This window comes from Hibiscus syriacus, unplaced genomic scaffold, assembly GCF_006381635.1.
Source record: "Hibiscus syriacus cultivar Baekdansim isolate YM2019G1 unplaced genomic scaffold, ASM638163v2 tig00116937_pilon, whole genome shotgun sequence".
NCBI lineage: Eukaryota > Viridiplantae > Streptophyta > Magnoliopsida > Malvales > Malvaceae > Hibiscus > Hibiscus syriacus.
Window position 1 is genome coordinate 1817033 of NW_024063475.1, and position 72089 is coordinate 1889121.

A 72089-nucleotide genomic window follows, 5' to 3' on the forward strand; every position below is an offset into this window, starting at 1 on the left:
TGAACTAGAAATTTGATCAATACAACAATAAAGGCCATATCAAGATGCTAGATTATCAATGCCAACTTCAACAATATAAACAAGATCATGCTTCCACTTAATCTCAAATTAATCACCTCAGAGAACAACAAACTAATAACCAGTAGCCAAGTTAACCATGGTCCAGGTACCAAATACTATGTAAGCTAATTGAAATCTTTCCACAGCAATGAATTGCCCAAACATATATAACTGGATTATTAATAGCCTGAACCACCTTACAATAAGTAGGAACAAATTAACCATTATTCAAACTACAGACATAATCACAAACTATGCAGATAAAATTGCACCAAATCCTTCTCCTCTTATGAAAACAGGACAACATGGTGAAGCAAACCAAAAAATTAACTTTTCCCTTGAGGGCTCAATCATTCTAAAAACCAATTGCAAAAAGTGCGCATGCTTCGGACAGAAGAAAAGACAACATTCAATTTAACCTTTTTTTCAGTATTATCAAGATCATACGCATACAAACTGATACAATCTTCATTCTAAGATCATAACACAACATGCACACAAGGATAAACATTGAGACAACATTTTCATCATTATTAGTTCAAAGAAATAGTTTGGATGGGCAAACAAGACAGCAGTGACATTCGGTACAAGTTTCAACTTTAAAACAAGAAACAGTCCACCAAGACGAACTTGCACAGTCGTAATAATAGCTGAAAGAAGGAAGATTTCATAAAGGTCTAACAATTCGAAACCAAGAAAAACACAATTTCTCCTGCTTTAGGAATAAATAAATCAGATTCCAAAACCAAATACTGCTCGTATCTTATTGAAAATAAGGTCCCCATCCTCTCTCGTGTTCTCCACAGTTGCATTCCCATATCTGCATCACAAATAAACACAAAAACAAGATCAATATAAGCGATTCTAACAGTAACAAATTAGCCATATCAGACTAAAAACAAATAAAAACCAACCTATCCTCCTCAGGAACATCTGAATGCGTGAGTTTGATTATAGTAACCCCAGACTCAGGTCATCGAAAAACAAGTCCTGCAACAAGAACAACAAACCATTAAAGAAAAGGCATCGTTAAACCCCCAATGTATTCCCAAACTTAATAAACAGTCAAAAATGAAACCATTGAGCATACCGTAGAATCAACACCGTCCGGCCAACTCCCAAATTCCATCCTGAGCAATCAACTTTCCCTCTTGCTCCAAGTTAACACCAGTAACCGATCCATCAAAAATACTAAACTGGCCGCCGACTTCTTTGCTTATCCTAGCATTACTCTGAGTAAACCCTTTCATCTATTTCATCCATCAAAATCTCAAACATATCTTTAGCTCTACAATTAAACTTCTCCGACATCGTAATCGTTGAACCCTTTCTTCCTTCTTCACTTCCTTCTCCACTTCCTTCTCCGCTCCAACTTTCTCCTTAGACACCAGCTGAACCACTGTTACTACTACTATTACTTTGGGAGCCAATTTCTTAGCTTCCAATTCATCTTTAACGGGTCCACCTTTCGCCAGCTTTAACAAAATCCTCACTTTCTCCAAAACCAAAGGCTTCATCTATCTCATCCATCAAAATCTCAAACATATCTTTAGCTCTACAATTAAACTTCTCCGACATCGTAATCGTCTTGAACCTTTCTTCCTTCCTTCTTCACTTCCTTCTCCACTTCCTTCTCCGCTCCAACTTTCTCCTTAGACACACAGCTGAACCACTGTTACTATACTATTACTTTTGGGAGCCAATTTCTTAGCTTCAATCATCTTTAACGGGTCCACCTTTCGCCATAGCTTTAACAAAATCCCTCACTTTCTCCAAAACCAAAGGCTTCCCTTTAGCCAACATCGCTTCCTTCAACGTTTTACCAATGGGTCCTTCGTCTTTAACCGTCACCTTAACTTCGGGTCCTCGTCGGCATTCTCATCCGCAATATACGGATCTCAACATTACCTTCAGCTTTCAACAAAGTCCTTCCTTCCCCATCTTTGGCTTCGCCTTCCCAAGATAAATTCAAACTGATCTCGTATCCGGGAATAATCTTACCCTTACGAATATTAACATAAGCCTCACCGTCGACCTTATCAACCTTCTTGATCTTGATGTACAGATGCCTTCGCCGGTAAGGATGGGGAGATCCGAAAGGGGGAGATCCGAAAGAGATTTGGTGAAGAAAGTTTTGGACCAGGGGAGGCAATCGGTTTCTGCCCAGTGCCAGTTATGGACGTTAGCACCATCGGCTCTTTCCTCCACGATCCACCGCTTGTCGCCTTCGCCGTACTTCGCCATTGATGGAAACAACAACCAAAAAGTAAATTAAGGAGAGGGTCTAGTAGGGATTGAAAGATAATATGAGAAATGAAGAAGGAAGTGGGGATTAAAAGAGAGGCTCTCCCTGGAAGGTGCGGGGAGGTGGAAAAGTCTAGAATGTGGGATTCATATTGTAAGGTATTTTGGTTGTGGAAGGATCTAGAAGAAGAGGCTTCACTGCGACGATGAACTCCTCTATTTTAGGGTTTCCTTCTTTTGAATAAAACCAAAGTTAGTGGTCGCAATATTTTTTGGTAAATTATGTAAATAATTATTTATGTTTGAGTAATTTTTCATTCATGTTTTGAAATTAATAATTTAATTATTAATATTATCAATTTATAATTAATTGATAATTTGTCGTTATTAAAAATAGTGTTTTTCTCGAAAAATCACCGGTAATCGGTATATTTATCGATCTAACAGGTCAGATTATATTTCTCGATCTAACACCCGTAGCAATAAAGCGCGCCCTGTCCCGCGCTATATGCTAATTTGGTGTCACGGGGGTATAGCGCCCCTGTATCGCTATACGCTGACATGGGTTACACGTGTGTATGCGTTCCCTGATCCGCGCTATACGTCACGTAGGGCTATAGCGCAGTCGCGCTATACCGGAATTATATTTAACGCGGTCTATGGTCCGCGCTATGTCTTTTATGAATAATTACATATAGCACGGTGCAGTTAAGTTTCTCACATCTCCTCGCATCTCTCCTCTCAACTTATAAATTAATACACCAATTCCGTCAACGAGTAATAATTCAGGCAATCTTCTCATATTTGATTTAGAAGTTCGTGCGATTTTTCTTTATAAGGTAATTTTGTTATAATTTTTAATTATATTATTGTTATTATCATTATTTGAAAAAATATTATACTAATTATTTTCAATTAATTTTTATGTTTGTAAAATTGAAAAGCATGAGCATACGTCGAAATAGTTTTGCGGTGCAGGTAATAATATAATATTATATTATTAAATTATTTACGTTGATGTGTAAAAAATTTATTGTGTTATTTTCGTTCATATATAATTTATTTAATCAGGTTTGTTTCAGTTATTTTTTTTGCAGATATAATATTGCCGCACTTTTAAACTCAAAGAATGGCGCGACTTCAGCTATTGTTTATTATGATGGTGAAATTCGAGAAGATGAAACCGGCGTTGTTTTCGTATCAAATGAGCGTGTTAAAATATCATTCAAGAGAAACATAATTCTTGAGGAGCTGATAACGAAGATTTCGAGGAAGATTCATGTTGGAAGTAGTAGAAGAATGTCGTCGTTGCAGTACAGATTTCTAACATCATTGTTGCCATTAACTTATACAGCATTCGAACTTTCGAACAATGATGATGTTCAAATGATGGTTGAAGCTCAAAGTAATTATTCAGACGCCGCTATTGAGATGTATGCACATTTTGTTCAAGTGCTTGCTGTTCGGAGTCAAGCATTAAGCTCTCACTATGGGCTGGCTGAACAAGTTGATCAAGTTGACAGCCCGACTACAGTAATGTGTAATGATTTTAATGCCATAATGGGGAGACATTCATCCGCAACTCCTTACGATATGTACCGAGGTGGGTCTACAAACAATCCGTATGGCAATACCGCGTCCAGTTCAAGGGGAAGACATTCATCTGCAAATTTCTTTGACCTTAATATGGGGATGTCATCGACGCAACAATCTGTGCAGTTTCCATTTGACACGATGGCTTCAAGCTCCAGGGGGAGGCATTCAACTGCGAGCTTTTTCGATCTCAATGTCGATATGCCTTCTAGTTCAAGGGAAGACATGCAAGTAGGTTCTTTGACCTAAATGTGGAGCGCATGGAGGAATATCATCTCCACCAGAAGAACCGCTTTGTGAGCCTGGTGCGGACGGTGCTGAGACTGGACTATTCATTCATCCAGAATCACCGTAATTCAACTCCGATGATGATGATGTAGATGAAGTTCAAGGAAATGTGACTAAACTGACCCTCCTGCACACATGTATGAAGCTGATTATGGTGCAATGTACGGGCCAGAATTTGTGGATGCCTCATCTCGGTAACTATAGATATTACTCATCAATAAATAATGGTGAGTTATCTTTAGGCATTGAGTTTTCAAGCAAAGAAGAAGCGATGATGGCTATCAAAAATTACAATATCCGTAATTCTGTTCAGTCCAGAGTCAACCGATCGACGATCGAAAAATATGTATGCTATTGTGCCGACGTGAAAACGAATGCAATTGGATGGTTCGTATATCGAAAATGAATAAAAAACAACATATGGGAACTAACAGTATACAACGGTCCTCACACATGTTGGAGGGGTCAACCAAGATCATCCCAACTTGGACTCTGAAATGATATGCCAAGCCATCATGCCCATGGTAAAAGCAAGCTCTCATATAGCTGTTGCAGAGTTGATTTCAGCTATACAATCGCAGTATGGGTACACTGTCTCCTATAAAAAAGCTTGGTTGGCAAAACAAAATGCCATTGTCAAACTTCATGGCGAATGGGATGCATTTTATAACGAACTTCCAGGTTGGTTTAGGCTGGTGCGGACGTTGAATCCTGAGATAATTGTGGACTTCGAAACCTCCTATGCATACTATAATGATCGAGTTCTTCGCGATCGAAGCCAATTCTACTGGGTTTTTTGGAGTTACCCACAGTGCGTTAATACTGCCAAATACTGCAAGCCTGTGGTCCAGGTCGACAGGACTTTCTTGTATGGAAAATACAAGCAAGTTTTATTATTAGCAGTTGTCCAAGATGGCATTCGCAACATTCTTCCAGTTGCTTTTGCTCTTGTCGAAGGAGAAGATACAGATTCTTGGGTTTTTTTCCTCCGAAATTTACGTGCACATGTTATCACGAGGGAAAACATCTGTGTCATTTCAGATCGCAGAGCTAGGATCAAAGCAGCAATGGAGTCTTTGGGTCCAATGTGGCAACCACCCTTTTTCCAACATAGGTATTGTCTCCGACACATTGCTGCGAACTATCATGGAATGTACAAGAAGAATGATGAGCGTCAATTAATTGTGCGCATGGGTAAGTGAAAGCAAGTTAGTAAGTTATACATTTTTTGATCATTTTAATTTTGCAAAGAAAGCAAGTTAGTAAGTTATACTTTTTTGATCAGGTTACGAACTACTTCCTCGAACGTTTGAATCAATGCTTCAAGATTTGGGTGAAGAACGAGGAAGGATACGATTACAGCCTCATCGATAAAGAAATGTGGACGAACATATGATGGTGGATATCGATATGGACACATGACGACCAACTTGGCTGAGGCAATCAATTCAACCTTAAAGGGTGCACGTCACTTACCTGTAGGTTTTGGTAAAAACTACATATTTTCGTTTGAGGGCGCTTTTGCAAAGCTCGGGGGACAAGCTAAACCTGGATGCAAGGGTCATGTCTATCACCCTAGATTAGTTGCAGATCTACAGAAAAAAATTACTGCATCAAATGGAATGTCTGTAACAAGCTTTTCTAGAAGGCATGAAATGTTTCGTGTCACAGAGTTGCCGCGACCTCTTCAAGGGATTGAAGTTGTGTCGTTAAGAGTAAATCTAAGGGACAGAACGTGCGACTGTGGGGTTTTTCAAGCTCTGAAGTATCCATGCTCTCATGTGATAACAGCTTGCGCACACACCTCAATACTATAACCATTTTGTGGATCTCGTATACTTACTATCTGAAGTTTTAAGGTATATGAATTTGAGTTCCCCCCATAGGTAATGACAAAGACCCTGATGAGGTTCAAGATTGGCTTCCGATTTACCAAATGAGTTTATTGAAGGAGCGTGGTCGTCCAAAATCCAATCGAATTCATTGCGATATGGATATTCGAGAAAGATCTAGACAAGACAAAAGATGTGGGCATTGTAGAAACCCAGGACACGCATGAAAAACATGTCCACTTCTGTTGTCATCAAGTAACAATTGATGAGGAAATGATGTATTTGTTTATCAAATAATAATTCTTGTACTTTAATTTGCATTTACTTCAAGTTAAAGATATCCAAATTGGTATTTGAATATAATTTTAAATACAACAAACTTACAATAAGTATTAAATGATAACCAAATTACAATAACTGATATTTAATGGTAATAAACAAAATTAACTGAAATACATTTAAAAAAGTCCAACAAATTTAACAAATAAAGTAAGTATTAAATGAGAAATAATAAAAATTACAATTTAACAAAATAAAGTAAATACAAATATAATAAAAAAAATCTATCGATGCATGCGACGCGAATGTGTTCCGCAGGGCGGTGGCTTTCGGTCTCGAGGAGGATTTCTTCGTATCACTGGTTCTGACTCCTCGCTGTCATCATCATCACCATCGTCGTCGTCGTCATCGTCGTCGTCGTCGTCCTGAGCAGATATATTAGGTTGATGAGGAGCTGATGACAATGAAGCACCTCCATAGAATAAGGACCCTGGAAGTGTATGACTGACTATCCCACCGACCTACGAAAACTGGGAAAACCCAGACATCACTGAGTGTGAAAACTGCACAGGAGGTGTCTGTGCTGCGGCCATGGGTGATGAGGTTGAACCCGCCAAATATCCAGCATATGAATCCCAAGTCGGATCTACAAACATAGACCCATAATAGCCTCCAGGAGGGGTCATCTATGACGGTGGCGGCGGCGGGGTCATAAAACCAGGTGAAGGCGGTGGGGCGGTCTGGTAATGGAAAGGAGATGGCGATCATATATCATATAGGCTGCGGTGCTGTGAAGGCCCTGCTGGTGCAGCTGAGGATGAACCGGAAGCACTTGCTCTCCGTCCACGAGTCGGGGGATGATGGTGCTGTGTCGGATCACGTCTCTGTTGATGTTGTGGAAAGATATACCCTCGTGCATCATCAGAAACGGTTTCCCGTTACTGTTGAACCACTCATAATAACCATCAGCATACATCAAGAGGTCATCAAAAATGGGCTCTCTACGGGGAAGGCGCCGATGTCGATCCTTCCACAACACGACCCACTCATGATGCCTCACCAGTCAATCTGTATCTGTCTTGCCGCGTCTATCTAAGCTATGCAACTCGTCCATATTGCGAGGTGCTTCCGGAATTGGTTGAAAACAACCAAAACTGTCGGAGCACGCGATCAGTAGAGTGCCACTCGACGGCGCTTAACAGATCAGAGGGACTATCGCCATCCAAACATCTGATGGGCCCCTCAACTCAGGTGGGATCACCGCCCTCACATCATCAGTACAATATGGCACCCATTCAAACTAAAACAAATATTATATAATTTTTTATCAAAATAATAATCTAATTATATAACTATAATCTAAAATCGATTTTTAATCATTAAAATTCATACCTGTGTGCCAGCCTGCTGATAGATGAACACCCTAATTTTTTCTAAATCATCAGGTAGCTCCTGATGATTTTTCCTATCAGTAGACCACCTATTCAAGGAAAAAATTATTATACGTTGTATAAAATTATTAATATACAAAATCAGTTTTATAATTACTCAGAAGTAGTGGAAATACGAATGGATTCTTCATAACGGGACATAAAAAGGGCAATCGATACCATGCCTAAGACTGTAGCAGCAGGAGACATCCGCTGATAGCATTACGCCTGTAGTTAGTGGCTCCACACATCTCCCTGTACAGTAAAGCCAAAACTGCCGAGCCCCAACTGAATGATCCGACGAGACGAAAGTCGCTAAGATGTCGCAACCACATACAGTGAACTAGGTTGCGCGATTTGTCTGGCATCAACAACCCTCCTATCAACTGCAATATGCATGCCCGTGCATACATCTTAACCTCATCCTTAGAGGCGTCTGCGCTCAACTCCCGAAATTGTCATCTAACCAATTAACGGTATCCTACATCTGATAAAACTTTCCGGGACACGTCCTAGATTTTCCTGGCACAAAGTAGTCCAAGAACTGGAAGCTATCCCTGATATCACATCCATCCACCGGAAGCCAGGTGCATAGAAACATCCTCAAGTGTGATCGTGCACTCTCCGCACGGAAGATGGAATGTGTGGGTATTCGACCTCCAACGCTCTACTAAGGCAGAAATAAAGTCTGGTTCTATCTTACAGTGACCCTGATACCTATGTAACCAAATCCAACCTCTACTAAATACGGCAAGACACAGCTAGGTATCACTAACTTAAGATTCCTAATAAAAGGATCTAATACACGGTCCTTCTCCTAAAAATAAATAATTACAAAATTAATTCGTAATCTACTAATCATGCATTAAATAAATCAACTAATTATTAATAATAATTTAAATTAAATTAAAACGTTAAAATGTTACCGTATCAACAAAGTGTCGAGATATATGATTTCATCCAAGCGAAGTAGTCTGTCTTCCATTATATATCTGTAAAAAATTATATTAGTATAATATTAAATAAAGTAAAATACTTAAATAAATTAATATATAATATTAAAAATATTATAAAATATACCTTAAACAAGAGAGTATTTGAGAGAAATTGAAAAAAATTGAGAGAATTTGGTGTGATGAAAGTGATTGAGGATGGGGTATTTATAGGGAGGATTGAGATGTGAACGGGGTGGGTAATTAAAGGTATAACGCGCCCTGTACGCTATACCCACGTGTCAGATAACCATGTATAGCGCGGCCCCTGATCGCGCTATACCCTACGTGGCGTATAGCGGGATTAGGGGGCGCGCTATACACACGTGTAACCCATGTCAGTATAGCGCGGTACAGGGGGCATGTTATACCCCACGTGGCACCAAATCAACATATAGCGCGGGGCAGGATGTGAGCTTTAGCTACGGGTGTTAGATTGGGAAATATAATCTGACCGGTGTTAGATCGGTAAATATACCGATCACCGGTGATTTTTCAAAAAAACACCTTAAAAATGATGAAATGTTGATGTGATACGTTAATTTCCCGATACAAGAGCAACTGTTTAATTCTTGAGTTCTTCTTTCTTTTCAACCTCCACCATTGTTTTATCTTCATTCTTTTGGGTTATAGTTATGAGTGAAACTTTTATCAAATCGAGTTGATGAATCTTATTTATAATTCGTATTTAATTTGAAATATTTTAAATTGAATTGACTCGAAATTTTAAGTTTGTAAATTAATTGTAAATTTATAATATTATAATATTTTATTTGATTTTAATTTAAATAATTTTTTTGTAACCATATACGATACATATATATTTTTCATGTTTTTTCATATGTGATATACATACATCATACAAAGTAAAGAGACTCGATTCGAACTTAAAGATTAATCTACTAATTACTAAAATTTTGAGATATTTGAGTTACTATTCAAGTTATTCGCATTTTATTTTATAACTAGATTTAAACTTAAATTTTTTTTCAAATATAGTTTGAAATTACAACTCAAAATCAATTTGAGTAAATATTTAAAGTCGAGCTTTGGTCCCTAATCACAGCCCATAACCATTATATTTTTGGTATATTACACTAATGATCACTAATGTTTAAGTTTTTGTTTTTCGTACTAAAATTTCAAAAATAACAAATTAATCATTAACATTGTCGATTTGTAACAAATTAGTCACTTCGACATTAACGATTTGTAACAAATCCAACTACTCGATTAACAGTCATTAACATGTTTAAATTTTTTTTTCTTATTCAAATTTGAATGATGGGAAATTGAGAAAGGAAATTTTATCAAACGATGAAGATTGTAAATCGAACTGAATAAAGCCAAATTTTTAGTTTGAGTAGTACTAATTTCAAAGAGATTTCTATGAAATCCAAACTGAAAAATAAAAGAAGGAAAATTAGAGGAATTGGAACTTTTGTAGGATTGTCGATCAAAGAAAAGAAGGCTAAAATAACTAGTTAATTTCATAAATAAAAAGGTCCAAAATTCAGCACTTGCTGCTTTAACGTCACTGTTAAAAAAAATTGCTCTTGAGTGACTTAACCGATATATGGATTAAAATCTACCTACATTATGTAAAACTTTAGTTTATACAAATTTAAAACTATTGAATAAATAAAATAGACCGCTAGATTAACTTTTTATTCTTTCTAGTGAATACTCTTATTTCTTAGGTTAATATTAATCTCATCATCTATTTTTTCGTCTATTTTCACTCATCCAACGGTCTTAAATATGTTTAAACTAATTTACATTGTATAATAGAATCATAACCCTATATATATACACCATGTCTAAGAACTTGAGCATTAAATGAATAATCCAAAACTTCATTGAAACATTTTAGATAAAGAGAAACATGTGTCCATCTCTGTCAAGACGATATCATCCTGCTTTAGATGAGAAATGTCTAGTTACAAAATTCTAGTACTTAGCTACCTCTGTTCCATGCACAAAATGAAATGAAAACAATCTCTGGCAATGAGAAATGTCACATATATTAGTTCATTACAAGTTGGTTCATGGTCTATAATGGTTGAAAACTATGAAAAAAAAGGGAAATTTTCCTGTTCGTATGCATAGAACCATAGAAAATTATGGAAAATAGTCTATCTTCCTTGTTCACATGCATAGAGATATAGTCACCACACTGCATTACGGCCAAAACTTACAACCATACAAAAAAACAAGGATTGCATAAAAAAAGAATAAAAGCCACAATAAGTGCCCAAAGGCATAGCACAAGGAATAGTTAACAAATAAGAAATATGGTACAGATATACAACCTTTGGGACACATCAGTTGTAAGAGCTGTCAGAGAACACCAACAACATTGGACAATCAGATCCAGAACTTGTACACTACTTCATTCAACACCACAAACAAAATCATAAGAATACCTTCAAAGCAACTGCAACGTGCCAAACATGCCATCCAAAAGCATAACATCTGAAATTAAGATAAGTGTCAGATACAGTGGTAAAAAAAGAACATTTAAGTGAAATATAACTTGTCTCACCTAAATCAAGCGATGTCATACAAATTGGCAGACTAGATGTCCACCAGGTCTCAGGAGATTCATTCAAGTGGCAGCATTGTGAAAAAGACATTAGTGAACTGAAGTACAGCATCTCAAATATGAGTAGAAATTCCTTAAACACGCATATAGATGACTTTTATACATTAGCATGCTGTCGAGTATAAAATTCCGTGAAATCTAAACCGAAAGAGGAGGAATTTCAAATCTATATGTTGCTGAACAGGCAACAGAGCTAAGAAACCCTCAAGCAATGATTTATACTCCGTCGCTAATGCATCTAGATCTTGCCCCATATTTTGAAGGAATTCACTAGCACGTTGTGTTAGAGCTTCCTGCCTTCACTAACCCAAGACCTGGTTCTGAAGACTTATCCTTGGTTTGCCTTGGTTTGTTTTGTCTCGAGAGTTGAAGAGGATTCCACAGTTCTACACAAAGTAAAAAGCAAGAGTGAGGATAACAGGAACACACACTTAAGATAACTAAATACATGCAAATAATATGATATCGGTACATACCTTGCTTGTAACTCATGAATTCCTTCATATAACCGATCTGCATGGCTTCTAAATTGCATTATAAGATCAAAAAGGACAAGAGCGATTGTAAAGGGTTTGGGATCTTTCACCTAGGAGTGATTTTTCTACAATTGAGTGAAGGTACTTCTCATGTGCTGCGAGAAGATCATCAAGATCTTTGGCGGAAAATTGGACCACGACACCTCCAAAACTTCAAACATGATATAGTATTGCAAGTTTTGTAACAAAATGATTCATCTCATCCCAAAGAACCTGGCATCGCCTCAGTGTTGAAAGCAATTGCATTTTTACAGCTCGTTGCAGCTTTGTGTATACATGTGAAGTAATACAATTGGGTTTCATTGTCTTCCAAGCACCAAGAGCGCATGCTCCACCCGTCTAAGCTTCCACAGAAAATTAAAATTCTTAAATACCTTGTCATGACGGATTCAGTAAACACTGTATCTAGTGGAACCCTAGCATCATATTCCAATGAGAATACATCCCATCCACGGTCACCAGTGCCATGTGTCATCATCTTAACCCTCAACCGATCTAGTATGTCAGGATCATCATACTGAGCATTAGATGACCGAATAGCACTTTCCAGCAATCCAGCTAACTTGAAGGAACTAATAGTATTAGCAGGCTCTGAAAGCTCCGGTCCAACAATATCCATCAGGTACTGAACAAAATCACCCTGCCCAAGCAGCAGATATCGCTTGATTGCGAGACAGTGTTCTTTGAACTTGTACCTCTTGTATATAACATCCAACAGATGCTTATCAATTCTCTTAGCTGCTTCCATGACTAGAGATTCAAGCATCAGTTTCTCCATATCCAAGACCCCCTCTTCTTGTTGTCACTCCAGCCGCAGCTACAGCCTCTGTTGCTGCATCAGCCCAACCACGGTCATCACAACAGACACGGAGAATTAATAGACTTCCCAGTCCTTAGAATACGATGAGCAATAGACTGTGAAATGAACAAAGGCAACATTCCAGAATGCAGCCGATAACCTTCTCTCCAGAGGGATTCAGCTTTTACTGGTTGCTCCACAATAAGAACTCAGCAAAATATCCTCCAATTCCCCTTCCAAGACCCAACTCCTCACATTTCAAAAAGCGGAGAGCAAACCCTCCTAAGCAATCGCCTCATAAGTCATGGACTAGAGGATCACCATGCTGTGCATGCAGATGAATTGCACCAGCCATAGCCCCACCTCTCAAAGCTTTACACTTATCAACCAAAACTGCCATTAATCTCATTTTCACCATTGGCTCAGCAAACCAAACTGACAATCTCCTCAAGGACAAATAATTACCTGAACTTGTATTCTCCGACACCATGGAATCGGATTCATTGACTGAGCCTCTAGCACAGCCAATAACTTATAATACGGATAACTCATCCTGCAAAGCAGCACAAAATGCCTGGCCCACAGTCCCCACATCTTCAGCAGGAAACTATCCATACTCTCTCAGAAATATACCCTTTAACTTTCCTAAACAACACCCTAGTTCACAAAGCTTCCTAACAATAGTTTGAGTAGCTCTAGGTACCTTAACTAAATCTGATAAAGCATAACCATCCAAATTACTATCAAATTTCACATACTTCCCATCGATCCCTTGACAAGCATACAGCACATCTCTAACCAAAACCTCTTCAGTCACCTCATTCTCATCTTAACCAAATTCCCAAATTCTCTATACGAAATTTCACGTAGATTTTCAGGGTCTTTTGAAACCAACAAAACCCCATTTTCCCAAGCCTTATATCTATTCTCTTTACCCTTCAAAACCTTGAATTATTTCCCGTTTCATCGTCATTTAAACCTAAATTAGGCAAGAAAACAGAAGAATCCATCCATTGATAGCATTTTCGATCCTCGGATATGATTTTAAGCAAATAAAGAACGGCCCATTGTTATTAACGCTGCCGGGACCATTTTTGGAAGCGAACTTGGAGAGATCAGCGAAAGTAAGGGCATCAGAAGAGTTACCTTGAGTGGCGAGACGTCGCTTGATGGATTCGGAAACGGCATCGGCATCAGGGGAAACGGAAGGGGTTAAACGGCTGGATAGAATGCGGAAAGCGTAGCGAAGAGATTGAGAGAAATGAGGAGAGTTAGGCGCTGGGTCTTGAGGGTTTTGTTGAGAGAGTAATCGACGAACAAGCTCAATACTAGATCTGTGACTTTGCGTTGATCTTCTTCTTCCATTTCTGAAAGACAAATGGCGAATTTCCTTATCTTTTTTCTCTAAGTACGAGATTCTGTGAAATAAAAATTGGTTTAAGGGTTTTTATTTAATTTTATATGGGCGGCAAACAGGCCATAAAAAAATAGGAGCTCCCTTAATTTTTCTTCTCCGTTTTCTGAGCACGTACCAGTCTAATATACGATTAAGAAAAATCGTTATAGATTTTATTAACTTCTCTAGTTTTCTAATTCAAAAGTTTTTTTTTGTTTTCTTTCAATTTTTTATCATAAAATAAGGGTAAAGTATATAAATGGTTCGATTATAAAATATTATTTATTGAGTTTCTTAATTATTAAAAATTATATAAGGATATTATTTTATTGAATCCCTCCCTCGACTATTTAAAGTTACAAAATGGACGTCAGACTATACATTATGTTACAAAATCTTTGTTTATTGTTAAAAAATTAACAATTGCCTAAGCTAGACGTTAACATACTGATACATGAAAGTCGTTTGAGATTATGAGATCAAATTTTCATATCATAAGAAGGTTAACATCCAGCTCAGACTACTGTCAATTTTTAACGAAAAAAACAGGTTGGAATATATGAATAATCGGGTGACCATTTAAACTTTTGTATCGGAGACTCAACAAAACAACGCCTTATAGTCATGGGACCATTTTATAATTTTTAATATTAAGAGGATTCAACAAAATAATTCCTATAATCAAGGGATCATTTGTATACTTTACCCTAAAATCAATAATTGAAATAACTTCAAATCCTAATTAATTAAACCTCGTCAAACAAGAGTAAAATTATACGTGATTAAATATTTTAAATGAAAATTTAAAAAATTTTATGTTTGATAAAGGCTTTAGTTTTATTGATACAATTAACTCTATTAAATTATTATGATATAATTTTGGAAAATAATTCCTTTAAAAACTCTTTTATCTATTAGATTTTAGTAAAGTGGAGAATATTTTTTATAGTAACTATTAGTTTTATTAAAATAGAAAAATATTTATAATTTTAATAAAAAGTTTATAATAATAATCGTAGATTAGACACATAATTAGGATATTTTTTTATAATTATTGACACAAGAAATTAGTCAATTAAGATCATATAAAGATCAAAAAATTAAAAAACCCCAACAAAAAAACCTGAATAAATATAGATTACGGACAAATCGCGTATCCAAATCCAATCCGATGGTCCAAATAAGAGAGATCAACATAATACAAATAAACACCATCTGATAAGTAGAAACGAATTCAATCCAATCCTAAGGAATGATAAATGAAAAGAACGACCAAACGACCGATAAAAAGATAAAATAAATGTGCGAAAAGATAGAGGAAAATGTCATAAAGATAAAGAAAATATGTTATAAAAGTAGAGTTATTAAAAACTAAAAAAATAAAAGATAACAAAAATGTAATATAAGAAAGTAAAAGGAAAATAAGAAATATTGACAGTTGACAATCAAGATCAAGGATAGTGATACTGTTGGTCAAGTAAAATAAAAACGTGGAGTGAGTGGCGAGTTTAAGAGAGAAAAATCTAGAAAATTGGAGATTGATTTTTTAATAATCTAAGATAATTAAAGATAATATTTATTTAAAATTTTCTTAATCAATTAACAACGTATATATAATATGTAGATGCATGGGCGGGTGTAGCCTGGGCCTACCTAGGCCATGGCCCATGAAAAAAATATAATTATTATTTATAATCCCGCTTAGAATTTGATTCTATTTCCTCATGGCAGCAGCTTAGAAATAGAAAGCATGGCCCAAGTAATTTAAAAAATAATCTCCCACGATTCTTTTAAAGCAATTTCACAGCTTTTAATTATTTTATCGGACCCTTTCTTCCTAGACATTAAGGTACTTCTGCTTAGAGACGTCTAAAATATACGGTGTGACCGATTAAATAAAGTAATTGATTAAAATTTAGACCAGTTATGTTATATTATTTAACAAGAAATTTATTAAGTACAATAACTATTAGGTAACGCTTATATAAGTAATAGGTGGCACTTATATAATAAAATAGGTATTTAACCGGAAATATTATCAAATACAATATATTATAGATAACGCTTATATAATGTAATAGGTGCGCTTATATTGACATATTTTATAAGTAAGCCGTATATTTATACCGGTAACATTGCAAATTTACCTATTACATTATAATTATCGGTTTCGATGTTTTTTGGATCGATACTTTTTATAAATGTATCGACACTATATGCGTTCACCCTTTTGGGCATTCATTCTGGAAAAAAGTATCGACATAACATTAAAAAGTGTTGACACATTATGTAGACATATTCTCACATAAACCGTATAAATATACCGGTTATATTACAAAATTACCTTTACATTATATTATGGGTTTCGATGTTTTTTGGATCGATACTTTTTAAAATGTATCGATACTTTATGAGTGCACCCGTCTGGCATTCATTATGGACAAAATATATCGACACAAATTTAATAAGTATCGATACTTTATGACCAATTTTCTCATAAAACCGTATATTTATACCGGTTACATTGTAATTTACATATTACATTATAATTATCGGTTTCGATTTTATTGGGATCGAACTTTTAATAATTGTATCGACACTTTATGCGTACACCCCGTTTGGCATTCATTTTGGACAATAATATCGACACAAATTAAACAAGTGTCGATACATTATGTTTACCTGTTTCTAATTAACCGGTATATTTACACCGGTTACATTGTTAATTTACCTATTACATTATAATTATTGGTTTCGATGTTTTTTGGGTCGATACTTTTAGAAAATGTATCGACACATATTAGGTAGTTATTGTACACACCTAAATAGTCACACGATTTAATGTTGTACACACCCTTCAACTACAACTACCAATACCACACCCTATTGAAAGCACGACTGAAACATGTTGAATGAACATTTACTTACATCTCCATCAACTCCGGACCACTAAACTTGCACAACAAAATTTTTGCCATGGATCATACTGATGCAGACATATTAAACCAACCGAAGAATGCCATGAAGTACATAATGTTGATGATCTGACAGATGTTGGTCAGCTCTTCTCTTTAAGATTAATCGATGCTTTTTAAACTATACTATGTTAATTGTGATGTGAAATAGTATAAACCTGCTAATCGCCAAAGGAAACTAAATGCAATTGGAAATTAAATATTTCACTATGAATTTATGTGATTAAATATTTTTAAACTATACTATGTTAATTGTGATGTGAAATAGTAAAACCTGCCTAACGCCAAAGGAAACTAATGCAAATTGGAAATTAAATATTTCACTATGAATTTATGTGATTAAATAATTTAATAATAATTGCTAAATTTGAACGTTTTGAAAGAAGCAAAATTTTCATCGACTTGAAGTAAACGTAGTACGAAAACAATGTGACATCTTTAACTTGTATTCAAGTTCGAATGCGGGGTAAGGGTGTTACATAGTCAAATTACTAAATGGGAACATTTAATTGAAATTGAAGAGATGAAACTGGAACAACACTAAACCAAATTGGTACTTTGCAACGTTCCAGAGATACCAGGTGGAGTTCTCATTGCAAGTCAATTTGTAGTGTCTTAAGGATATACAATGCAACTCGTTCTGTCCTTGAGAAAATAGCTATTGATCATCAAGTCTCATATTCTCAGGTGGGATGCTAATTTTGCTCTTAAAAAACTGTTGGCTTTTGATTTGTTCATTTTTACATACTATACGAGAACTATGGGATACACGATGCACTTTGTCGAGCTTTACAATATAAGTCGCAAGATATTTTAAATGCAACAGATTTAGTTGATGCCACAAAGTCTTTAATTCATAAAATTAGAGATGATAGTTGGGAAGTGTTTTACAGAAATACTCTTATTTTGCAATAATCATGATACTTTGGTCCTTAATATGAATGCTACTTATTTATATAATTCGATCTCGAAGTAATAAAGATTTCGTTTCAGTGAAGCATCATTATAGAGTCGATGTGTTTACAGCTACTATGGATCAACAATTGCATGAACTAAACGATCGTTTTAGTGAGCAATCAACAAAGTTACTTATTTTAAGTGTGGCTTTGAATCCTAGAAATAGATATAAGAATTTTAAGATAGAAAACATTTGTGTCTTGTAGAGAAGTACTATCATGAAGAATTTTTTGAACATGATAAAAATCATTTGGAGTATGAACATGATCTATTTTTTCATGATGTTTCTAATCATTCAGAGATGAAGAATTTGAGCACCATAACTCAATTATGTCAAAATTTTTCAGAAAGCAGTAAATCTTTTTCTTATCCCTTGTTGATAGATTGATTCGACTTTTCTTGACTCTTGTTAGAAAAAAGTCGTTAATTCGAGAATAATATAGAAAAATATAATGATAATAATAATAAAATATCATTATACATAATTAATATTAAAAGAACGAGTTTACTATGTCTTAGGGTTGTTAGAAGTATAACAATTCGAGATTATAATCACCTGAGAAGATACAACAAACAAGATTGAACTTCTTAATAAAATAAAATAAAACCAATAGAAAAAAAATACTCTTTTCTTGATTCATCTTTCGATTGGAATCAGTTGAGGTCTGTCACTATACAATTTTTTTAAGGTAGATTTTCGACCACTCCTTAGTACTCAAGATCTTTTGGTCGTCTGTCTCACAGGATACAACAACTAGATGATCAACGAATAGTAGCACAAACTTTCAAGATTACGAACTATTTCTTGACTTTGCATATCACCGGAAAACTAAAGAGAGAAAGAATTTTTCAAGATTTATGAAATTTTGAATTCTGAGATATGTTAAACATGGAGGATTAGCTCTCTCTATTTATAGGGAATTTTCAAGAGATAATTACTCCAACTAAATATCTTTTAATATTGAATTTTAAACAGATAATTGTATCTTTTAATTTGAAATATTCAAAAGATTTAAACTCTTTTTATTTTTCAAACTTAAATATATATTATTTCAATTTGAAATATTCAAAGTATATAATTATCTTTTAATATTCAAAGTTTAATAGATAATAAATATATATTAATTCGACGTATTTAAAAGAATAATTATCCTACTAATATTCAAATTAAAAAATACCTTTTGAAGAGCCTTTTACTGGCTTTTGTCCTTGATGAATGTCTCACTGTTCTCCACCCTTATTCTTTATCTCGGAAACCTCACATTATCATTAGATACACTTCTATAGTTAGGGGTGGACCTTATAGTTTCCCTGGGTATCCCAGGCAACCCCTCAAAATTGTCTATTTAGTATTAATTTTTTCTAATTTTTTTAATTAATACAAGTGCCACCCCTAATATTGTGTGTAACTGTTGCTCTTTATTATAGGAAAAAATTAATATCCTATTTAAAATTTAAAAAATAGATCAAGCCCAAAAAAAAACCTTAAGCCCATGAATCAAGCACCTATTTTTAGTTTTGTGGGAATTGGGATACGACAATTGGCAACAGATTAGATCGAAGATTCGAAGACTATGAAAACTGAAAACCTCGATTGAAGATTAGAAGGGCAACCGTGAACCGCCGACAAGGGCTGAGGGTTGTGCCTATGTGGAAACTGAAAACATCGATTGAAGATTAGAAGGGCAACCGTGAACCACCGGCAAGGGCTGTGCCGTTGTGGTCTTGTGGAAACTCAACCCATCTTGGAAAGGCAAGGCCGCAAGGGCTGCCTCACTGCCTTCCTGGTGCGATTGAATTTTGAAGGGGAAACCGATAGTAGTCGATTGAACTTTGAACTTTTTAAGGGCAAGGTGAAGTAGTGGAAACCTCGAAGACAACAAGTGAAATTGTGGAAGAGGCTGTGAAAGTTGAAACTTGCAACCTGGAAATGAACCTTTTTACCTCTCATTTCTACCTTTTTCTCCAAATATACAAATGAGACAAGTGTGTACTTTCTTTTATCTTAATTTATTCTTTACATTAATGATTTTATTATCTTTCTCACTTTGTCTTTCATATTAATTTTTCATATTTAACAATAATGTAGTAAACTAGTATATATATATACTTTGTTATTTGAAATTGATTAATTCATTAAAATTAGGTTTTGTTTAGTTTGATGTATTAAAATTAGGATATTAAAGTAAAGTAGTAATTCATAGTTTATAATTATTATATGTTGAGTTTTATATATTAATCATTTTATTTTTTGAAATATTTAATTATAGGGTTCTATTGGTAACTATTTTAAAAGGAAATTAGATGTTGGTACTGATGGAAGTAGTGAAGGATATTTTAAAAGAAATAGCTCAAATGAAGTTCCACAAAGACCACAACCTACCACTGTGTCACCTACTCCCATGGCTTCCATTCCAACAACTATTAATGTGAATGATATTCCTTCGGATCCGGCGGATAGACCAAAAATTACATCTTATAATCCAAATCAAAAAGATGAAATAAGAAGGACATATTGGATTAAAGGACCATGTCAACCAAGGGGTCATACGTTTCCTTAAAAAAAGATAGGTTCTAAGCTAAGACGCTTTGTCGTTGAATGGTTTGATGAATTTGATTGGTTAGAGTATATCATAAAGGAGGACAAAGCTTATTGTTTATGTTGCTACTTATTTTGAGATATTGTAGGACAACAAGGTGGGAGAGATGCATTGTGACGAAGGATTTAGCACTTGGAGTAAAAAGAAATCGTTATATGCTCATGTAGGTAATGTTGATAGTTTACACAACAAAGCACGACAAAAGTGTGAAAATCTAGTGAAAAAAAAATCAATCTATTAGTGTTGCTCTTCATAAGCAAACTGAACATGAGAAGAGTAACTATGAAATTCGATTACGTGCTATAATTGCCACTTGTAGATTTTTATTGAAAAAAATGTTACCGTTTCGTGGTCATGATGAGTCGGATGACACCATTTCCAGAGGGCTTTTCATTGAAACATTATCTTTGATTAGAGAACACAATGAGAGTATTTATAATGTTACCTTAGAAATGGCTCCGAAGAACTATAAATTGACATCTCCAAAGATTCAAAAAGATATTGTTGAATGTTTTTCAAAAGAATAATAAAGTCCATTTGTGATGAAATTGGTAAGGATGTGTTTGCCAATTTAGATGACGAGTCTAGTGATGTATCTAAAAAGGAGAAAATGGCTATGGTTTTGAGATATGTTGATAGACTTGGAGTTGTTAAGGAGAGATTTATTGGAGTTGTTCACGTGACAGATACATCTTCTTTGACTCTTAAAGCTACCATTGATTTTGTATTTACTGAAAATAAATTAAGCATGACTCAGGTAATATGTCATATTTATTTGATTTATACTTTAATTATTTAATTGATCTTTATTTTATATATTAAATCTTTTATCTATTATTTGAAATAGGTAAGAGGGCAAGGTTATGATGGAGCAAGTAATATGTGTGGTGAGTTTAACGGTTTGAAAGCGTTTATCTTAAGAGATAATAAGTCAACATATTATGTACATTGTTTTGCTCACCAACTTCAATTAGTGATGGTGGTGGTTGCAAAGAATCATGATGGTACTCATGACTTCTTTGAGCAACTAGATTTGGTGGTTAATGTGGTTTGTGTGGTTTGTGCTTCCTGCAAAAGAAAGGATATCATACGAGAGAGCTACAAAAAGAGATTGCAAACGAAAATTGGTATTGGTGAAACTGAAACTGGAAGAGGGTTGAATCAAGAGCTTTCTCTAATTCGAGCATGAGATACAAGTTGGGGTTCCCATTATAAAACAATCATAAGTTTGATGAATTTGTTTCCTGAAGTTATTGAGGTGCTTAAATATGTTGAAGAGTACGACTCAACTTTATCTAGTCGAAATCAAGCGTACGTTATTTTATCATATTTTAAAACACTTGATTTTGTGTTTTATTTACACTTGATGTTGGAGATTTTAGGTCTCACGGATACCTTGTCAAGACATCCTCAAAGAAAAGATCAAGATATTTTGGAAGCGACTTCATTGGTAAGAGGAACAAAGAAATCATTGCAAACTTTAAGAAATGACGGGTTGGTTCAATTTTAAAGAAAGTATATTCTTTTTGTCAAAAACATAGCATTGAAACTTTGGATATGTCGGAATATTATGTTACTCCAAGAAACTGTAGGACCAAGATTACTAATTAGTATCATTTTGAGGTTGAGATTTTTAACACAGTTTTGGATATGCAAATTCAAGAATTTGGGGATCGATTTAGTGAGGTAAGCACCGAATTGCTAGAAAACATGGCGGCTTTGAGTCCTTGTGCTTCATTTTCTAAGTTTGATAAATCAAAGTTGTTGAAGTTAAGTGAGATGTACCCAGATGATTTTAGTGATTCAGAAAGGACATATCTTCTTGGTCAACTTGATATCTACTATCACTCTTTGCTACATTATGACAAATTTGCTAACTTGAATGGAATTGCCGACCTTTCTCGCTTGATGGTGGAAATAGGGAAACATCGTTCTTTTCCTTTGGTCTATAGGTTATTAAAGTTAGTTTTGGTTCTGCCGGTTGCAACTGCCACGGTTGAAAGATATTTTTCTGTAATGAAGCTTTTAAAGATGGACTTGTGCAACAAAATGAGTGACGATTTTATGAATTATGCCCTGATTTGCGCAATAGAAAAATAAGCACTTTTAGATGTTAAGATTGAAAGTGTAATCAACAGCTTTCAAAAAATGAAAACACGAAAAGGTCAACTTTATAATGTAATTTCTAGACATTTTATTATATTTATAGATATCGTAGTTTCTAAAAAAATTATAAGAGTTTTTTTGTGCAACCCTTGGATTTTTGTCCTGGGTCCGCCTCTATCTATAGCTACAGCTTCACTGAAAGACATCTTCAAGCCTTATGGCGGAAGTGGTGCTTGACCTGACTTTCTTCTCGAGCTATGGTGTTCAAAGTTCTTTTTGGCCTATAAAAACGAGGGTTTCTCTGGGGTTTGGGTCATCGTTGGTATGCCAGCACCAGAGTTTATTAGTTTTAACCTATCGTTGGTATGTCAATTGACATGAAGTCAAATGTGTGCCACATTTACAGAGTCATTCAGCGGTTAACACACCATATTAGCTTTCTGTCTCCCATGTTAGTGACCAATTCATTAGTTTTGAAACTTCATTACGAAAAATGAAAACTTACTCAAACATAAATGATTATTTGTATAATTTACTCTTCTTTAACATAATATAAGAGATGTTTTTTTTTTGTGTTTTCATGGTGGGATATTTATAATAGGTTGGGTGCCTTTTAAATTTAAAATTTAAAACTTAAGAAAATAAAGTCATGGGTATTGAACTCAACCCCTAAGATAAAAAAGATATTTTAATCGAGAGTTTTTAATCATCTACTCAAGAAAATAAGAGCTACAAACATTTTTTTTCTATTTTTTAACTTGAAAAACGTACTTGATTAATCATACTTTTTTCTTTCCACCAATAAAAATCATCATAACTTACCAAACTTATCGTATAGAACAAAGGCATTAATATTAATACATATTTTTATTTTACGTGATATACCTAATTAACAAATAACGATTATTTAAAAATATAACTAACATCAATAATCATTAGAGCAGGTGGTCAAAAGCTCTAGTTGACATATTCTCACTCCTATAAGATGTAGGTTTAATATTTATTAGGAACAAAATTCTCTTTCTTTCTTTTCTAAGTATGAATTATTAAAAAAAAAATATGACCACCATAATATGTTTTTATTTACATACATAATTGAACAAGGTATCACTGGCCTAATTAATCTTTGCTAGGATATTACTTATGTAAAAAAACATATTATTTAACAATTTCTATATATGAATTATTTTACACTAAATTGATAATATTTTTTAAGAGTTATTTAATAATGTTAGATAATGTAAAATTAAAATAAAATTAGTGTATGTTATCTTACCCCACACAAACACATATATATACTTAATATAAAAATAAGTGTTCAAATTATATCTCTTTTCTCATTTAGATGCATGAACTATTTTCCAGTTAATCTAGGTGGCTAACATTACTAGCACTACCATTTTAAGTGTCCCGACCGTAACAATTGTTAAAAAACTTTACTAAGTGACACATGTCACATTTGTATAATTTTAATTTTTAAAAAATAAAGAAACTTAAATTTATAAAAAAAATTAGAGAATCCCAGAATTTCTCAAATTTTAAAAAAATCCCAAAAATTTGAAAATTCTAATTATAATCCCTACACTCACGCCAGCTGTTGGCTTTTACCGTTGTTGTTGTCGTCGACTGAAACTATCACTGACGACGCCTCCACCCGATGAATCCATCAGTAACCGATCGTCGCCATTTTCTAAATTTCTAAACTTAAATCCATAAAATCTCAAATATTTAAATTCCAAAAAATTTCTTACATCACTTTAGTAGACGCTAATGCTAAGCAACCATGCGAGGAGGAGGGGGGAGAAAGGGACGCGGGGGGTAGAGGTGAAGTGGGACTTAGGGAAAATTATTATTTTTAAATATTTTTATTTATAAAAATAAATTTTTATAATTTTATAAATATGACATATGTAATTTAATAAAATATTTTAATAATAGTTATGATCGAACACTTAAAGTAATAATATTATACATATGAATTGAAGGAAAAAATATAGTCGGACACTTATTTCCCTATACATATATATTTATTTATTGAATAAACTTGTTTCACTTCAGTCTAGCATTTGCATTTCTGCCTATGCGTTTGCAAGGGAAAGCGTGGCGAGCCACCATTTTAATTTTATTCAAAACTAACAAATCTATCATTTTTCCCTACATTCTCCCGTGTGTTCGGTTTAGAACCCATGAGCTTCGCTTCTCCTTTTGCACTTTTGTCTTCTTAATAATATAATTATTATTTTGTTTGAGCACAATCCAGATGGATTTAATGATGTGTTTAGACTCTAAGCTTGGAAATCTTACATGGGTATGGGATTTCTTGTTCCCCAGTGGGTTTGTTATTCTTTTCTTCTTGGTTTTGTTTTTTCTTTTGATTGGTTATGTTTTCAAATTTTTTTAAAAAGAGTTTTTGTTTTGTTTCATTGTTTTTTCTGTTTAAATTAAATCAATTGGGAAAGTTGGTTTTTGGACGAACTTAGTTCGACATTGCATCGAAATACATAACTTTGTTGGAATTTGGACATTGTTTACGGGGAGGGTTTGTATTCTTTCACTTTTGCCCGTCTCATTTTCTGGTTGCTTTATTAGAAGCTACAATAAAAAAATTTAAGATTTTGTTGTTTATTGGTTTTTGGTTGTGTTTATGGGGGTAGATTCCATTTGAAAAATGGTTGAGTTTGGTTGTAATTTGGGAAGGTTTTGTTCTTTATGCTGTTACTTATTGTCTCTTATTTTGGTTGCTTTGTGACGGTCATTTTGCATCAATAATAAAGCTAATTCTTTTCTGCTATATTTGATCGAAGTTAAAAGTATTTTCATTCAAAACCTGAGTTTGTGCTTGCATTCTTACATGATCTTAGGTAATGGTAGTTTTAGACTTTTAGTAATCTTCTGGTTCTATTTGATTGGTGATCCTTCCTTTTGCTTGCTTCATGATGTAGCAAATTTTCTGATTTAGCGCTTGTGGAAGAGATTAGACCTTGAAACCTTAATGCATGTCGATTTCTTCATGCACGAAAATCCGAGTTCTTTGATCGATAGAACAATGACCCTTTTTCCTAATGCTTTTGTTTGTTTTCCCTGCTCAGTAAACATGTCCAATATGGTAACACCTAATCTCATTTGTGTAGAACATGCTTCTTCATGTTAAAATTGAATGTCTTTGTCTCGGAAAGATTAAAAACCCCATTATGTGTTATTGTGTTGCTTATTAAGGTACTCAGTCCTGTTTCGTAGATTCTTTCTGTTTATATATTGGATTCGCTGACCGGAAAGTGTTTGGAAAAACTTATATTTATCTTTTGACATTTGAAGAACAATAGATTAAAAGGAAGGAAGTTCTTGCATGAATATTGGGAGGTTCTAAATGGGATGTCTATATTTGATTGCGTTGTAGGAATGAAATGATGTTGTATCTTTAGTTGTCGGTATCGAGACCTTTCTTTATAAAGGTTGAGTACATATGAAAATGCTAACAGAGAATTATTGATTTTTTCTATGATGGATGTCGTAACCGGTTTTCGTCCGGGCACGAAATATTTACTTGATGGGAAAAGTGATGTGAATAAATGATTTTGAAAATAATTTGGGAGTCGCCATCGGCCTTTTGGATCAGGTAGGTCGAATACCTAAAAATTATTTCTTTAAAAGAGTTTTAAGAAAACATAAAAAAAAATGAACTGATCTGCGTTTTATAACCAAAAATTCGTTCTTTTTAATAATAAAAGGGATTCGTGGTCGGTTACGTTTAGGGAAGGATTAGCACCCCTACAACGCCCAAAATTGGTACTTTTTAATTATAAATTGTCTCTATTATTAAAAATTTAAAAATATATTTAATTTATAATCCTATTATTTCAAAATTATATAAAAAATATATTTATTTATTTAAAAATCAGAAAAGAACTTCTAGGTGCCTTAAGACAGCTCTTTTTTTGATATTGATAAAATATTAATTTAAATAATATTGTTTAATTTCTAATTTTAAAATATCAGAATAGGACATCCAGTTGTATTAAGACTGTCCTTTTCTTCGATACTGAAAAATAAATATTAAAATAATTTATTTAAAATAAATATTTATTTATATATATTTTTAACAACATTTAAATATATAAACAAGTAAAATTAAAAAAATACAATTCTAACTATATATTAAAAGCAATAAAAAATACTTAAAATAAATAACTAAAATAGTGAAATTAAAATTGAAAAACCTAATTCATAATTAATCAGAATTATAGGGATTAAACATGCTATTTTCTTATTTAATAATTTAGTGACTAAAATAAAATTATCTAAAATTCGGATATTATAATAAAATAAATTAAAAATATAAACTAGGGATTAAAATATTATTTATTAAAATTAAGGGATTAAATCTGTTATTTATCCTAAATATATTATTTTAATATAAAGGACTAAAATGAATAAAATTGAAATTCGAAGACTGAATTAAAAGTATTATAAATTCGATTTAGTGACTAAAATGTAAAGTTTACAAGTTAGGAGGACGGCGGACGGGGTTTAACTATTATCTAATTACGCGCATAGTCCTTCCCGAAACGACGTCGTTCGGGAAGGCCTATATAGGTCCAAAACCGGCTGGCCCGAAGGGCCAGCCTTCATTTCATTTTTTTTCTTTCTCTCTCAAGCCGAGAGAGCTCTGACCTCTCTCTAGATTCCCTCATCGGAGGGAAACCGGTCGGACGGCAGCCGTCTGCCGCCGTGACCGTCATCGCCGGCCACCGCATCCGGTGGCCGGAAAATTTTATTTTTACACCATTAGATAGATCGGGACGTCCTAAGGACGTTTCCGGTGTTCTTTTTCCTTAAAAAGCTCCTAATCGGAGCGAATCTACAAAAGTACCTTCGGTGTTCGAAGGTTCCGGTGAGATCCGATGGTCGGGGCTTCCTCGGTAAGTTTCTTTTCTTCATTTCTTTCTTTTCTTTTTTTGCTGCTGAGATCGTTGGTAGTATTTTGTATATATTTTTTTGGTTTTGTCTCTCTGGGATCTGTTCTCTGTCTTCTTCTTTTTCTTTTTTTTTTCAGGTTCGGGTGGTGGCTTTTATAGCCACCACCGGTGTGGCCATCGGACCGGTCCGAAGAGGGGGTCTCGGTGAGTCACCAGACTACCAGTGGTGACTCACCCCGTAGCCATGGCGTGAACGGCTGGCGTTGGAGCTTCTGGAGCCTTCGGTTGGGACGTGGCAGTGGCGGAGGCGGCGAGAATAGCAACGGCGGCCGCGTGGCCCTAGGGTATCATACCCTAGGGTTTCCATCTGGAGCCATCTGGACCGTTGGATCTTATCAGATCCAACGGCAGCAAGCTGAGGCGGCTGGGATTAGGGTTTAGGAAACCCTAACTAAAACCCTAAATGTTTTTGGGTTTTAGTTTGGTTTGGGCCAGAAACTTGATTTGTAATTAATTATTTTTTAATAAATTATTTATATGTATTTAATATATTTAATAATAATAATAATAATAATAATAATAATAATAATAATAATAATTAATTAATATGGGTAAAAAATTAGTATCTTCAGCTACCCCTCTTTGCTCATTCTTGTGTTAACAAGAATAGGGCAAAGATGAAAAGATAATAAAATTTTTATCCATTTGGCTTCACTTGATCATAATGGAGATATTGAATAAATTCTTCTCTTTCTTCAAATGAGTTCTTCTCATTATGAACTTTCTGCTGGGGATGATGTTGATCTTTCTTTCTGTGATAGAGTCATTCAAAAGGTTGAATAAGCTTTTGATGAATTCTTCTCATTATGAACTTTCTCTAGAAAGGCTGATGCTAATCTATCTCTTTGTGATAGGATTATGCAAAAAGTTGTCTTCTTTCTTCTTCAGATGAGTTCTTCATTATGAACTTCTCTGAAAATGTTGATCCATCAATTGATGAATTCATGTAAAAGGTTGAACAAGCTCTTCTCATTATGAACTTTCTCTTCCTTCTTCAGATGAGTTCTTCTCATTATGAACTTTCTTTGGAAAAGATGATCCATCAAGTGATGAATTCAAACAAAAGGTTGATGAATTCTTCTCATTATGAACTTCTTCTTCCTTCTTCAGATGAGTTCTTCTCATTATGAACTTCTCTGGAAAAGATGATCCATCAAATGATGGATTCAGGTAAAAGGTTGAACAAATTCTTCTCATTATGAACTTCTTCTTCCTTCTTCAGATGAGTTCTTCTCATTATGAACTTCTCTGGAAAAGATGATCCATCAAGTGATGGATTCAGGTAAAAGGTTGAACAAATTCTTCTCATTATGAACTTCTTCTTCCTTCTTCAGATGAGTTCTTCTCATTATGAACTTCTCTGGAAAAGATGATCCATCAAATGATGGATTCAGGTAAAAGGTTGAACAAATTCTTCTCATTATGAACTTCTTCTTCCTTCTTCAGATGAGTTCTTCTCATTATGAACTTTCTCTGGAAAAAATAATCCATCAAGTAATGAATTCAGACAAAAGGTTGAACAAATTCTTCTCATTATGAACTTCTTCTTCCTTCTTCAGATGAGTTCTTCTCATTATGAACTTCTCTGAAAATGTCAATCCATCAAATGATAGATTTGAATCTTGCTAAAATCTTTGAAATTCCTGTTAAAAATTCAACATAGATGAAAATGAATGAAAATGCACCTATTTTTGAAAATGCCTAAATATGATGCATGAATGTTAAGTTATTTGATTTCAGATTGGTGAACTGAGTATTTCTTCAGTCGTAGAAACCCAATAGATCTTTCTTCTTCAAATCAGAGAATCTATCATCTTTGACAAATGTAGATATAATGTCACAAAATCTTGAGAATAACATTCAATAGTATAGGCTCTTGAAAAGCTTGTATTCAGGCAACAATGTTGATTCTGATAACAACTCATCTGATTATGAAATGACCTTTCAAGATGATTTCACAGATATCGATAGTTCTTATAATACCGAGAAATCTTGAATTCTGATTCTGATGAGGAGAATAAACTGTTATACTTGACAAAAATGGGATTCTCAGAGGCTGAAACTTCAAATAGCCCTGGAAAAAATGTGGTCCAGATTCATCAATTGCAAAATTGATAGATTTCATATGTGCTGCTCAAATGACTAAAGATGCTGACGCACTTCTTCCGGTAAAAGATGGGAAGCCATTATGTGATGATCCCAATTACAAGAAAAGGCAAAACCTGGACTATGATTTTTGGGAAAGGAATAAGCAAAAGAAGCTTGAAAAGAAACTTCTTAATGAAGACGATCATGCAGTTCATCTTTTAATTCCAATGATTGGTTCTGTAGTTCCTACCAAACCAGATCAGATAACTCAAAGAACACTTCCAGAAGATGCTATTGGCAAATTCATCTTCTAAATTCAATGATTGGTTCTGTCCAACTAGATCAGATAACTCAAAGAACACTTCCAGAAGATGCTATTGGCAAATTCATCTTCTAAATTCAATGATTGGTTCTGTCCAACCAGATCAGATAACTCAAAGAACACTTCCAGAAGATGCTATTGGCAAATTCATCTTCTAAATTCAATGATTGGTTCTGCCAAATCAGATCAGATAACTCAAAGAACACTTCCAGAAGATGCTATTGGCAAATTCATCTTCCAAATTCAATGATTGGTTCTGCCAAATCAGATCAGATAACTCAAAGAACTTCCAGAAGATGCTATTGGCAAATTCATCTTCCAAATTCAATGATTGGTTCTGCCAAATCAGATCAGATAACTCAAAGAACACTTCCAGAAGATGCTATTGGCAAATTCATCTTTCATTTAATGTTTGGACTAGGATATCACAATGTTTATTCGATGTAGAGCCAGAATTTGTAGATTCGAAGCATTTCCATGCTACTACACTGAAAAGGGCTATATTCATAATTCTGCCAATGAAGAACAGATTTTCTCTTTATTCTGCTTCCTCCCATGTGCTGATGCTTTTCCATTGACAAGAAATGATGGCCTTTCTGGGATCCAAGAACAAAGTTGAACTGTTTATAACATGTACAGGTGCCAAATTGACAGAAAAGATCTGTAAGGCTCTTGAAGCTTATGACAATGAGCCACCTTCGAGTGTCCAGAAGTATGTTCTTGATAAGTGCTGAAAATGGAATCTAGTATGGGTTGGAAGGAATAAAGTTGCTCCACTTGAACCTGATGAGGTGGAAATGCTTCTAGATTTCCTTAAAAACCATACACAAGGATCTGTATAGAGATATGTTTCCCAGTGATATCAATGTCTTGTTTCTTTTTGCTGGAATCAGTGCTGCAAAGATCGCCTTTTATTGTCTTAGTATATCTTTGAAAATAGATGTGCAAGAAGTGAATGGTGATTAGTTGGAGCAATTGATGAGTAGATTTGGCGGATTCGACCTTGTTGTCGGTAGGATCCCGTGTAATAATCTTGATGTTCATGGCTTTAAGATGGTGATGATTTGCTTACTTTATATTCCATGTATTTAAAAGTATTATCATAAAGTGATATTCAGAAATCTTTAAATTATTTCAAAATTATGTTAATTCATATAAAAGAATAAATTGAATTTCCAAAAATAAATTGAATCTCAAATAAATTGAACTTGAAATAGATAGAATTGTATTCAAAGTTCTGGCAAGCATAAGAATGATAAAAATTCAAATGTCTCAACAAATTATAAGCATAAGTATTTCTAAATTAATCAAGTTGACACAAGTTAGAAATGATGTAAGCTTTTGTCTGGAAGATCTCAAACGTTGTTGAAATGCTTGTAGATGTGAAGTTTCTCCCAAACTGTCAAAATCTTAAGAGAGTTCAATTGTCAGATGCCTAATATCAATCTGCATTGAGCCGCCTTTTCAGGTTTTCAACTCAAATCCTTTCTTTGGTTACAAGATGCCCTTTGCGGGTTTTCACCTTGACCCCCCCTTTTTTTTTCAAGCATAATATTTCTTGACAGAATCCGAATTTATTGGATTTCTCAGAATTTTTCCATCATTTCTGCCAGGATCAATGCTCCTCCAGAAAAAGCCTTTTTCACAACGTATGGCCCTTCCCAATTAGGCATCCATTTCCCACGGAAATCTTTATGTATAGGCAAGATCTTTTTAATACTAGATCACCCTCTTGGAACTCTCTTGGATGTACTTTTTGTCATGAGACTTCATCATCCGTTTTTGATACATCTGTCCATGGCAAATAGCTTTCAATCTTTTCTCCTCAATAAGGTTCAATTGATCAAATCTAGCTTGGATCCATTCAGATTCATCTAATTTTATTTCTCTCAATATTCGAAGCAATGGAATCTCAACTTCAATTGGTAAGTAAGACTTCCATCCGTAGACTAAAGAAAAAGGCGTTGCCCCAGTAGATGTTCGAACATTAGTTCGGTATGCATATAAAGCAAAAGGTAACTTCTCGTGCCAGTCTTTGTAAGTTTCAGTAGTCTTTGTAATGATTCTCTTGATGTTCTTATTTGCTGCTTCAACTGCCCCATTCATCTTTGGACGATATGCCAGTGAGTTTGCATGTTTGATCTTAAACTGTACACAAGTTCGGTCATCATTTTGTTGTTCAGGTTCAGAGCATTGTCTGTAATGATCCTCTCTGGTAGGCCATCGGCAAACTATCTCTTTCTTTATGAATTTGCAGACTGTGGATCTCTTAATATTGGTATATGAAGCAGCTTCAACCCATTTGGTAAAATAATCAATTGCCACAAGGATGAAACAATGTCCATTCGATGCTTTCGGTGTGATTGCTCCAATGACATCTATTCCCCACATAGAAAATGGCCAGGGTGCTGTCATTACATGTAAAGGAGATGGGGGTACATGAATCTTGTCTGCATATATTTGGCATTTATGACATTTCCTTGCATAATCAATGCAATCTGTGTACATAGTAGCCCAATAGTATCCATATCTCATTATTTTTCTGGCCATAGAAAGACCATTTGCATGTGTTCCACATATTCCACTGTGTATTTCTTCAATGACATTTCGAGCTTCTGGTATTTAAACATATCAATAGCATTTGATCATTGCTTCTTCTATACATAATCTCTCCATCAAGAAATATCCAGCAGCCATTCTTCTCAAGGTTCTTTTATCAATTTCCGATGCATTTGGTGGATAACTTTGATTTTGATATATTGCAGAATATCATGATACCATGGTTTACCATCTACCTCTTCTTCCACACTATAACAATGTGCAGGAATTTCATATACTTGCATTTTGATTGGCATCATATCAACTTTCTTAGTTGCCTGAAACATAGCAGCTAATGTAGCCAAAGCATCTGCCATTTGATTTTCTTCTCGAGGGAGATAATTGAAGGTAACTTTCTCAAATTCTTTCATTCGAGTGTAAAATTTCGGTATTCCAACAATTTGGGGTCTTTTGTTTCCCATTCTCCTCGCAATTGATACACCACTAACGATGAATCTCCATATATCTTGAGAAATTTGATTTCTTTCTATAGCTGCTTTCAATCCCATGACACAAGCTTCATATTCTGCCATATTATTGGTGCAAAAGAACTCCAGTCTACTCGTAAAGGGATTATAAACATTTTCTGGAGAAATTAACTGCCCGATTCCTGTCCCAAAGCATTAGATGCTCCGTCAAAATAAAGCTTCCAAGTTGCAAATTCATCATTTGTTCTGACTTCTTCATTCATAGATATGCATAACAAATCTTCATCGGGAAAATTGAAGTTCAAAGGCTGATAATCATTTGATACACGACTGGCCAGAAAATCAGCTATTACACTTCCTTTTATCGCTTTTTGGTTGACATATACAATATCAAACTCAGATAATAACATCTGCCATCTAGCCATTCTGCCTGTCAAAGCTGGTGATTCCATTAAGAATTTCAAAGGATCAAGTTTTAATATCAACCAAGTAGTATGGTATAACATATATTGTCTGAGTCTTCGAGTAGTCCACACCAAAGCACAACATAATTTTTGTATTGGTGGATATCGAACTTCACAATCAGTAAATTTCTTGCTCAGATAATAAATCTTTTTCTTTTCTTCCAGATTCATCATGCTGTCCTAGTACACATCCCATCGAATTTTCGAAAACCGTCAAGTAGAGAATTAATGGTCTATCAGGCATTGGTGATACTAAAATGGGGGCATTGGATAAATATTTCTTAATAATATCCAAAGTTTCTTGACATTTCATTCCAGACTTCAGGATTGTTCTTTCGAAGTAATTTGAACACTGGATCATTTGTCAGTTAATTGAGAAATGAACCGAGATATATAATTAATCTTCCCAAAAGCCTCGAACTTCTTTTTTTGTATTGGGTGGTGGAAGATCTTGAATTGCTTTTACTTTATCTGGATCAATCTCGATTCCTTTTTTGCTGACCACAAATCCCAAAAGTTTTCCGGAAGTTACCCCAAAAGTGCATTTTACGGGGTTGAGCTTAATTGATACTTCCTCAATCTCTGGAAAAGCTTTCTCAGATTTTGAATATGTTCTTCTTCAGTCCTGGACTTGGCAATCATGTCATCTACATATACTTCAATCTCTTTGTGCATCATGTCATGAAACAAAGTTACCATGGCTCTTTGATATGTTGCCCCTGCATTTTTCAATCCAAATGGCATCACTTTATAACAGAATGTGCCCCACATGGTTACAAATGTTGTTTTTTCCATGTCTTCAAGATTCATTTTTATCTGATTATATCCTGAAAATCCATCCATAAATGAAAACCATGCGTGCCCTGCAGTATTGTCCACCAATGTGTCTATGTGGGTAATGGAAAACTATCTTTCGGACTAGCTCTGTTGAGATCTCTGTAATCCACACATTCGAACTTCCCATTTTTTGGTACGGGAACAATGTTGGCTACCCATTCTGGGTATTTAGATGCCTGTAGGAAACCTGCATGATCTGTTTCATTACTTCCTCTTTGATTTGCAACAACATTTCTGGCCTCATTCTTCTGAGCTTTTGTTGGACGGTTTATATTCTGGATTGATTGGAAGCTTGTGTATCACTATACTGTGCTTAAACCGGGCATATCTTGATAAGACCATGCAAAGATATCTTTGAACTCTTGAAGGAGATTTATCAATTCTTGTTTTATCTGGATTGTCAGAGTAGTACCAATTTCACCTCTTTCATTTCTTCATCTGTTCCCAAATTCACAGTCTCAACCTCTTCCTTGTGGGTAGAATTTGTTTGTCTTCTTTTTCTACCAATCTTAATAGTTCAGTAGGAACATCACATTCCAGTTCATCCTCACAACCATTGATTTCTTCCAGACATATAGGATGCTCTAAATTTATCACTGGATTAAATTTAGGAATACACATGCTATTAACACGGTGACACCTGCAAATTTAAGTCGGACATATTTCCGAAAGAATATAGTAAATTTATGAAATGTAATAATGTAATAAAATGTAAAGAATGATTGCCATCCGAAAATTTTAAAGAAAATTTCTTATATTTAACATAATTTTTTTACAAAAGTTTTCATATTTTGAGCTAAACATAAAGATTAGTTCTGAATATTACTCTGCGTTAATATTAAAAACTATAGGAATCTTCAGTGGTCCAATTGTTGAGTGTTTCTCCAGGAAAACATGGGCGAATCCTATCCAAGTATTTGCCAGTCTTGTTGTCATTCATGATCATGTTGATAAATAATCCATTCATAGCTTCTTCAACTATGTCTTGATCTTTCGTCAACTTTTCTTCTTTAAAGGCTTCAACAAGCTGCTGTTCTACATTAATAGTTCCCCCTGATCTGAATGTAGTCTTCAACTGTGGAAAAAAACATGTATTCCCAGATGATTTCTTTCCCTTTCAATTTTGCCTTTCTGTCTTCACATCTTCTTTTCATCTCTTTGTTCTTTTGCTGAAAATTGGGCTTAAATCCCAGCCCAAAACGATCTTCTTCATCTGTATATTGACAGGAACTGAAATCCCTTGAAGATTCTTTCCTAACCCTTTCCCAGCTTTAGCTCCGATGCCTAAAGTTGTTGTACCGTCATCTTGGTGCAATCAGACAATCTGGGATATGGAATTTTGCTTCCTTCTGCAATAAAGGTTGCATTTACAAATTCAAGAGCTCGGAAAGAGCATTCAAGAGCATCATCATTGGTGTCGATATATGGAACATCACTGTTACTGACGCAATGATTCTTCTTCAGCTCCTACGCATATTAGTTGTCCATCAACAACAAATTTCAATTTCTGATGTAATGAAGAAGGAACGGCTCCTGCTGAATGAATCCATGGCCTCCCTAATAGACAATTATATGTAGGGTGGATGTCCATCACCACAAAGTCAATATACACACTGGACCAATTAACAACGGTATTTCCATTTTCCCAAGCACCTCTTTTTGAGTTCCATCAAATGCTCGCACTACATTCTGATAACTCTTCATGTGTGATTGATCCAGGCATTCTTTGAAGTGTGACTAGAGGCATCAAGTTGAGAGCGGATCCATTGTCAATCAATACTCCTGGCAAACATAACCATGACAATGTGTTGTGATGTTCAAAGCTTTTACTGACCCCATTCCGCCTTCCGGTATTCATCATCCGTGAACGTTATGTAATTGTCAGCGGCTATATGTCCCACAATTCTGTCAAGTTTATTGAGGGATATATCTTCGGGGATAAATGTTTGATTGAGAATTTTCATCAAAGCATTCTATGTGCTTCTGAATTCATCAATAGATCAAGAATGGAAATTCTCGCTTGTTGTTTGTGTAGTGTTCAACCACACTATACTCACTATGTTTCAGGAATTTCAAAAATTCTTGAGCTTGTTTTTCTGTCACAGGCTCATTAAATGCTGGAAGGGATTCATCTTCAAATACCTTCTGAGGTATTGCCATGGCTTTTCCTTTTGTTTTCACTTGTTCTGAAGCATTAGATGTTTCGGGAGAGTAACATCTCCCACTTCTTGTAAAGAAACCTACTTCGCTCACTGCTTCAGACTTCGATGTTGTACCCAAACTCTGTATTTCTCTTCTATTTTTTCTAGAGAAACAGATCCTCCTACCATTGAAACATTGGTAGTATAATTCCAAGGTACCCTGCGGGTATCTTTGTATGGAAATGGTAGAGGAGTGGTGATAACTACTTTCGGCTTTATTGGTGCAGGAATCACCGTAGATGATTTCACATTAAATCACAGGATCATTTATTTTGACTTGGTTTAGAATCCTCTGATGAGCAAACATCATCTTCTTTTTTTCCTGGTTCTTCCTCAAAGAATTCTATTTCTCTATTGTTCATCAATTTTTGCACCAAATCCCTAAACTCAGGACATAGTTGAATTTTATGCCCTTTCTCCTGTGATATTCACAATAATTCTTGCCCTCATTCTGCTTTGGCCTGAATTGTTGTGGAATTATACCGGCTAAAGAGAGTTGTTGGAATACCCAAACAAACGGAGATTTAATTTCAGAAATGTCAGTTTTTGCTTTCTTTCTGTTCTCTTCCTGAATTGCATTCACGTTTTATCTCCATGATTTGGCAATGGATGATTTGATGCAGATGGTGTATTGAATTCCAACTTCCCAGTGTTGATCAAATTTTGAACCACCCTTTTGAATGCCAAACAATTTTCAATAGAATGACCCATGATTCCTTCATGGTAAACACAGTGTGCCTTTGTATCATACCAAGGAGGGAATGGTGGTTGCATGGGAACCAAAGGATAGGGCCGTATGACATCTGCTTTTAACAGTGAATCATAGATCTCAGCATATGGTACTGGTAAGGTGTAAAAGAAAACCTTTCATTTCCTTTCGAGATCCTCTGGAATCTGCTCGATTAGTGTTTGTTTCCTCTTTCTTAACCCTTGGCTGGGTTATTGTAACACTTTTCGATGAATCTTTGTTGTAAGAATTTGCATGTTGACTTCATTCTCCTTTTTCCGGTACATAGGTCTTTTGGAACTAGACCCCTCATTTGATTCAATTTGCCACTTTTTAAGACATTTTCAATGAGTTCTCCAGAAATAACCAAATCTGCAAAATTTCTAGTTGCATTCCCATTAGATGATTTAAATAAGGAGCCTTCAATGTATGAACAAATATTACTGTGGCCTCTTTTTCTGACAAAGGTGGTTGAACTTGGGCTGCTGTGTCACGCCATCTCTGGGCATACTGTCTGAACGTTTCATTATTCTTTTTCTCCAAATTTTGGAGAGTCCATCTATCAGGAACCATGTCTGTTACGTGGCGATACTGCTCTAAAAATGCTTTAGCCAGATCTTTCCAGGATCTAATGTTGGCTTTGGTCAATTGAGTATACCATTTTAAAGCCGGTCCTGTCAACTATCCTGAAAGCAGTGAATTAACAATTTCTCGTCCTTCACATATCCTGCCATTCTTCGACAAACATAGTAATGTGGGATGAAGGGCATGTAGTACCGTCATATTTATCAAATTCGGGAGCTTTGAACTTGATAGGGAGGATTAAGTCTGGAACCAAACTCAACTCACTAGCATCAAACCCATAGAATGATTCAGTTATTTCCACGGATTTCATTCGTTCTTCTAAGCTCTGATCTGTCTGGTTAGTTCTTCATTTACTTTTTGTTTCTCATTCAGCTCATTCAAATCTGGGATCAAATGATCAATATTAAGATCCCTATTTTCACATTGATATAAGCGGATTTTTGCTTGAAGATGCAGGATTCACTTGTTGATCTTCATGTGGTTTGACTTCTTGTAATACAGATGTACGAGCATTGATTTGTATAGGTGTAGTACCAGTGATAAATTGGTTCTGGTGGAAAACCTAGAGGATACATAGGATCTTGATCAAAGATACAGGATTTTAGGCATTTTTCCAATGATAGCCTGCCTTTTAAACATGTCCTCTATTTTCTACATCATTCTGTCTTGTGAATTTGCAATACTGGCTTCAATTTTTTCCAACTTCATTCTCATTCTTCTTGTTTTTTATGATGATGTTCCTCAATACGCTGTTTTCTCCCATCTCTTAGTAGCTTGTCTAGTACCGTAGTGATGTTGTATTTCTCTTTTGGCCAGAATAACTGCGATTGAAAAATCTTTTAATATTATTTTTTCCAAATTTTAATTAATGAATTTTATCTTAATAAAAATAAAATAATAAAATTATTCATAAAGAAAATTATGAAATGAATGATGAATGTATGCAAAATGTATGTATGCAAAAAGGTATTGATCCCAAAAAGTTAACTGTCATAGAACAACTTTCATCGGCATACAAAAGTTTCTTTATAAATAGTTCATAACTACAGATAAGGCGTAGCTTTCCTATTAAGCTCTATAATTTCTTTCATTAACCATGACACTTTCTTTCCGCACTTAGAGACTGGATCAACATGATGCTCAATTATTTTGGCTTCAACAGCTAGTTCCCCAACATATCTAGCAACTTCGCTCATTTGTACCATGGCCTCGAACACCATATTGCTTCTTTCTTCACTTCTTTCCACATAGAACTCAGTTGACTTTTGCCACTGTTCATTCATTTCTTCAAGAGTCTGCTCTAATTCAGTGATTCTGACTTGACAATTGTGCAGATTTTCAAGATCTCTAATGCGTCTTCGCAGTGAAAGCATTTCCTCATTACTTTTTTGAGATCATTAGGCCCTAGACGAACCTTTTCTTGAAATAATGATTCTTCAAGTTGCAAAATGTAAGTGTTAAACTCTGAGTTTTTGTTTCTAGACTGATCCAGATCTTCTTCAAGTTTTGTCGTGTTTCTTGCGTTCTTTGATTAAGCTTGGATTTGAACATCCTTGTTTCTGCATCTTTGCATCTAATTGCTAGCCACTTCCTGCTCCACCTCAAGTCTGGTGTTGAAATTTTTCTTTCTACTCCCATTTTTTTTCAATATTGGATTCTTCCATCTTTTGGCCTCTGACTTCAAGTTCAGCAATTAACTGGTTCATTCAGATTCAGATCCCTTGAACATGATTTTCTCACCTTCAAATTTAACAAAGATGTCATTCTTCATATCTTCTAAATCTTTGGCTCGATCCTTTCTCTTTGCATTTCATTCATGATCTCACGGTGTTCAGCTTGTGTTTTATAATTCGCTCTCTTCTGTCGACCTCAAAATCTTCCATTTTTTGCTTTCCTTTTCAAGGCTTTTGAGTAGACGGCTATTCTTTCCTTTCAGATCTTCAACTCGTCTTTTCAATGTTCAAATCTCGGGTCTTCTGTACCGTTGATGGGGGATCCTGATGCTTTCCGGGATTTATATAACTCCTGGTAATTTTTCTGTAATGCTCTAAATTCATCATCAAATTTTCTTTATCTTTTCTCAACATTGCACATTGTGATGAATGAAAGTCAATGTCAACCCCAACATAGCTTTATCTTGTCTCATTTGCTCTAATTCTTTCGACCAGCCTTCTCTTTCTGCTTCAAACTCAGCTCTCAGAATTTCAATCTCTGATGGAATCACCTTAATGCGATCTTCCATAGAAATATCCTCATTTTGATCTGGTAGAGGAATATTTTCGTTTTTCCTGACAGATCTCCATTCTTCATAATCAGGAGCATTTCTTTTGCTGCTTTAGCTCGGATACAAAAAGTTGTTTTCCAAGCTGTAACGGCTTCCATGATATTCTTTTATAATTTTTGCTGTGGAATGCGAACTCAGATGACTGTAATCCAGCAGTAATAGGTACAAATTGACGACCTTCATACTGTCTATAACCAGAAGTGGTGCATATCCAATTCCTCCCCATAATCCGAGCAGCATTATCCAGTTGTAATCACCACATCTGTAAAAGAATTCCCTTTGTATTTGCCGGGGCTCGCCAAACAACGTCATTGCTTTGCAGATTTCGAAGGCATTGATCCACATATCTTTCTTAATTTCTTTCGGCCATTCCTGCTCCAGAAATTCTTTTAATGGTGAGTAATCCGTATTAAGCGTCGGTATGAAACCTTTTCTGTCTTCCAGAAATGACTACGGATCCAAACATATAACAACTGGGTACACCCTGAAAATCGTCCACCTCCTATCTTTCTACAAGCATTTAACGATCTGAAGGTCTCTAGAATTGCAGAAGCAGGATTAGTCTTTTCGGTAGCTGTTCAAACAAATTACACTGCAGCTTCAACATATCCCAATACTTTTGGTAAGATGACCATACCATATACCCAGAGCAATAAATCGATCGTACTTTAATATGGATGACTCTGAATAAGTTCTTTAATGTTGGTCCAAGCGATGCCTTCGCTTTCGCCTTTTGTTTTGTACGGGATGCCACCCATTCTTCTCGTACCCCGGCAATCTTTGCTAATTTAACTCGAAAGGGTTGAGTTTTAATTGACTTTGTATATTCGATTCTCCAAAGCCCCATCTATATGTAGCAAAGTTGTATATTCTTCAATAGTAGGGACCAAATCCTCTTTATTGAGAGTGAAGCAATTGTACCCTGGATTCCAGAATTGAATTAGGGCTCTGAGTAATTCATCATCAACTTACATAGAGCAAATATGGGATGTCTCCGTAAGTCTGATAAAACTGCAATTTTTTGTTTGAATCCCAACTTTCCCAAATGCTTCGCAAATCTTGCTATCATTTCTTTTTAGTGAAACTGGAGCATAACTGGCCAAGTCAGATACATAATCATCCTGCAGATGTCTCCTTTTGTCTTTGTAAATCCTCAGCCCCTGTCTACTTCTGAGTTTAGAATTACTTGATTGAACACTTTTATCCATAGATGAAGGCTTTCCAATGAGGCAATTAACACAAGGATCAATGTCTTTATCCTGTATGATGCTATGCAAACAGAAATAAAGAACACAAAAAAAAGAAAATAAATTAGTTTACATAATAAAAATTTAATAATAACATTTACAAAAATTTTTTTTTATTTAAACATGCTTTTCTAAATTTAAATAATTTAAATATACATGTAATTAATCATTAACGAAATAAATAAACAAGAAAGTTTAGAATTCATTTCTCATGTGTGTACACCTATTTTAGATAAAATTTCGGCATGACTTCGGATGGAAGAGTTCTAAGGTTTTTTATATGCAGGGTTTCAGATCTAGGAGTAAAGGTACTCGAATTGTCCATGTTAGTGCCCCTTAGGCTGCTAACCTCAATCCTAGTCCATCACAGACTAAAGTGGATCGAGTTCAATTCGAGGGGATACATTTCTCTATGCCTGACACGGAGAATAAATTCTCACGAAGACATAGAGCATATGAACCCCGAAAGTTACTTGCTAGGTCTGACACGGAGAATAAATTCTCACGAAGACGTCGCTTTCACTCCCATTAAAAGGGACAACTCAATTATAGAGCTTTATGTAATACAATGCAAGTGTTGTGTGTGAGGAGAAATGTTCAAACCTTTGACAGAAAAAAAATAATGAAATAAAATACTTGCAAATAAATAAAACATATATAATATTATAAAAATAATAAATAAATAAAAAATTTGACAAGAAAGAATTAAAAAATAAATATATGAATTTTAATTTTTAATATAGACAATTATAATGATTTTTAAAAGTTTGACCAGATCCCCAGCGGAGTCGCCAAGCTGTCGTAACCGGTTTTCGTCCGGGCACGAAATATTTACTTGAGGGAGTGATGTGAATAATGATTTTGAAAATAATTTGGGAGTCGCCATCGGCCTTTTGGATCAGGTAGGTCGAATACCTAAAAATTATTTTCTTTAAAAGAGTTTTAAGAAAACATCAAAAAAAATGAACTGATCTGCGTTTATAACCAAAAATTCGTTTTTTTTTTAATAATAAAAAGGGATTCGTGGTCGGTTACGTTTAGGGAAGGATTAACACCCCTACAACGCCCAAAATTGGTACTTTTTAATTATAAATTGTCTCTATTATTAAAATTTAAAATTTTAAAAATATATTTAATTTATAATCCTATTATTTCAAAATATATAAAAAAAATATTTATATTTAAAAATATCAGAAAAGAACTTCTAGGTGCCTTAAGACAACTCTTTCTTTGATATTGATAAATATTAATTAAATAATATTGTTTAATTTCTAATTTAAAATATCAGAATAGGACATCCAGTTGTATAAGACTGTCATTTTCTTTGATACTGAAAAATAAATATTAAAATAATTTATTTAAAATAAATATTTATTATTATATATTTTAACAACATTTAAATATAAAAACAAGTAAAAATTAAAAAATACAATTAACTATATATTTAAAAGCAATAAAAAATACTTAAAATAAATAAATAAAATATAGTGAAATTAAAATTGAAAAAACCTAATTCATAATAATCAGAATTATAGGGATTAAACATGCTATTTCTATTTAATAATTAGTGACTAAAATAAAATTATCTAAAATTCAGATATTATAATAAAATAAATTAAAATATAAACTAGGGATTAAAATATTATTTATTAAATTAAGGTATTAAATCTGTATTTATCCTAAATATATTATTTTAATATAAAGGACTAAAATTGAATTCGAAGACTGAATTAAAAGTATTATAAATTGATTTAGTGACTAAAATGTAAAGTTTACAAGTTAGGAGGACGGCGGACGGAGTTTAACTATTGTCTAATACGCGCATAGTCCTTCCCGAAACGACGTCGTTCGGGAAGGCCTATATAAGGTCCAAAACCGGCTGGCCCGAAGGGCCAGCCTTCATTTCATTTTTTTCTTTCTCTCTCAAGCGAGAGAGCTGACCTCTCTCTAGATTCCCTCATCGGAGGGAAACGGTCACGGACGCGTCTGCCGCCGTGACCGTCATCGCCGGCCACCGCATCCGGTGGCCGGAAAATTTTATTTTTACACCATTAGATAGATCGGGTCCTAAGGACGTTTCCGGTGTTTTTTCCTTAAAAAGCTCTAATCGGAGCGCGAATCTACAAAAGTACCTTCGGTGTTTCGAAGGTTCGGTGAGATCCGGTGGTCGGGGCTTCCTCGGTAAGTTCTTTCTTCCTTTTTCTTTCTTTTTGTTTCTTTGCTGCTGAGATCGTTGGTAGTATTTTGTATATATTTTTTTGGTTTGTCTCTGGGATCTGTTCTCTGTCTTCTTCTTTTTTTTTTTTTTTTTTTCAAGTTCGGGTGGTGGCTTTTATAGCCACAACCGTGTGGCCATCGGACCGGTCCGAAGAGGGGGTCTCGGTGAGTCACCAGATACCAGTGGTGACTCCCCGTAGCCTGGGTGGACGGCTGGCGTTGGAGCTTCTGGAGCTTCGGTTGGGACGTGGCAGTGGCGGAGGCGGCGAGAACAGCAACGGCGGCCGCGTGGCCCTAGGGTATCATACCCTAGGGTTCCATCTGGAGCCATCTGGACCGTTGGATCTTATCAGATCCAACGACAGCAAGCTGAGGCGGCTGGGATTAGGGTTTAGGAAACCCTAACTGAAACCCTAAATGTTTTTGGGTTTCAGTTTGGTTTGGGCCAGAAACTTGATTTGTAATTAATTATTTTTAATAATATTTATATGTATTTAATATATTTAATAATAATATAATAATAATAATAATTATAATAATAATAATAATAATTAATTAATATGGGTAAAAAATTAGTATCTTCAATGGATATTGTTAGCAAATAGGGACTCTTTCTTGAAGTTCTACTTAAGGAGAATTTGACTTAATCTTGTTATATCTAGTTACCAATAAGCTAGTCTAGGTTGCCATAATACCCCTTACCTGGCGAAATCTAATCCTCTGTATGAAGCTTCTTCGATTTCCTTAACTGGTTCCCATTTTTTTGTTTAAAATATCATGCTATCTGATGACATCTATTTTTATCATGTATTAGGGGAAATAGAGTGTGAATCATCTCAAAACTAGGTAAGCTTAATATTAAGTAGCTGACGAGAGTTATTGCCGTATTTGAAGTAGCAATGGCTCCAGGAGGCAGTTTTTGTGAAAAGGCTGTTGAATCTCACCCCTCGGTTCCGGATACCAGTACATCTCCAACAAAATCTGAGAGCAATACTACAACGAAGAAAAGTGCTGTTAATGTTCTTGGGAAATGTGGAATCCGTTCAAACAATGGTGTTTACGAGCTGTTTGGGTGTTCTATATGTGCAAATTTGATTTATCCACCAATTCACCAGGTTCGTTTCTTATGTTTTTACCTTTTTTTAATGGTTTTCATATTATGGAATTTCATAAATTACATCATTGTGAAGGCAATATGTGTGCCTTCATATGCTTGTATGGAACCAAGTGACGATATCTATGTGCGCGGGGTGATGATACATCATGAAGTGTTAGGAATCAGGCACGACGTGCTGAAGGGTTAAGGGCATAGTTCTATAGGGAAAAACGGGCTTCCGAAGAGAATAACTTATCGTTTTGGAGCTTGGTTGCTGATTGTAGACCTATTCTCCTAAGGGGAGATGTAAAAGTAATCTATGATACACTAACTCTTTATTTTTCTTGAAATACCCTTGTCCAACACATATATTTGGACAAACTAGTATCTGAGACTCGTACCTAAGTCTGGGATTTAACTATGGAATAGAAAATTTGTTCTAACCTCTTTCTTTATTCAGTAAAAAAAATAGTTAATAATTTTTATATGTTGCATCAATCTTCTATACAGTGTCCCAATGGACATACTTTGTGTTCAAACTGCAAGAATAGAGTGCTCAACTGTTGCCCGACTTGCCGCCATGATCTTGGAAATATAAGATGTTTAGCCTTGGAGAAAGTTGCAGAATCATTAGAGTTTCCCTGTAGATACCAGAATCTTGGATGCCTTGATATCTTCCCCTATTACGGCAAGCTTAAGCACGAGCAAAACTGTAAGTTTCGTCCCTACAATTGCCCTTATGCTGGATCAGAGTGCTCTGTAACGGGTGACATCCCAACACTCGTTGCACATCTCAAGGATGATCATATGGTTGACATGCATGATGGATGTACCTTCAACCATCGATACGTTAAATCGAATCACATGAAGTTGAAAATGCATGGATGCTACTGTAAGTTTTCTTATTCTACGATTCTTGGCAAGCGTTCTATGCTTCTATGACATATGGTTATTGTGTTGTGATAAAACATTACGGTTTGAAGGATCATATGGTTGACATGCATGATGGATGTACCTTCAACCATCGATACGTTAAATCGAATCCACATGAAGTTGAAAATGCCACATGGATGCTTACTGTAAGTTTTCTTATTCTACGATTCTTGGCAAGCGTTTCTATGCTTCTATGACAATATGGTTATTTGTGTTGTGATAAAACATTACGGTTTTGAAGCTCATAGCTATTTTGCCCCCTAGTAATCGAAAGAAATAGAAAACCATTTAAGTTCTGTTTGAACTCCAACATCCTTTGCAGGTGTTCAATTGTTTCGGAAGAAAGTTCTGCTTGCATTTTGAAGCTTTCCACCTCGGGAAGGCACCCGTCTATATGGCGTTTTTACGTTTTATGGGTGATGATAATGAAGCAAAAAGGTTCAATTATAGTTTGGAAGTCGGTGCCAACAGACGTAAACTAATATGGCAAGGTATTCCGAGGAGCATCCGGGACAGTCATAGGAAAGTTCGTGACAGTCTGGATGGACTCGTCATCCAGAGGAACCTAGCTCTATACTTTTCCGGATGCGATAGGCGAGAGCTGAAGTTGAGGATAACCGGTCATATATGGAAAGAAGAATGAGATAGGAAAAACGATGGAGAATGGAGGTTCTTTTTGTACAGTTTTTCAGATAAATTCGGAGCTCCATTGGCAAACAGATGAAGTTTTCGTTTTGCCAATCGGGTTTTTTTTTTGTATTTACTCTGTGCTGACGGCTAACTTTTGCGACTTTCATCTGAATGTTTAATGTAAGAACGATGATTTATGACTCAAATTAATGTTCGATACAAAAGTTAACATACGGAAAGAAAAAAAACTTGGCTCCCGCTAGTTTTTTTTATCTTTATATTTATGATCGACGGCAACACTAACCTTGATAATATTCATCTATCATCAGTATTTATTATTTTTTTTTATATTTTATTATAATATATTTTTATTTTTTTTATTTTTAAGTTTTTAATAATTTTGTCTTTATGACTGCCTTTACGGTACGTTTTTTGTCATTTGACCGTTGTTTTTGTTTATTATTATTTTTGTTGGATTTGACATCGTCATAACTGATCAATATGACATTTATTTGTTATCATTATGACATTTTCTTTAGACTATCAGATTGGATTTGGATACGAGATTTATATTCGTAGATAATTTTTTTCATATCGTTTGACTCTGATTTACGGTTTGTCGACGATCTTTCAATAACTTGATTCTCTTTTGTGGTATTTGTTGATGTGGTCAGATTTATTTGCATTTACTTTATCATAATGTTTTTTCCCCTTAAAGTTCCCTTTTTAAAAAGAAAAAAACTTAGATTTACGACTTATTTTGAAATATTTTGGATTTTAGAGCCGATTACACTTGGAAAAGGAACAACACTCACATAACACACAAAATTGGTATCTTTACGCTTCTACCATTTAGAAGTCTATCCCATTAAATTTTCAAATAAGATAATGTCATCTCTTTAATTTTTTTGGTTATCGTCCCGATCGCACACATGACTTTAATGGTTGAGTCTCTCGGCAGGAGTTTTTTTGTATATACAATGACTCGAACTTGACATTTTACTTAACGATATTAAACTGCTTACCACTTGAAACCAACCATGTTAATAATGTCATCTCTTTATTTATGAAAATAAAAGTGTGCAGGATTCGAATATAAGCGTATTAGAATGCCAAATGAACAATTAAATTATTAAAACATGAAAAAAGTCGATGTTTATTATTATTAATATTATTAAAATAAAATTTATTTAAAAGAAATAATTAAATACCAATTTAATTGGAAAATTATACGAAATTGTACTTTAACTATTTAAAAGACTTTTCACCAATTAATCAAAGAAGGTATTATTAAAAGCACAAATTATATGAATACATATTTTATTTAAAATGTATTTAATTTATTACAAAGTCACCTTTCATTCAAATGGTCATATTAAATCGCACAACCACTATTAAGAAGGTTTTTCATGGTCATTCCATGATAAATGTTCTTGAAATTATTTAAGTAAAATATTTCTAAAACATATTAAATATAAAGATATTTTACAAATTTTATAAAAAAATATTTTAAAGAAATATGAATTAATACCAAATATATGCTAATTTATGGGGCTAAATCACAAGAGAAACCAAACTGTAAGGATTAAACATGCAATAAATATATTCAACTTTAAATGCTAAATCAAAGGTAGTGACTAAATCAAGCATAAATCTAAATTCGAAGTCCACAAGCATAAATCATGCACAAGTCTTATACTAGTAGAAATAGGGGACTAACATGCATTTTTGATAAATCAATGGCCAAAATCATAATATCAACAAAAATATGCTAACAAGATAAAGTCGTGACGAAATAAAATGTGTGGAAAGTAAGGTGCTCAAAATAAAAGAAACAAAACCTGTTTCAGTTGCTAAAATTTAAACGTTGCCTGAAGATACTCGTTTTTTTTCATTTGAATATTATTTATATTTTATTATAATTATAATTATAATTATAATTATTTATATTTTATTATAATTATAATTATTATATTATTATTATTATTATTAAATAATTTTATTTATTTACTATTACAGACCCAACCCAAATACAGAGGCCCATATTCGGTAGCCCAATAATAACCCTAAATGTTTAGGGTTTGTATCAACCCTAGCTCCCAGCCGCCTCAATCTTCCAGAAGGCCAGCCGTCGCCTCTGCTCAGCCACCGCCTCCACGTTGACGCTTCAGCTGTTGCCACGCCGCCGTCAGTGCCACGCCTCAACGAAAGTTTCCAGAAGAGCCACTCAGCCGCACACATGTCGCCCCAACGGTGAGTCACCATTGGAAGTTTGGTGACTCACCAAACTCTACTCTTTTACCCGGTCCGAGACAAGCGCCGGTGATGGCTATAAAGCCATCAACCGAACCTGAAAAAAAAAAGACAGGGAGAACACATCAACCAAAACCATCAAAAGATCGAAGCAAAAATTAAGAGAAGCCTTACCGAAGAAGCTGCGACGTCGCCGGAGTTCATAGGCCGCCGTAGAAACAAAATACCGAAGGTATTTTTCTTAGATCTAGGCAAATACGGGACGTTTTAAGGAAAACTAAGGACAAAGTTGAACGTAGATCACTCGGATCTATCGTTCGGGAGGTTTTTGCTTTTTCGGCCACCGGAAGCGATGACCGGCGGTGAGGTTATCGACGGCACAAGGATGCTGGCCGGTGACCGGCTTCCCTCCGATGAGGGAAGTTAGAGAGGGACGAGAGAGTTTAAAAAACTCTCTCAGAAAGAGAGAGAAGGAGAGAGAGGAGAAAATGATTTTTGGCCGAAAGGCCGTCTGGTTTGGGGCTTATATACCCCTCCCCGAACGACGTCGTTTTGGGGAGGGGTCTGTGTGTAATTAATTAAAGGAAAAACCCTATCCACAACCCAGTAATTTTATAATTTTTCATTATAGTCACTGAAATCAATTTATGATCATTTTAATTTGATCTCTTAATTTTATTTAACTTATAATTTAGTCATTAACATAAAATATATGTTTTTAATTAAAATAACCGATTTAGTCCTTGTAACTTTATTAATTAATATTTTAAACCCCGAATAACATGTTTTAATTTCTTTTAATTTGATATATGAATTTAATATTTTTTTAATCTAGTCACTAAATTATAAAGGGTAGAATAACATATTTAGCCATTGAAATTTTAAATAATTAATTATGAATTAGGTATTTAATCTATTAGGTTATATTTAGTCACTAATTTCAATTTTTTTTATTTTTTACAAGTTTTATTTATTTTAAATATATAGTTTTAATTTTGTTCATTGTTTAGTTATATGTTAATTTTATGTTACTTTTAATTATTATTACTATATTATTATTATTTAGCCATAAATATTATATAATAAATAATATTATTTTATTTATTAAAATATTATTTAATTACTTTTAACTTATTTTAATCCTATTTTAATATTTATATTAAGAAAGGGCAGTCTTAAAACAACTGGATGTCCATTTTCTGATATTTTTAAATAAATACCTATTTTATAAATTTTATATTAATTGTTTTAATTATTTATTTATTTTTAATATCGAAGAAAGAGCTGTCTTAAGGCACCTAGAAGTCATTTTCTGATATTTCTAAATAAATAAATATTTTATTTATATATAAATTAATATATTTTTCATAATTATAATTTTGAAATAATAGAATTATAAATTAAATATATTTGAATTCTTAAAATTCTATTATTAGGGACAATTTATAATTAATAAGTACCAAATTTGGGCGTTGTAGGGGTGCTAATCCTTCCCTAAACGTAATCGACCACGAATCCCTTTTTAACGAATTTTTGGTTAAAACGCAGATCAATTTATCTTTTAATCGATGTTTTCTTAAAAACTCTTTTAAAGGATGATTTTTAGGTATTCGACCTACCTGACCCCAAAAGGCCGATGGCGACTCCCAAATTATTTTAAAAACCATTTATTCACATTACTTTTTCCGCCAAATAAAAAATTCGTGCCCGGACGAAAACCGGTTAAGACAGCTTGGCGACTCCGCTGGAGATTTGGTCAAGCTTTTAAAATCAATTATAAATTGTCTCTATTAATTATAAATTAAAAATTCATATATTTAATTTATAATTCTTTCTTTTCAAAATTTTTATATATACTTATTATTTTCATAGTATTTATATATATTATTTTATTAATATTTCATTTTATTTGCAAGTATTTTATTTCATTATTTATTTTTCTGTCAGAGGTTTGAACATTTCTTCTCACACACAACACTTGCATTGCATAACATAAAGCTCTATAATTGAGTTTGTCCCTTTTAAGTGGGAGGGAAAGCAACGCCTTCATGAGAATTTATTCTCCGTGTCAGACCTAGCAAGTAACTTTCGGGGTTCATATGCTCTATGTCTTCGTGAGAATTTATTCTCCGTTTCAGGCATAGAGAAATGTGTCCCCTCGAATTGAACTCGATCTGTTTAAGTCTGTAATGGACTAGGATTGAGGATTGACAGCCCAAGGGGGCATCAACAAGGACAGTTCGAGTACCTTTACTCCTAGAACTAAAAACCCTGCATATAAAAAACCCTAGAAACTCTTCCGATCTGAAGTCATGCCGAAATTTTGTCCAAAATAGGTGTACACACAGGAGAAATGAATTCTAACTTTTCCTTTTAATTTTTTTTTCATTTATTTTCTTACTGAATAAATTGCATGTGAATTTAAATTATTTAAAGTATGAAGAAAGCATGTTTAAATAAAAATAGTTAGGTAGACATTATTATTAAATTATTTTTTTCCTTTATTATGTAAACTAATTCATTTTTTTTTGTTTTCTTTATTTCTTCTGTTTGCGTAGCATCATACAGGATAAAAGGCATTGATCATCGTGTTAATTGTCTCATTGGAAAACCTTCATCCATGGATATAAAAAGTGTTCAAATCAAATAGTTCTAAACTCAGAAGTAGGACAGTGGGCTGAGGATTTACAAAGACAAGGAGATAGTCTGCAGGATGACTATGTATCTGAGTTAGCCAGTTATGCTCCAGTTTCGCTAAAAAGAAATGATATGCAAGATTTACGAAGCATTTGGGAGAGTTGGGACTCAAACAAAAGTTGCAGTTTTATCAGACTTACAGAGACATCCCATATTTGCTCTATGTCGAAGTTAATGATGACTTACTTCGAGCCCTAATTCAATTCTGGAATCCAGGGTACAATTGCTTCACTCTCAATAAGGAGGACTTGGTTCCTACTATTGAAGAGTACACAACTTTGCTACATAGAAGGGGCTTTGGAGAATCGAATTTATTCAAGGTCAATTAAAACTCAACCTTTTCGAGTTAATTAGCAAAGATTGTCGGAGTACGAGGAATGGGTGGTATCCATACAAAAAAAAGGCGAAAGCGAAAACATTGCTTGGACTAACATTAAGAACTTATTCAGAGTCATCCATACACTAAAGTACGATTCGATCTCTTTGCTCTGGGTATGTATGGTATGGTCATCTTCCCAAAAGTATTGGGATATGTTGAAGCTGCAGTAGTAGATTTGTTTGAGCAGCTACCAAAAAGGATTAATCCTGCCTCTGCAATTCTAGCAGAGACTTTCAGATCGTTAAACGCTTGTAGAAAGCTAGGAGGTGGACGATTCTCAGGGTGTATCCAATTGTTATATGTCTGGATCCGTAGCCACTTCTGGAGGACAGAAAAGGTTTCATACCGACGCTTTAATACGGACTACTCACCATTGAAAGAATTTCTGGAGCAAGAATGGCCGAAAGAAATTACGAAAGATATGTGGATTAATGCCTTTCGAAATCTACAAAGCGATGACATTGTTTGGCGAGTCCCGTGGCAAATCCAAAGGGAATTCTTTTACAAATGTGGTGATTACAACTGGGTAATGTTGCTCGGATTATGGGGAGGAATCGGATATGCACAACTTTTGGTCATAAGACAGTATGAAGGTCGTCAATTTGTACCTGTCACCGCTGGATTACATTCGTCTGAGTTCGCATTCCACATCAAAAATTATAAAAGAAATATCATGGAGGCCTTTACAGTTTGGAAAACAACTTTTTGTATCCGAGCTAAAGCAGCGAAAGAAATGTTAACTCCTGATTATGAGGAATGGAGATCTGTCAGGAAAAATGAAAATATCCCTCTACCAAACCAAAATGAGGATATCTCTATGGAAGATCGCATTAAGGTGGTTCCATCAGAGATTGAAATCCTGAGAGCTGAGTTTGAAGTAGAAAGAGAAGGTTGGTCGAGAGAATTAGAGCAAATGAGACGAGATAAAGCTATGTTAGGTGTTGACATTGACTTTCATTCATCACAATGTGCAATGTTGAGAGAAAAAAGAAAAAGTTGATGGTGAATTCAGAACATTAAGAAAATTACCAGGAGTTATATAAATCCCGGAAAGCATCAGGACCGAGCTGATCAACAGTACAGATGATCAGAGAATTGAACATCGAGAAAAGTCGAGTTGAAGATCTGAAAGGAAAGAGTAGCCGTCTACTCAAAAGCCTTGAGAAAAGAAAGCAGAAATGGAAGATTTTGAGGTTGATAGAAGAGAGCGAATTATAAAACACAAAGCTGAACACCGCGAGATCATGAATGAAATGCAAAGAGAAAGGGATCAAGCCAAAGATTTAGAATAGATGAAGAATGACATCCTTGATAAATTTGAAGGTGAGAAAAATATCATGTTCAAGGGATTTGAATCTGAAATGAACCATCTGATTGCCGAACTTGAAGTCAGGGGCCAAAGGATTGAAGAGTTCAATGTTGAAAAAGAAAAATGGGAGCTGGAAAGAAAGAATTTCAACACCAAGCTTGAGGTAGAGCAAGAAGTGGCTAGCAATTGGATGCAAAGATGCAGAAACAAGAATGTTCAAATCCATAAGCTTAATCAAAGGACGCAAGAAGCATGAACAAAACTTGAAGAAGATCTGGATCAGTCTAGAAACAAAAACTCAGAGTTTAATGCTTACATTTTGCAACTTGAAGAGTCATTATTTCAAGAATAAAGAAAGTAATGAGGAGAGTGCTTCACTGCAAAGACGCATTAGAGATTTTGAAAAAACTCTGCACAATTGTCAAGTCAGAATCACTGAGTTAGAGCAAACTCTCGAAGGAACTAATGAACAATGGCAAAAATAACTGATTTCTATGTAGAAAGAAGTGAAGAAAGAAGCAATATGGTATTCGAGGCCATGGTACAAATGAGCGAAGTTGCTAGATATGTTGGGGAGCTAGCTGTTGAAGCAAAAATAATTGAGCATCACGTTGATCCAGTTTCTAAGTTCGGAAAAAAGATGTCATGGCTAATGAAAGAAATTATAGAGCTTAATAGGAAAGCTACGCCTTATCTGTAGTTATGAACTATTATAAAGAAACTTTTGTATGCCGATGAAAGTTGTTCTATGACAGTTAACTTTTTGGGATCAATACCTTTTGCATACATGCATTTTGCATACATTCATTGCATTATTTTCTTTATGTATATTTTTTCTTATTAAGATAACATTCATTAATTAAAATTTGAAAAAATAATATCAAAAGAATTTTCAATCGCAGTTATTCTGGCCAAAAGAGAAATACAACATCACTACGGTACTAGACAAGCTACTAAGAAAATTATGGAGGATAAAATACAACGTATTGAGGAACAACATAATAAAGAACAAGCAGTGATGAGAATGAAGCTAGATAAAATTGAAGCCAGTATTGCAAACTCACAAGACAGCATGATGCAGAAAATAGAAGACATGTTTAAAAAGTAGGCTATCATTGGAAAAATGCATGAAAATCTTGTATCTTTCGACCAAGAACCTATGTATCCTCTAGGTTTCCCACCAGAACCAATTTATCACTCTGGTACTACACCTATACAAATCAATGCCCGCACATCAGCATTTCAAGAAGCCAAACCACATGAAAATCGACAAGTGGATCCTGCATCTTCAAGCAAAAATCCACTTATATCAGATGTGAAAATAGGGGATTTTAATGCTGAGCATCTAATCCCAGATTTGAATGAGCTGAATGAGAAAAGTAAATGAAGAATTGACCAGACAGATCAGGAGCTTAGAAGAACGAATGAAATCCGTGGAAATAACTGAATCATTCTATGGGTTTGACGCTAGTGAGTTGAGTTTGGTTCCAGACCTAATCCTCCCCATCAAGTTCAAATTTCCCGAATTTGATAGATATGACGGTACCACATGCCCTTCATCCCACATTACTATGTTTTGTCGCAGAATGGCAGGATATGTGAAAGACGAGAAATTGTTAATTCACTGCTTTCAAGATAGTTTGACAGAACCAGCCTTAAAATGGTATACTCAATTGACCAAAGCCAACATTAGATCCTGGAAAGATCTGGCTAAGGCATTCCTAGAGCAATACCGCCACGTAACAGACATGGTCCCTGATAGATGGACTCTCCAAAATTTGGAGAAAAAGAATAACGAAACATTCAGAAAATATGCTCAGAGATGGCGTGACACAGCAGCCCAAGTTCAACCACCTCTATCAGAAAAAGAGGCCACAGTAATATTTGTCCATACGTTAAAAGCTCCTTATTTAAATCATCTAATGGGGAATACAACCAGAAATTTTGCAGATTTGGTCATTTCTGGAGAACTCATTGAAAATGTCTTGAAAATTGGAAAAATTGAATCAAATGAGGGGTCTAGTTCCAAAAGACCTATGTACCGAAAAAAGGAGAATGAAGTCAACAATGCAAACTCTTACAACAAGGATTCATCAAAAAGTGTTACAATAACCCAGCCAAGGGTTAAGAAAGAAGAAACAAACACTAATCGAGTAGAGTCTAGAGGATCTTGAAAGGAAAATGAAAGGTTGTCTTTTACACCTTTACCAGTACTCTATGCTGAGATCTATGATTCGCTGTTAAAAGCAGATGTCATACGGCCTTATCCTTTGGTTCCCATGCAACCACCATTCCCTCCATGGTATGATGTAAAGGCACACTGTGTTTACCATGAAGGAATTACGAGTCATTCTATTGAAAACTGTTTGGCATTCAAAAGGGTGGTTCAAAATTTGATCAACATTGGAAAGTTGGAATTCAATTCACCATCTACATCAAATCATCCGCTGCCAAATCATGGAGATAAAAACGTGAATGCAATTCAGGAAGAGAACAGAAAGAAAGCAAAAACTGACGTTTCTGAAATTAAATCTCCTTTTGTTTGGATATTTCAACAACTCTCCTTATCCGGTATAATTCCACAAGAATTCAGGCCAAAGCATAATGAAAGCAAGAATTATTGTGAATATCATCAAGAGAAGGGGCATGAAATTCAACTATGTCCTGAATTTAGGGATTTGGTGCAAAAATTGATAAATAACAGAGAGATAGAATTCTTTGAAGAAGAACTAGGGAAAAAAGAAGATGATGTTTGCTCATCAGAAGATTCTAAACCTAGTCAGAGAATAAGTGATCCTGTGATTATTAATGTGAAATCATCTACAGTGATTTCTGCACCAACAAAGCCGAAAGTAGTTATCACAACTCCTTTACCATTTCCATATAAGGATACCCGCAGGGTACCTTGGAATTATACTACCAATGTTTCAATGGTAGGAGGATCTGTTTTTCTGGAAAAAATAGAAGAGAAAATACGGAGTATGGATTCGACGTCTGAAGCTATGAGTGAGGTCGGATTCTTTACAAGAAGTGGGAGATGTTACTCTCCCGAAACATCCAATGCATCAGAATAGGTGAAAGCAAAAGGAAAAGCCATGGTAATACCCCAAAAGGTATTTGATGATGAATCCCCTCCAACATTCAATGAGCATGTAACAGAAAAACAAGCGCAAGAATTTTTGAAATTCCTGAAACATAGTGAATATAGTGTGGTTGAACAACTACATAAACAACAAGCGCGAATTTCTATTCTTGATCTATTGATTAATTCAGAAGCACACAGAAATGCCTTGATGAGAATGCTTAATCAAACCTTTATCCCTGAAGATATATCCCTCAACAAGCTTGACAGAATTGTGGGACATATAGCCGCTGACAATTACATAACATTAACGGATGATGAAATACCTGAAGGTGGAATGGGGTCAGTAAAAGCTTTGAATATTACCACACATTGTCATGGTCATGTTTTGCCAGGAGTATTGATTGACAATGGATATGCTCTTAACTTGATGCCTCTAGTCACACTTCAAAGAATGCCTGTGGATAAATCGCACATGAAAAGTTATCAGAATGTAGTGCGAGCTTTTGATGGCACTCAAAAAGAGGTGATTGGGAAAATGAAAATACCGTTGTTGATCAGACCAGTCGTGTACAATATTGACTTTGTGGTGATGGACATCCACCCTACATATAACTGTTTATTAGGGAGGCCATGGATTCATTCTGCAGGAGCTGTTCCTTCTTCATTACATCAGAAATTGAAATTCGTTGTTGATGGAAAACTAATATGCGTAGGAGCTGAAGAAGAAATCATTGCATCTATAACAAGTGATGTTCCGTATATTGAATCCAATGATGATGCTCTCGAATGCTCTTTCCGAGCTCTTGAATTTGTCAATGCAACCTTTATTGCAGAGGGAAGAAAAATTCCATATCCCAGATTGTCTGATTGCACCAAGATGACTGTACGACAGACTTTAGGCATCAGAGCTAAATCTGGGAAAGGTTTAGGAAAGAATCTTCAAGGGAGTTCAGTTCCTATAAGTATGAAGATAAAGAAAGATCGTTTTGGGCTTGGATTTAAGCCCAATTTTCAGCAAAAGAATAAAGAGATGAAAAGAAGATGTGAAGATAGAAAGGCAAGGTTGAAAGGAGAAGAAATCCTTTGGGAACACATGTTTTTCCCATAGTTGAAGACCACATTCAGATCAGGGGGAACAATTAATGTAGAACAACAGCTTGTTGAGGCCTTTAAAGAAGAAAAGTTGACGAAAGATCAAAGCATAGTTGAAGAAGCTATGAAAGGATTATTTATCAACATGATCATGAATGACAACAAGACTGGAAAATACTTGGCTAGGATTCGCCCTTGTTTTCCTGGAGAAACACTCAACAATTGGACTGCTAATGACCTCCCTTTAGTTTTTAATATTAACACAGAGTAATATTCAGAACTAATCTTTATGTTTAGCCCAGGAGTATGAAAACTTTTTGTTATTTTGTAAAGGAAATTATGTTAAGTTCACCTAATACAAATATAATTAATTTTCTTTAAAATTCTCAAATGGCAATCATTCTTTACATTCTTTACATTCTTTACATTCATTATTTTTCATTTATTTTATAAATTTACTATATCTTTTCGGAAATATGTACGATTTAAATTTGCAGGTGTCACAATGATAATAGCATGTTTATTCCCAAATTTAATCGAGAAATAAATTTAGAGCAGCCCATATGTCTGGAGGAAATCAATGAGTGGGAGGATGAACTGGAATGTGATGTTCCTACTGAATTATTAAGATTGGTAGAAAAAGAAGATAAACAAATTTTACCTCACAAAGAAGAGATAGAGACTGTAAATCTGGGAACAAATGAAGAAATGAAAGAGGTGAAAATTGGTACTACTCTGACAATCCAAATAAAACAAGAATTGATAAATCTCCTTCAAGAGTTCAAAGATATCTTCGCCTGGTATTATCAAGATATGCCTGGTTTGATTATAGATATAGTGATGCACAAACTTCCAATCAGTCCAGAATATAAACCGGTCCAACAAAAGCTCAGGCGAATGAGGCCAGAAATGTTGTTGTAGATCAAAGAGGAAGTGATGAAGCAGATTAATGCAGGTTTCCTACATGCAGCCAAATACCCAGAATGGGTAGCCAACATTGTTCCAGTACCAAAGAAAAATGGGAAAGTTCAAATGTGTGTGGATTACAGAGATCTCAATAAAGCTAGTCCGAAAGATAGCTTTCCATTACCCCACATAGACACCTTGGTGGACAATACTGTAGTACATGCATGGTTTTCATTCATGGATGGCTTTTTCAGGATATAATCAGATAAAAAATGATCCCTGAAGACATGGAAAAAATAACATTTGTAACCATGTGGGGCACATTCTACTATAAAGTAATGCCATTTGTATTGAAAAATGCAGGGGCAACGTATCAAAGAGCCATGGTAACTTTGTTTCATGACATGATGCACAAAGAGATTGAAGTATATGTGGATGACATGATTGCCAAATCCCGAACCGAAGAAGAACATATTCAAAATTTGAGAAAGCTTTTCCAGAGATTGAGGAAGTATCAATTAAAGCTCAACCCCGCTAAATGCACTTTTGGGGTAACTTCTGGGAAGCTTTTGGGATTTGTGGTTAGTAAAAATGGAATTGAGATTGATCCAGATAAAGTAAAAGCAATTCAAGATCTTCCACCACCCAATACAAAAAAAGAAGTTCGAGGCTTTTTGGGAAGATTAAATTATATATCTCGGTTCATTTCTCAATTAACTGACAAATGTGATCCAGTGTTCAAATTACTTCGAAAGAACAATCCTGAAGTCTGGAATGATGAATGTCAAGAAACTTTGGATATTATTAAGAAATATTTATCCAATGCCCCCATTTTAGTATCACTAATGCCTGATAGACCGTTAATTCTCTACTTGACAGTCTATGAAAATTCGATGGGATGTGTACTGGGACAGCATGATGAATCTGGAAGAAAAGAAAAAGCTATTTATTATCTGAGCAAGAAATTTACTGATTGTGAAATTCGATATCCACCAATACAAAAATTATGTTGTGCCTTGGTGTGGGCTACTCGAAGACTCAGACAATACATGTTATATCATACTACTTGGTTGATATCCAAACTTGATCCTTTGAAATTCTTAATGGAATCACCAGCTTTGACAGGCAGAATGGCTAGATGGCAGATGTTATTATCCGAGTTTGATATTATATATGTCAACCAAAAAGCGATAAAAGGAAGTGTCATAGCTGATTTTCTGGCCAGTCGTGTATCGGATTATTATCAGCCTTTGAGTTTTAATTTTCCAGATGAAGATTTGTTATGCATATCCATGAATTAAGAATTCATAACAAATGATGAATCTTGGAAGCTTTACTTTGATGGAGCATCCAACGCCTTGGGACGAGGAATCGGGGCAGTGTTAATTTCTCCAGAAAATATTTATTATCCCTTTACAAGTAGACTGGAGTTCTTTTGCACCAATAACATGGCGGAATATGAAGCTTGTGTCATGGGATTGAAAGCATCCATAGAAATAAAAATTAAATGTCTCAAGATATATGGAGATTCATCGTTAGTGGTATATCAATTACGAGGTGAATGGGAAACAAAAGATCCCAAATTGTTGGAATACCGAAATTTTACCCTCGAATTAGTGAAAGAATTTGAGAGAGTCACCTTCAATTATCTCCCTCGAGAAGAAAATCAAATGGCAGATGCTTTGGCTACATTAGCTGCTATGTTTCAGGCAACTAAGAAAGTTGATATGATGCCAATCAAAATGCAAGTATATGAAATTCATGCACATTGTTATAGTGTGGAAGAAGAGGTAGATGGTAAACCATGGTATTATGATATCCTGCAATATATCAAAAATCAAAGTTATCCACAAAATGCATCTGAAATTGATAAAAGAACCTTGAGAAGAATGGCTGCTGGATATTTTCTTGATGGCGAGACTATGTATAGAAGAAGCAATGATCAAATGCTATTGAAATGTTTAAATACCAGCGAAGCCAGAAGCATCATTGAGGAAGTACACAGTGGGATATGTGGAACACATGCAAATGGTCTTTCCATGGCTAGAAAAATAATGAGATATGGATATTATTGGGCTACCATGTACATAGATTGCATTGATTATGAAAGGAAATGTCATAAATGCCAGATATATGCAGATAAGATTCATGTACCCCCATCTCCTTTACATGTAATGAGAGCACCCTGGCCATTTTCTATGTGGGGAATAGATGTCATTGGGGCAATCACACCAAAAGCATCGAATGGACATTGTTTCATCCTTGTGGCAATTGATTATTTTACCAAGTGGGTTGAAGCTGCTTCATATGCCAATATTAAGAGGTCCACAGTCTGCAAATTCATAAAGAAAGAAATAATTTGCCGGTATGGCCTACCAGAAAGGATCATTACAGATAATGCTCTGAACCTGAATAACAAAATGATGACCGAACTTTGTGCACAATTTAAGATCAAACATGCAAACTCAGTGGCATATCATCCAAAGATATCAAGAGAATCATTACAAAGACCACTGAAACTTACAAAGATTGGCACGAGAAGTTACCTTTTGCTTTATATGCACACCGAACTACTGTTCGAACATCTACAGGGGCAACGCCTTTTTCTTTAGTCTATGGGATGGAAGCAGTCTTATCAATTGAAGTCGAGATTCCATCGCTTCGAATTTTGAGAGAAGTAAAATTGGACGAATCTGAATGGATCCAAGCTCGATTTGATCAATTGAACCTTATTGAGGAGAAAAGATTGAAAGCTATTTGCCATGGACAGATGTATCAAAAACGGATGATGAAGTCTCATGACAAGAAAGTGCATCCAAGAGAATTCCAAGAGGGTGGTCTAGTACTAAAAAAGATCTTGCCTATACATAAAGATTTCCGTGGGAAATGGATGCCTAATTGGGAGGGGCCATACGTTGTAAAAAAGGCTTTTTCCGGAGGAGCGTTGATCTTGGCAGAAATGGATGGAAAAATCTTGAGAAACCCAGTAAACTCAGATTCTGTCAAAAACTATTATGCTTGAAGAAAAAATAAAATGAAAAAAGAAAAAAAGAAGAAGAAGAAGAAAAGAAAAAAAAAGAAGAAAAAAGAAAAAGAAAAAGGAGGGTCAAGATGAAAACCCGCAAAGGGCATCTTGCAACCAAATAAAGGATTTGAGTTGAAAACCTGAAAGGGCGGCTCAAATGTATGTTGATATTAGGCATCTGGCAATTGAACCCTCTTAAGATTTTGATAGTTTGGGAGGAATTTCACATCTACAAGCATTCTGACAATGTTTGAGATCTTCCAGACAAAAGCTTACATCAGTACTCTAAATTATATCAATTTGATTAATTTAGAAATACTTATGCTAATAATTTGTTGAGTCATTTGAATTTTTATCATTCCTATGAATACAATTCTATCTATTTATTAATAAATTCTAAAGTTTATTTCCTCTAAATTTAATTTATTTGAGATTCAATTTATTTTTGAAAATTCAATTTAATGGATTAACATAATTTTGAAATAAGTTAAAGATTTCTGAATATCACTTTATGTTAATACTTTTAAAGGCATGGAATACAAAGTAAGTCTTATCAACGTTTGCAATCATTGTTAAAAAGCAAACAAATTATTACCATCATAGAGTTATTTGGAAGCGGAACAAGAAGAAATCTGTTCTCAATTGGCAGATTATGAATATAGCCTTTTTCCATACAGAAGTACAAAAATGCTTCGAATCTACAAATTCTGGCTCTACATCATATAAGTACTGTGATGTTTTGGTCCAAACACCAACTGAAGCAACCACTACGTTATCATAGTATAAATAAGGAGACTCAATATCATCTTCTGGAAGTGTTCTTTGAGTTATCTGATCTGGTTCGGTAAGAACTCCAAAACCAATCATTGGATTAGGAAGATGAACTGCATGATTGTCTTCATCAAGAAGCTTCTTTCCAAGCTACCTATGTTTCTTCTCTTTTAAGAAAATCATAGCCCAAGTTTCGCCTTTTCTTGTAATTAGGATCATTACATAATGGCTCCCTAGCTTTTATCGGAAGAAGTGTGTCAGCAGCCTTAGCCATTTGAGCAGCACATATAAAATCTGTCAACTCTGCAATTGATGAATCAGGATCACATTTCTATGACTATTGAAGACTTAGAATTTGAGTATCCCATTTTCGTCAAGTATAACAGTTTACTCTCCTCATCAGAATCAGAATTCAGGATTTCCTTGGCATCAGAAGAACTATCAATATCTGTGAAATCATCTTGAAAGATCACTTCATGATCAAATAAGTAGTTATCAGAATCAACATGTTGCATGATTGTGAGCTTTTCAAGAGCCTATACTATTGAGTTTTATTCTCAAGAAGTTTTGTGACATCATGCAAAAAATTCAGGCATATCTACATCTACACTCTTCAAAGATGATAGATTCTCCATTCGAAGAGGAAAGATTTATTGGATTTTTACACAATTTGAAATCAAATAAAAATGAACTTAATATTCATGCATCATATTTAGGCATTTGCAAAAATATGTGCATTTTCATTCATTTTATACATGTTAAATGTTAACAGGAATTTCAAAGAATTTAGCAAAGATTCAAATCCATCACTCGATGGATCAGCTTTTCCAGAGAAAGTTCATAATGAGAAGAACTCATCTGAAGAAGGAAGAAGAAGTTCATAATAAGAAGAATTTGTTCAACCTTTTACTCAAATCCATCACTCGATGGATCAACTTTTCCAGAGAAAGTTCATAATTAGAAGAACTTATCTGAAGAAGAAAGAAGAAGTTCATAATGAGAAGAATTTGTTCAACCTTTTGTTTGAATTCATTATTCGATGGATCATCTTTTTTAGAGAAAGTTCATAATGAGAAGAACTCGTCTGAAGAAGGAAGAAGAAGTTCATAATGAGAAGAATTTTTTCAACCTTTTGCTCAAATCCATCACTTGATGGATCAGCTTTTCCAAAGAAAGTTCATAATGAGAAGAACTCATCTGAAGAAGGAAGAAGAAGTTCATAATAAGAAGAATTTGTTCAACCTTTTACTCAAATCCATCACTCGATGGATCAACTTTTCCAGAGAAAGTTTATAATGAGAAGAACTCATCTGAAGAAGGAAGAAGAAGTTCATAATGAGAAGAATTTGTTCAACCTTTTGAATTCATCATTCGATAGATCAACTTTTCCAAAGAAAGTTCATAATGAGAAGAACTCATCTGAAGAAGGAAGAAGAAGTTCATAATGAGAAGAGTTTGTACAACCTTTTGCTCAAATCCATCACTTGATGGATCAACTTTTCCAGAAAAAGTTCATAATGAGAAGAACTCATCTGAAGAAGGAAGAAGAAGTTCATAATGACAAAAATTTGTTCAACCTTTTGCTCAAATCCATCACCTGATGGATCAGCATTTCCAGAGAAAGTTCATAATGAGAAGAACTCATCTGAAGAAGGAAGAAGAAGTTTATAATAAGAAGAATTTGTTCAACCTTTTGTTTGAATTCATCATTTGATGGATCAGCATTGCCAGAAGTGTTCATAATGAGAAGAACTCATCTGAAGAAGGAAGATGAATTTCATAATGAAAATAACTTGTTCAACCTTTTGCATAACTCTATCACAGAAAGAGATATATCATCATCAACATTTCCAGAAGGAGTTCATAATGAGAAGAACTCATCTGAAGAAGAAGAAGTTCATAATGAGAAGAATTTGTTCAACTTTTTGCTAGATTACATCACAAAAGGAGATGATTTGTCATCCTCAGTGGAAAAGTTCATAATGAGAAGAACTAATCCCAAAGAAGAATTAGTTCAACATTTCCATCATAATCAAGTGAAGTCAAATAAAAAAAACTTATTGTCTTTTCGTCTTTTCCCTATTCTTGTTAATACAAGAATAAGCAAAGAGGGGCACCTGAAGATACTCGTTTTTTTTCATTTGAATATTATTTATATTTTATTATTATTATTATTATAATTATAATTATTTATATTTTATTATTATAATTATAATTATAATTATAATTATTTATTATATTATTATTATTATTAAATAATTTTATTTATTTACTATTACAGACCCAACCCAAATATAGAGGCCCATATTCGGTAGCCCAACAGTAACCCTAAATGTTTAGGGTTTATATCAACCCTAGTTCCCAGCCGCCTCAATCTTCCAGAAGGCCAGCCGCCGCCTCTGCTCAGCCATTGCCTCCACGTTGACGCTTCAGCTGTTGCCACGCCGCCGTCAGTGCCACGCCTCATCGAAGTTTCCAGAAGAGCCACTCCAGCTGCACACATGTCGCCCCAACGGTGAGTTGCCACTGGAAGTTTGGTGACTCACCAAACTCTACTCTTTTACCCGATCCGAGACAAGCGCCGGTGATGGCTATAAAGCCATCAACCGAACCTGAAAACAAAAAGACAGAGAGAACACAGTAACCAAAACCATCAAAAGATCGAAGCAAAAATTAAAAGAAACCTTACCGAAGAAGCTGCGACGTCGCCGGAGTTCATAGGTCGCCGTAGAAACAAAATACCGAAGGTATTTTTCTTAGATCTAGGCATATACGGGACGTTTTAAGGAAAACTAAGGACAAAGTTGAACGTAGATCACTCGGATCTATCGTTCGGGAGGTTTTTGCTTTTTCGGCCACCGGAAGCGGTGGCCGGCGGTGAGGTTATCGGCGGCACAAGGATGCCGGCCGGTGACCGGCTTTCCTCCGATGAGGGAAGTTAGATAGGGACGAGAGAGTTTAAAAAACTCTCTCAGAAAGAGAGAAGGAGAGAGAGGAGAAAATGATTTTTGGCCGAAAGGCCGTCTGGTTTGGGGCTTATATACCCCTCCTCGAACGACATCGTTTTGGGGAGGGGTCTGTGTGTAATTAATTAAAGGACAAACCTTGTCCGCAACCCAGTAACTTTGTAATTTTCCATTATAGTCACTGAAATCAATTTATGACCGCTTTAATTTGATCTCTTAATTTTATTTAACTTATAATTTAGCCATTAACATAAAATATATGTTTTAATTAAAATAACCGATTTAGTCGTTGTAACTTTATTAATTAATATTTTAAACTACGAATAACATGTTTTAATTTCTTTTAATTTGATATATGATTTTAATATTTTTTTAATCTAGTCATTAAATTATAAAGGGTAGAATAACATATTTAGCCATTGAAATTTTAAATAATTAATTATGAATTAGGTATTTAATTCTATTAGGTTATAATTTAGTCACTAATTTCAATTTTTATTTATTTATTTTTTACAAGTTTTATTTATTTTAAATATATAGTTTTAATTTTGTTCATTGTTTAGTTATATGTTAATTTTATATGTTTACTTTTAATTATTATTACTATTATTATTATTATTTATCCATAAATATTTATATAAGAAATAATATTTATTTTATTATTAAAATCTTATTTAATTACTTTTAACTTATTTTAATCCTATTTTAATATTTATATTAAGAAAGGGCAGTCTTAAAACAACTGGATGTTCATTTTATGATATTTTTAAATAAATATCCTATTTTATAAATTATATATTAATTGTTTTAATTATTTATTTATTTTTTAATATCGAAGAAAAGAGCTGTCTTAAGGCACCTAGAAGTCCTTTTCTGATATTTCTAAATAAATAAATATTTTATTTATATATAAATTAATATATTTTTCATAATTATAATTTTGAAATAATAGAATTATAAATTAAATATATTTGAATTCTTAAAATTCTATTATTAGAGACAATTTATAATTAATAAGTACCAAATTTGGGCGTTGTAGGGATGCTAATCCTTCCCTAAACGTAACCGACCACAAATCCCTCTTTAACGAATTTTTGGTTAAAACGCAGATCAATTTATCTTTTAATCGATGTTTTCTTAAAAACTCTTTTAAAGGATGATTTTTAGGTATTCGACCTACCTGACCCAAAAGGCCGATGGAGACTCCCAAATTATTTTAAAAACCATTTATTCACATTACTTTTTCCGCCAAATAAAAAATTCGTGCCCGGACGAAAATCGGTTACGACATTGCCAATAGGGGTGTTCATAATCAGGTAATTGAACTTTTGGGTACTCGAGATGTCGGATACCCAGTTATTCGGGTAGTATATTTGTCGGCCTGTAACTATTGGGTATCTATTAATTGGGTACCAGATACCCGATTAATATATTTTTTTTTCATTTTTTTAAATCATTTAAAAAATCACATAAGAAGCACATAAAATTTAAAAGTTCATAGTACATAATCTATACACAAAAATTAGTGATTTGAAGTTAGTTTTAAGGATAAATATTTATATATATTCAAGTTTATTTCCAAAGAAAACATTCAAAATATTAATATCGAGTGTGCTTTTTTCCTTCAAATTTTATATTAATAACTTAATAAAAATATTTTTTGAAAAAATATAAAACTTAAAAGTACATATTACAAATCTAAAAAGAATTTAGAGATTAAAATTTAGTTTTGAGATAAAAATGTTAAGAAACCTAAAATAAAAATATATTTAAATTTAAAAAATATACATGTATTAAAACTACCGAGTAGGGTTGGATACCCAATTATAAAAAAATTCCAGCTCAGGCTCGACCCAACTACTTGAGAAAAATCACAGGTAGGGTACTCGACCCTGTCGGGTAATTGTTTTTAGAGAATTATCCAGTTTTTTAGTGTTTGGGTCAACGAGTTAACGAATCGGATCAATCGGGTCGGGTATTTTGAACACCCCTAGTTGCCAATAAACCCAAGCGAAGCAATCTCAAAACCCGATAAATGACCTTTTTATCTCAAGAGATGAAAAATTTCAAGAGAAGCAATTTCAAAATTCTTTTTTGAGAGAAACAATCTCGAGAGAGAGACACTTTTATTTTCCTCATTTTTGAAAGAAACAATATTGAGAGTTGTGTTTCAAGATAAAGCAATCTCGAGTAAGATAAAATTTTGTTTCAAGAGAAACAATCTCAATGTGAGACAAATGATTTGCTCCTTCGCCTGAGGACCTCGAATCTGTGGACGACATTGTTCCTTAGTGTTGAGGACGTCTAGTCGTATTTGGATGATTTGAACATTCGTTTGAAGATGTCAAAAATGAAGGTGACATCACTCATTCGCATTGAGGATGTCTAGTTGCCTTTGGATGATTTGCTTTTGAAGATGACATTACTCCTCATGTTGAGGAGAGCTAGTTTCCTTTTGATAACTTTTGAAGACGATGTTGCTCCCTCATGTTGAGAAGATCTAGTTTCTTTGCTTTTAAAGTCGACATTGCTTCTCCATGTAGAGGAGACCTATTTGCCTTTAGATAACTTTTGAAGACGACGTTGCTCTTTCATGTTAAGGAGATCTAGTTGTCTTCGAATGATTTGATCATTTGCTTGAAGGTGTAAAATTTTAAAACAACATTACTTTTTTATGTTGGATGAGATCTAGTTATCTTCTGACCGAAGAACATATCCCCCGTCGAGGCTATAACTCATTTGTTGATTGAGCTCCTCCATCCTTGAAGTTCTGCCACTCTATATGGTTTCGCATTTTGAGGTTTCAATTTTGACATTATATTTTGGAGGTCTTACCATCACATATATTATTCTTTCCTTGAAATATCTGTAAGAAAATATGCATATTTGAATCCAACTATCTTAAATGTCATTTACGGATGTTATGATGAAGTTTATCTCATGTCTTTAATCTTTTAATACTTTTAAGAAAAAAAAATGAGATTTTGGAATCATCCTCATGAGAGGTGGAAATAGTCTTATGAAAGGAAAATCTGATAACGTCCTCGTGAGATTAGAGAAAAGTCTTAAGGAAGACAATTTCTATAGAAATTTTAAAAGTATTTTCATAAGGGGGAAATCAAAGCTTTTTTTGTAGCATATGATGCTAAATGTTTGATGCAAATATGCAATATTTATGTATGTCAATGATGTCAATGCACATGAAACTTCTATTCTCTTCCTAATTTTGTCATCTTCATTCTTTATCACACTAGAGTGTATCTTGGCTCGCAACAATCTATATTTCTTACTTATAAAATAAAACTCGAGTTCATTGATTATCAAATAAATCGATCACCATTTTAATCCTTCAAAAGTTAAAGCTTTTTAACAAGTGTCAAGACTAATGTTGATTTCAAGATGTAGGTTTTGGGAAGGAAATGTGTTTTGGGTTGGCTTCTTTTGACAAGATCTAGCGTTTTTGATTCTATGAATTCATTGATTTGATAAAGTGTTGGTCTTCTGGAAATGTCCATCGGCTTTAGGCTCTTGTGAGTACTTTTGAGATATGTGGCGCTTCATAGAGATTTACAAGATCACATTTTATGCAACAACTTTGGAACTTTCATACTCAAGCCAACTTTTTAATTTTTCAACTCGAATCCTCCATTAGTTTAAGACGCCCTTTACATGTTTTCATCTTGAACCTTCTTTTGTTATCATTATTCTTCTTATTTTTCCTTATCATGCATTAAAAGTTTTAGAGAACTTTTTGCAAATAAAGAGATTAACTCTGGGAGATGGAACGAAAATATGAAGATAGTCTCTTTCACTTAGAAATTATTGTATGATTAGAAGGACTTTCTAGGCACATATTGTAGGCAAGGGCTCATGGTCATGAAAGAAGGGGATAGATAGGCCCAAGAAAGTGTTTAAAGATGATCGAACCAATGATCAATTCGTTCTAATGTTTTCATTCTCACTTTGATCGATTTGAATATGTTTTTACATTTATTTATCTTTTTGTGATCCCTCTAGACTGCCCATTTATGGGTTTCAAACTAGAGTTCAATTTCTTTTTGAATACCTTTAGTATTTCATGATCTTATTGTGAACTGAATCTGGATCTTTGAACCAGTTGTAATTGATCAACCTTGTGGTTTGAGACTTAATTGAGCCATATTATATAAGAAACTTCTTGTATGTGTTTCTTATCATCTTTATTTGATGAATTCATGACTTCAATTTAATTTGTGCATAATTATTTCTTGTATTTGGAACATGTCGTATTGTTCTTTTGGATCTCGCTCCTCAAAGAAATTGTATTTGGTCAATCTTGTGGTACCTTATTATTTTCACTTTATTTTATAAGGACTTATCCTTGTAATAAAATCAAAGTTGATGGTCTTCACTCGTACGAGTATATTTTTCTTTATCTTGCTCCCTCAATGTGGAAGGTGATCACTCATAGGAGCTAATTTTCTTTTATGTTGCCCCAATATGGAGGGTAATCCTTGGTTAGTGTTGAATCTAAAGAAAAATATTTCACTCTCAAATGGGGATAACTATGGATATTTTTCTCTTTTTGTGAAGGGATAGTGAAAGAAGATATTCATCATTTCATAAATGGAAGTCCTTGCAAAAGAGGTATCCACATAGGTATAGATTTTCAGGATTAACTTTTTATTTACATAAAAACAATGTGATTAATGCATGATAATATTGTTTCAATTATTTTATTTTTTCTTCTTGTTACATCTAACATGCCTTGATTATCCAGACTTATCTTCAAAATTTGATTTGGGATGCCCCAATTTGATCACTATGCAGAAAGATTCCCACACGAATAAACATCTTGAACTCAATGTCTTTGAGATTTTATTGTGGAGGAAGAAAATTGGTTTTGTCTCTAAAAAGACAAGGGTGTGACTTTATTGCCTCATAGAGATGTAATATCAAGATTTGGTTTTTAGTATTGACCATGAATGATTTTGAATAAAGAATCAAGTGATTGTATTTTAACTTCAAACATGATACGAAAGGTCAATCTTGTTACATATCAAAGGTTTGTAACATCGATCCTGAAAAGAGCTTTTAATTTACTTGATATTAAAATAACTTCAAGATTAAAACTTGTATCATTGCTCATAACCTTAGAAGGTAACATTTTACTTAATGAGTTTAAACATTAAATGACTTACAAATATTTGAACAAATGAGAAAGAAAGAAACAAGTTCAAACAAAACACTATTCTTTTAATGCCAATGTAACAAAGTATAATGGGGGATATGTGTTCAAAACATTTTGATGTTTCGATATAACAAATAAAGTGTTATTGAATTTTAAGATTTTATATTCAATTTCAAATATTATATTCTATTTAATTATTCGATATTATAAACATTACTCAAAGTCTTCAAATTACTAATTACTTAAATGAAAAATTGTTTTTCACTCTTAAAATATTTTTGAAACAATTTTTACAAAGTATTTTGAACCATAATCGAGTCAAAATTGAGTTTTAAATAGAGTAGTATCGATACCTCCTTGGACAGTATTGATACCCCTAAACATCAATACAAAAGAGGTACAAATATCCTACAAGGTATTGATACCCTTATATAGTATTACCGATACCATGTTTATGGGTAACGATACTACTTACGTGATTTTGACTCCGAGACAAACATCGAATGCAAAATGGGTACCGATACTATGAGAGGTATCGATACCTTTGGTTTTGCAACAATCGAAATATTTGAATTTTATACAAGTAGTATCGATACCCCTATGAAGGAGTACTGATACCCATATGCTCCCAGCAGACTTTTCAAATGGATTTCACACTTCAACGACTATATTGACTCCATGATCATCCCCAACGTCTACAATTGATCAGAGGTGTATTTAAACAAATCTTGAAGCCCTTGGTGAACAAGAGAAGCTAGAGAAACAAAAGAGAAAGCCTTCAACATCAAGTTTGAGCAATTCAAGCCAAAATCCATTCAATATTCATTTTTCTTTCAAGAACACAATTTGTGCTCAATCGTATTCATTTTTGAGTGTTCTTTCTTTGTTCTAGAATTGTGCAAACAATCTTACCTTGTGAGGTTTTTCTGTAAGTTTGTAAAGATTGTAATTTTCTATTTGAGAAGAGAGTGTCTCAAGAATTTGGGGTATAATTCTTGAGGGAGTTGTAAGGTTACTCTTTGTCCTCAAAAGAAAGACAAATGAGTGAATTTATGGAAAATCCTTAGTGTGGATAGCTAAGGTAGTAGACATATACTTTGGTTGAGAAAGTCGAACCACTCTAAATCGCTGTGCAAATCTTTTCAATTTTTTGTCAAGGCTTCCACCAAAATTTTAATTGCCAAGTCACCCCCTCTTGGCTAATTTATTCAATCGATTAACTCAACAATTGGTATTAGAGCTTGTCTCATTTGAAGGTTTTACCACATCTTGAGAAGATCCGGGAAAAGTTAAATCGATATTCAAGTCATCAATGACCTCTACACCAAACTTCGACTTCGTTCTTGATTCTCAACCCGTCAACAAGCCTCCTTTTTTCAATGGAGCTAACTATGTTATTGGAAGAATAGGATAAAGTTCTTCATTTAAGCTAGTGACATGGGAGCATGGAAAATCATGATGAGAAGATACTCTGAACCATCAACAGATCCGAAAATATGGAGTGAAGAAGAGACAAGATTAGTCCAGCTCAACACAAAAGCTATCCATATTCTTTTCTGTGCACTTGAACCAGATGAATACTGGAGAACATCATATTGTTCAACCGCCAAGGAGATATGGGACAAACTTCAAGTCACACATGAAGGAACTGACGAGGTAAAATAAACCAAAATTAGTCTTCGTAATCATAGCTATGTAAATTTTAGGATGAAACCAGATGAAGACATCAAAGCTATGACAGATAGATTCTCGGTGATTGTCAATGACCTCAAGACATTTGGAGAAATAATCCCTAACGAGAAACTTATGAGGAAGATAATTTATTCTCTTCCAAAAGTTTGGCAATCAAAGAAGACTACAATTATTGAAGCTAAAGATCAAAAGTCTTTAACTCTCGATGAGCTCATTGGTTCTCTCCTCACTCATGAAATGATGATTCAAGATGAGGTAGATCATAAGAAGAAGGACGACACAAAGAAAGAGATGGAGAAGAAGAAGAAGATTGGTGTTACTCTCAAATCCACCAAAGATGAAAGTGACTCTGACGACAACGAGGATGAAGAAATGACTTTTCTTTCTAGAAGACTAAGAAAATTAATGAAGCCCAATAG

The 72089-nt window shown here is 34.3% G+C and overlaps 2 protein-coding genes and 2 pseudogenes across 2 annotated transcripts; 2 read left to right on the forward strand and 2 right to left on the reverse strand.

Moving 5' to 3' along the window:
* Positions 1-1142: 1142 nt before the first annotated feature.
* On the reverse strand, positions 1143-2535 carry LOC120188029 (annotated as a pseudogene).
* An 8274-nt stretch (positions 2536-10809) lies between these two features.
* Positions 10810-14085, reverse strand: LOC120188038 (annotated as a pseudogene).
* Positions 14086-20921: 6836 nt separating this feature from the next.
* LOC120188014 (zinc finger MYM-type protein 1-like) lies at positions 20922-21775 on the forward strand. The gene is made up of 3 exons (XM_039191575.1): positions 20922-21015; positions 21162-21343; positions 21434-21775. The coding sequence occupies exons 1-3, from the start codon at positions 20922-20924 to the stop codon at positions 21773-21775; spliced, it is 618 nt and encodes a 205-aa protein (XP_039047506.1).
* Positions 21776-44433: 22658 nt separating this feature from the next.
* Positions 44434-46451, forward strand: LOC120187990 (putative E3 ubiquitin-protein ligase SINAT1). Its single transcript, XM_039191563.1, has 4 exons — positions 44434-44781; positions 45273-45578; positions 45761-45841; positions 46018-46451. The coding sequence occupies exons 1-4, from the start codon at positions 44566-44568 to the stop codon at positions 46336-46338; spliced, it is 924 nt and encodes a 307-aa protein (XP_039047494.1). The 5' UTR covers positions 44434-44565; the 3' UTR covers positions 46339-46451.
* The last annotated feature ends 25638 nt before the right edge of the window (positions 46452-72089 follow it).

Coding starts and splice junctions, on each gene's coding strand:
- LOC120188014 (XM_039191575.1), top strand. CDS start 20,922: ATGTTACCGTTTCGTGGTCATGATGAGTCGGATGACACCATTTCCAGA. Junction 21,016..21,161: donor GATTAGAGAACACAATGAGA/GTATTTATAATG, acceptor TTGCCAATTTAG/ATGACGAGTCTAGTGATGTA. Junction 21,344..21,433: donor ATAAATTAAGCATGACTCAG/GTAATATGTCAT, acceptor TATTTGAAATAG/GTAAGAGGGCAAGGTTATGA.
- LOC120187990 (XM_039191563.1), top strand. CDS start 44,566: ATGGCTCCAGGAGGCAGTTTTTGTGAAAAGGCTGTTGAATCTCACCCC. Junction 44,782..45,272: donor TTTATCCACCAATTCACCAG/GTTCGTTTCTTA, acceptor TCTTCTATACAG/TGTCCCAATGGACATACTTT. Junction 45,842..46,017: donor ATGCCACATGGATGCTTACT/GTAAGTTTTCTT, acceptor CATCCTTTGCAG/GTGTTCAATTGTTTCGGAAG.